Source organism: Anarrhichthys ocellatus, unplaced genomic scaffold (genome assembly GCF_004355925.1).
Source record: "Anarrhichthys ocellatus isolate YVR2014 unplaced genomic scaffold, GSC_Weel_1.0 scaffold1, whole genome shotgun sequence".
NCBI lineage: Eukaryota > Metazoa > Chordata > Actinopteri > Perciformes > Anarhichadidae > Anarrhichthys > Anarrhichthys ocellatus.
The window spans coordinates 3068779-3140867 of NW_022280031.1; the positions used below are offsets into that span (position 1 = coordinate 3068779).

A 72089-nucleotide genomic window follows, 5' to 3' on the forward strand; every position below is an offset into this window, starting at 1 on the left:
CACAACAGGAAATGAAACAAATGACTCAAAAGTGTTATTTTTGTTTTGTAAAAAAAAAAAGGAAAAAGAAAGCAAAAGCTATCACATTATTCGTAGTCTGCTTATGTTTTGCACAAACTTTCATAACACATTTGTTGTTGTTTTTTTTCAGTTAACATTGTGAGTAAAGCAGCTGTTTCTTTCTTTTCTAACCATTAATATTTTAAAATATGTTTGATGACGTACAATTTAAGGTTAAAACTTGTCTTGGTACTTTGTCAGTACTGGTCACACTAGTGTCTGGGCCTGTAGAACGATACCAATGTGCTGTGTTGCAAAAGACTGTACATTTATTGGCAAAGTGCTGTGCCTCTCTATTAGGTACTAGGTACCCAAATGTGACTATCTAAGATGTAGCAGCTTGGGGACCATTCTACATAGTTTTGTGTGTTAAGAGAATACTGCAGTATGTGTTAGTACTGAAGCTATACCAGAGTACTGAGGGCATACCCTGCAAGTTAAACTTTAGTTGTACAAAAAGAGTTTTGCCATCAAAATGTCGGACGTTATCTGAACCAGCTGTGACTGTGAGGGTTTTTAGGCCTTCAGTGATTCTTATTTACTTGATTTCATTGTTGTTGCAAAGCCACATCAGCAAAAACTCAGCTTACTGCTGTAATTGAATAATATTACTAGAATATTATGATTTATTAGGTTCTTGAGGGCTTTGCTGATTTCCAATGCACTGCTCTTTCTAAATAGACCTCTCTTCTCTGGAGGTTCAGATGAACGTTGAAGGAAAGTGAATAGTAAAACCTGTAAAAGCATTCCTCTTTTAGAAATCTTAAATTGGACATCTATTGTTTTGAGCTACAAAGCTCCACATGGTCACAAATAGTGAGTGACTCGCAGGCTGAGTCTAAAAACACACCTCTCTTCCTCCTCTAGCTGCCCTCCTGTAAGTCGTGGGTCTCTGTCATTTCACAGCAATTATGCTGAGCCTAACACAGAGTGACGGACAGACGGGCTTCCACCCCTGCATTTTTATTTCCTGTTCCGCCTGTAAAGGAGAAGATGCACGCCCATCGGCTGAGCGTTTTAAAACCCATCTATCCTCTATTCCCCCCTCTTTTTATTCTTTACCCTTCTCTCCTTTCTCCCCCTGTCCATCCTTCTCATCCTCAACCTCTGCTTGTCCTCCTCGTCCAATGTTTTTCCAATTCTTTATTTGACTTCTCTTAATCACTGAGCAATGACACTCGCCTTGTATGAAACTGTGATGCTGCTGAATGCTTTGTGTTTCATCTCAGACTTATGCATCAGCGATAGTCTTGCTATTGATTAGTGTTCACTGAAAAGAATACATCATTTAATTTTGCTGATTGAGGCAATGCCGGAGTGAAAGCACAGTCTGTTCCTGTCATTCATTTTATTGTCAATGAGCTGGTCTCATTGTTCATATCAATCTCAGTTCATTACAGCCTCATCCAATCAGCACTCCAGTGACTCTGAGTTGTCCTCCTACCTCCCTTCCTTGCTTTATCTGGCTTTCTCACCTCCCGGCCTTTCTTCCCACTGTTCTTTGTTTCCTGATGAAAATGCAATCAGAGGAGAGCATCGGAGAGAATGAAACTCAAGTTTCTCTCTTTACAGTTTTTCAGGAGGAGGCAAAGAAAGCAGGGAAAGAAATAAGGAATTGATGAGCTGAGGAAGTACCTGATCGAGTAAGTAACGAGGGAAACAGAGGAAGTGTTTAGCGACTGAAGCCCCTCCTGTCTAAGCTGTGACATCCTCTTGAACATGTGATTGGTCCCGCTGGCGTGGTTGCATTACTGATCATCACTGATGTTTGTGCAAGTTAATAGTTGTGTGCTTTGGAAAATTCTAGCGTGCTGTTTAACACTCATCTTGTTGATGTATATTTTTACATCTCCTTCTAGAAATCTGTGGTCTATTTCTTTACATGAAAGATGTTTTAAAAAGAATTGCTGTATTAAAAAGAATACAACCTTTGATTGGACTTTTGATATGTTGCTCAAAAGATCTTGTTATAGAAATATAATGAAAGGTGTTTTACTGTTCTGTACTGTTCTATACACATTTTGGTATTCACAGGACACATGAACTGTCTGCTTACTCATTTTTAAGAATAAATATTATGAAGGAAAACAGAGTGTTGGCTCCGGTCTTTTCATTTAACTTTATCTCATAGTTCAGCATCACAGTTATCCTAAAGAGGGAAAGACTCTTAGATACTGACATTTCCTTCTTAAAGGGTTTCAATGCCTCTACTGTATCTATGATGAGACTTTATAGATAAAATGATGGGATCAGATAAGATGGCATTTTAAAAAAGCTGTATATGCATATTGCAAAAGAAATTGCAACGACATTTGAAAGTCGGATGACTGAATGAAATATTTGAAAAATAATACAAAAAAGTGTATTAGCTGTAGATGAGCACTGCAAAGGAAATGTCTAAATGAAAAAAACAACAAATCTAACATATAACCCCGACATACCCTTTATCCCCCCACATAGGTGTTTTCACTCAATCTGCCCTGTTACATCTCTTCTTACTCTGCGTGTGTGTGTGTGTGTGTGTGTGTGTGTGTGTGTGTGTGTGTGTTCAAACTGGGCATCCTTACTATGTTGTCTTTGATACACCTGTCAGGGCATTACAAATTTCCTTGTTATAATTTACTTGTTGTAACATTACATCATTTCCAGCATAACTCCACCCTAATTCCACCTGACTAGAGGTCTTAACATTTCTGCTACCTCAAACAATTCATGTGGATTTGCAGTACAACGTAAGTGCTGACCAAACTATGCAATTTTTGTGTCTTGGTCCGGTGCAGTATGGGACCTTTGATGCATTCTTTCTTTCCCCTACATTTCTGTATCACCATCGTCACGACTATAGTTGTTGTTCTCCATCTTAAAAGTCGCGACAGAGGCCTCTGAAATCCTGATACAGCCAGGAGCATAGGGCCAGCAGCCATCATTCTTTCTATGATCTTATTAGATGATTTCGTTCAGGGACCTCCACATGGCTGTAGTCCAGATTTGATGAAATCCCTTACCAGTGTGTTTTTAGGCCTCTGGGTGTGTGTTTCAGTGTGTATGTGTGTTGTGCATGCTTCATGTTTCTGTGTGTGTGTGTGTGTGTGTGTGTGTGCACTCATGCACATATATCCAACTGTCACACTTCAGAAATGAGCTTTACTTTCTTTGACTTGGAGGTGACATCTTGACTTGATCCGGTTGATGATGTGAAGTAAATCTTCTTTTGTTGTTGTGTCACGTTGCAACTGCATGACAAATTCTGAGAACACTTTATGAGCTGAAAAAGTTTCTGGACTTTTCAGCCAAGCAAAAGCCATTCAGAGAGTAATGTAAATGTTACAAAAAGAGAGGGAAATCTGTCACTTTCAAATGCTGTAAAATGTCTTCTTGCATCTCTATTTCTTTCTTTGAGGAGATAAGCTTTTATCTAAAACCCTGATCTAAAACCGTTATATTGACTGACATGCACATACTGTATCACTTTTACAGTTTAGTAACCCCAGTTTAGCAACGGGACCCCTTGAAAAAAAGACGGTTCATTCAAGGGGTTTATCCTTCTAATAAATACCTAATATATACATTATGAACTAGGATTACCGCCTCATGGTTGTATGCCTCTGCCAACCAGAAAATGTATATCCATATCTGTCCAAAATGTTATCACTTCATAATTTTATCCAATTAGATATTTGTGTGAAATTGTCATAATTAGCACATGAATTCTTGAGTTATGGCCAAAAACGTTTTTTTGTGAAGTCCCAGCGACCTTTGACCTCCAAAATCGAATCAGTACATACTCAAGTCATTTATTTGCTCCAGGAGTTCTTGAGGTATCGCGTTCCAGAGAATAGACCAGATATACGTAGTATGTACGGATAGAAACCAGGAAACATGATGCCTCTGGCCACGGCTCTGCCTGGCGCAGTGGCATAATACAATTTCCCTACTAAGTGTTTTATTATTTCACTCCTCCGATGATTGTTAGGAAAGAAGACAGCTGGCATTCCACATTAAATAGTTTTCCTGGAAGCTGAATCGACCACTGCAGCAGAAGAGTAGACCAGGCAGAAAGATAGCAGATTAGGGAAACATCTAACCATTTCATTTGAATCTTTAAAAACAACATTGATCCATTTCTGGCTAGGGCGCATAAAACACATAAAAATCTGGCAGTTACAGACACCACATGAAATTTGTTTATTTTATGTATCTTTTACAATATGTTTTATGCATTATATAAGGTTTTATGCATATTGTGCTCAAATCAATGGGTAACAAAGTTTTTTAGATAATGTGTCAGTTAGCTTCATACACAAACAGCAGACATAGAGCAACATTAGCATTTATTTGGAATCTTGATTATGGTTATCTGAAGAACATAAGTCAAATACTTACTAGTTATTTGACTTTAATGATCAGCTAGTTGCTGACTTTGTTTGGCTTGATGGGAGTGGGAACAGCCATGCAAGTCAAAGTAGATGTGCAGGCAATAACGCTAAAACAATTAGCTAAAATAGGCTAATAAAATTATCATTTTCAATAATAAGTTTTAATGTTAATTGAGACTAAATATTGATTAATAAAAGAGCAAATCGTGATCCTGTACAACAACACAAACAGAGGTTGAAAGATCTAACAGACCACCGCTGTTGAATCAGTGATAATAGCTTGAAGAGAAACCATCAGGTGGAGTGAGAGCGAGACAGGTAAGACAGGGAAGCCATCAGGATGAAAGACAAGCAAACAAACACCGATACAGTGACAATAATACTATAATAATTAGGCTTCCTGTTTGTGCTGTATGTACTATAAAGCACAAACAGGAAGCCTAACAGATGCAAATTTACAGAAGTGATGGAGAGACGGATGCCATAAAACAGATGAGGAAATAACAAACAGCAAATAGAACAGCAGGCAGTAAAAGAGAGAAAGCAGCATTCCTCCCTGCGATTATGGAGATGGCATAACAGATTAGTTGACTCACGCACTGTGTTCTGAGGCGGCGCTTCAGGACAGAGCCAAGATAGAAACACGACACACCAAAAGTCAGCCTTGCCTAAAGATTAAAGCAACCTAGATTTTTCTCCTGATCTTTTGATAGTGAGCGATAAAAGGAAAAAAATATGTGCAAGAAAATGTGAAGGGAATCCAAAGATGTCACAGTTAATATTACACCAAATCCTGTTACCCTTTAATGCATTACTGTAGTAGATGCTACGACTTCTCATATTTATATTTGATGCTCTTGTTTTGGAGGAGTGGTGGCCGGGTATCAATCAATCAACCAATCAATCAATCAATCAATCAATCAATCAATCAATCAATCAATCAATCAATCAATCAATCAATCAATCAATCAATCAATCAACCAATCAATCAATCAATCAATCAATCAATCACTCACTCAATCAGTTTAGTTTACTTGGCAAATAGACCTTAATGCATTACTTCATGACATTTGTGCCAAGTCCAACCAAAAAATAAGGATGCAGTTTCTGACTTGATTCAGATACTACAAGTCTCTGCTGGCACCATGGCTTTGTATGTGTTGTTCTTGCCTTTTTTTCTGCAAACAATTTATTGCACTGTTGATGACCACCAAGAGGCTGGATACAGGGTCATTATGAGAAGGAAGGATCGTCATAAATATGACTCTTCTGCTCTGTTATTTCTCAATCCAAAAGGAAGTGAGTGAAAAATCCTTTAGAGACTTGCCAATGCGCTGCACATTCCAATAAGAGATAAATGAATGAGTGACACCACTACAACATTATTGTGAGATGACTTTTTGCAAAAGCTGAATCAAAAAAGTGAGACAATGTGATTAAGAAAATCCCATTTACTACATAAATATGCAGTAAAAAGCCAGTCATTTATAGAACATCTCTGATACTGCATACAGCCTTTATTGAGCTATGGCTCGGTGCCTGAAATCAACAGGAGGTTGCGTTATTGGTTCAAATTGGCTTTAAAAACAGTCGACTTCCAAACTAAAATCAATCAGGTTTTGTTCGCTCTTGATTCCCTGCTGGTGACATGAGGTTAAAGTTATTCTTTTAATTTCAGCAGGGGGCAGCAAATTCCAAACTACCATGACTGAACAAGCTTGAACACCAGGTAGAAATACCACAGTTCATTTGCATATTTCTGTTTCTGATGCATGTGCGTGTGCTAAGGCCTCTGCATGTGGCTGCATATGTTTTTACAAGTGTGTGCATTTATGTGCGTGTGCAATGCATTTTCTGCTCATGACAATATATTTGTGTGCTCAAGCATCGTGTATGCATCTCTGCCTTCATTATCGTTAAATACAATTTTACATGCTCACAGCGCCCGATAGGGCATCATTGTAATTTCAGGTAATTTTCATCCTTGCAGGCTTGATGCTGACAGCCAAAGAAAATGAAATACATAGACCTCAGTGTCATTGTGAGTATGTCTTTGCACATGTGTGTCTTGATCATGATGTCCCAAGGTTTCACAGGCACACAATCTTGTGAAAAAAAGGAGAGAGATAGAGTGAGATAGATAGAAAGCGGATGACCAATAGCGGGAAATAAATGGTTCAACTAAAACATGAGGAACGAGAAGGATGGGAAAAGGAAATGAAGAGGGGAGGGGCATGAGTGAGAGCAATCTGCTGTGTAATGAAAGGAGGCAACACAGTGAAAATGGTTTCTGTACCTGGTAAGAGAAAGAGAGAGCAGAGAGAATGGACAGAAAACTCAGCGGTCAAAAAGGTTAACACTGTTCATTGTCCTTTGTATGAAATCGCCAGATACAGCTAACAAAAAAAACAGCTGATGAGAATACCTCATTTCCACTGTTGTTGTTTTCAGACATAGAATATCAAATTCATATATATATGATATCCATTTGGGGAAAATAACTTAATTATTCAATGAATGATAACGGATTCAGTCTGTAAACAATGTATCATTTGTAATCTGCAAGCCTTTAAAACATTCTATCAATTGTTTACCTTTTCTGTGTTTTGTTGAGTGTTATGTGTTTGTGTTATGTGTGTGGTGGATATCTAATTTTGAAAACAGAAAATCATCAGAAAATGCAGAGGTACACAGTGGAACATAGCAGTTGGTCTCTATACTCGCCCACAAACAGGAAAGTGGGCCATGAGAGAATTAAAATCACACCCCAAGAACCTCTGGAAGACCTGCCTTTAAAAGAGAGCGATTATATCACAGTATGTTACCAGAGCCTTTCTTTATGTCTGCAAAATAAAACAGTCTGAATATAGTTAATAAATACCAACTGATAGAACAATTAGGGGTTGTCCAAAACCAACATATTACAGGAAATGCAATAGAATCAGAATCAGAATCAGAACCGTTTATTGCCAATGTATGTTTCAATTCAGTTTTAATTTGCTCTCTGCTTCTTTCAGCGATTCAAAGATGTCCTTGTGACTGTAAAGATAAATAATACGTCCAATGCTGCTCATGTCTAGCATAATGTGTGTCTGTTTCAACCAGTCACTCAATCTACATTCACACTGATTCAGTTACATTGTCATGGGGTCTCTGAACACTGAGAGATGACAAACTGAACTGCAGAGCCATTTAAATGCTCTGACATTCATTTTAATAATAAGATGTTTCTCTCCTCTATTTACTTATTCTGTGCTGCCTATATTTATTCTCTTAATGACACATTAATGTCCACCAACATTATAAACAGTCAGTGAAAAGCTATTACACTCCATGGTAAACCCTGACCTACACGTCAACATCTTTGTTGCATAATGACAGTGCAGCACACATTAGAATTATGTGTGTGGGGGAGAGAGGGTGAAATAGAGAGAGAGAGAGACTATGTCACAGGGGTAAGGATGTCAAATGGGACCCGACTCGGCACCTTCTTTGAGTTCTCAGCTCATGGGTCAAAAGAGAAGAAGCCTGAGGACACTCCAGGCATCTTTCCTTCTCTCCATCGCCCTCCCTGTCCTCTTCAGTAGGCAGCAAATGAAGTGTAGCCTGAAAGAAATCAGCATTACCACCATCTATCATCATCGTGACCAGCATCTTCAATGCAATCAGGAAGTGATTATTAACTAACCAAAGGGGCGATCCAGTGACTAGTTTTGTAGTAACTCATTTTGTAATTATTTTCAACTAAGAATTTGACTTTGGTACCACTTATTATGTATCACATTTTTTTTTTTTTTATAATCTGACATGTTTACCCTATTTATTCATTAATACGATTACTATCACAATTAGTAATCATTTTGTCATTTTGAGAATTTATATTTTCAATACAGATGTTGTCACTGTTTTGTACTTTTGATGATAAATATCCTATGTATTCCACAGTAGTGTAGAAGATATTAACCTATTTTCTATGGAATAATTGTTTGTTTGTTTTCTTTAAGCATATTGTTGGTTCTCCTTTTAATTTTTTTGGGGTGTATCTTAATGGGAATTTGCCTTATTTAATTACTTGAATTGTCTTAAAGTGTCTCCTGTCCCCTGCCTGCTCCCAGATGTGTTTGCTTATGGGTTTGTTGATTACTTGGTCCATAGGATCAGCTGCTTGTGTGTAGGTACAGTATCTGCATGCTTATGATTTTTTTGTATGACCAAAACTTGGCTATTGAATAAATTTCAATTCAATTCAAGTGCTGACAGAATACAGGTTTGGGTTTTTTTTGGCCTCATTTTCTTCCTATCTTTCTGTATACTTTTGGAACAAATACCACTTTTTCTGCAAGCCTCGAGTACCAAAAAAATACTGTGAACACTAATGTTGTCAAGTGTTAGCTGCTGTGTCCTCGTCCTCCCAATTTCATAGTTTGATATGAATTACTATTACAAAAGCTGGGCCTTGATTTTCTACCTGTGTGCAGCTAGCATGCTGTGAAAGGTCAAACTCAGCTCTGTGTGAATGTGGGAGGGAGAGTTGAGAGAATTGAGGTGGGTCAGGGGAAGCGTGACTGGATGGGCTAAACAGCTTTTGTTTTTTTTCATGCTCGGCTGAAATCAGCTTACAGTAAAAGTAATATTATTTATACTTAAAGTTTCTTATAATCCATCAACACCATGTAATGTTTGTCTTGGTTGGTTCTTTAAAGGGTAAAGAGGCAAATCTCTTTTCTATTTCATGTTTCTGTTTTTAGTTTGAATCATGCCAGTGAAGTGAGCGGTGAAAAAAATAGATTTACACAATAAATACTGTGTGGCATGAAGAAACTGTATGATAAATGAGGCATGGCATGGGATGTGTTAGGATGGCCATGACTGCATGTTCTAGTCTGTGATTAAGAATGTGTTTGTGTTACAAAATGTATACGCATACACACACGTAGTGTATGTGCCCAGAATTGTGTGTGTTTGCTTAGTACAGTCAATGAGTGGTCTATGCCCATTGGGTAGGCCTGGTGTTGCATGGTTCTGCAGTAATAGGTTTTGGCAGCTGTGTAATTTCTGTTGATTTACCCCTGACCTTGGAAAACTCTTCTCCTGCAGTGCAGGTGTCATTTGTAAGGCGCGCACACACACACACACACACACACACACACACACACACACACACACACATTCACAGACTGTATATGTATACATACACAGAAGAGTCAATCCAGCAAACAATTTAATGTACACAGAGACTCAATTTGCTCAAACACCACACATATTCATACATACACTCACCAATATGCAAATGCCCCCGGGCAGCTCACATTTATGCATCAGCCCCCTCCACCCTCCATCTACACACATTCACACATACATGCACACACTTGGTGTTAATAGGTCACCAGCCAATGACAACGTTTCCAATTTCACTGTCAAGTAATGTTGACTGGTTGAATGGGTCACTGGTTAGGTGGGGCACCAGCTCTGTGGGGCTCGGAGAACACTGTTCATCACGTTTCTGAGAGTCAAGGAGCCTACATGGAACTTCTTATGATAGAGAAGAAAAACAGTACTACAGTATTTGATTAATTGCATGTCTCTTGATAACTTAATTTACAGTGTACAGACCTTAAATAGTTATGTTTAGGCTATCAGATTCAACATCACAATCCAAAATTAATGTATACCTTCATTTGATCATTATAGTATATGTGCAAAGTATGAGTTCCTAATGTATGTTTTATTTTTATATTTTTGGTACAAGCCCTCAATAATGAAAAGTATATTGTATATCAGATGATTATGACTGTATAGCCACAAAAAACAATGTCACAGACATTGGACAATCTCTATGATGGCGTAAGAATTTAATGGTATGAGATGTTGATCAGATCTGACTGTACAGCTCCCCTGGCTTTTCTCTCACTCTCTTACTATTGACTCTCACTACCCTGCTTTCCACTCATCACACTTTTCTGTTATTGATCACCAAAACAGTCAATACCCTCTTACTTGTGGTACCATCATTATCCCACCTTTCAGTGCTTAAACGACATCTGTGTATGTGATTGTGTGTGTGTGTGTGTGTGTGTGTGTGTGTGTGTGTGTGTGTGTGTCAGGGAAACCTGATCAATGGCAACAGTTGAAGGCAGGAGAGGAGTAAACACATCTTGGTACACATGCCTGTTATTGTGGGTAGAGACAGAAGGTGCGATGCTTTACAAAATGTTAATCTAGCAGGTTGCAGAAAAAAAGCTACTGCACATTTACTTCTCTTTTTATTTAGATGTTACAATAAATATGATGTAGTTTGACACTTTGTTTCCTATTTTCAAAATAAGATACACACTTAACTTACTTATGACAATACCAAGCTGTTAACAGAATACATACATTACAGGTAGAACCAGGATTTTAGATTTAGAATTCCACATTTTTTGTTCACTGAAGTGCAGTAATCTAATAATTCTAAGCAAAATTTGGATTCAAAGGTGTAATGTAATGTTTTTACATTGGTTGTTGACACCAAAGCATGTCTCATTAAGAATTATCTACACAACATTCAGAGCATTACTATAGCAGCAAACAACTATTTGCAATAGATAGATAGCAGAGATATGGTGGAGTAATGTCTCTCTGAGTGAATGAAGTTGCCCTCGCTCTATGTGTGCGGTTATCTGAGCGCTTCTGTGCTTTGTTTATGTAGCTGGTCCGGCTGCTCACGCATGTTAGTGCAGAACAACACGGTGGAGGAGGAGTCTGCAGAAAATGCAGCTTAATGAACCTTAATGAAGTCTCTCTATTCCATACAAAAATTGTCAGTGGCAACATGACAAAACAAAGTAAACTATGCAGAGTATGCAGATTGAATTACAAAGATGCTTTTTACAACCCCAACATATATCGATAACTTCGTAAATGTGGATAACTCCCCTCCTACTGCTCTAATGTTCTTTTTATGTTCCACCATCCAACCCCCATAGGAGCATTAAGGAGCTGTAACCGTCTATTGAGTTGTAAGTCTTTAGCTCCAAGCGTTAATGATGCTCTCAACATTAGACATATCTTTGTGCAGTTGTTTAAACTCAGATTTCAAGTCAATTTTTACTATCCTGTCACACCAGTATGCCTTAGGTTGCAAATCTGAACCAATTCCATGTTCCCTGCAACTCAACAAACCACAGCACTTCTTCAGTTTTTATAGAAGCTAATATCCATTATGTTTCAAATCAATCTGTATGTCAACCTGTATGCCTTGTAAAATATACAAACTGGGACATGTACCCTCGGTTATGTACAGTATGTGACTTCTGAGTTTCCTGTATTTTTGTTCCAGGATGCTGTGTATGTGTTGTCAGTGGGGTGAAGACGTTTTTCTTTTTTGATATGACTGGCAACATAAGACACATTGAGCCATGTTGGGGTTTGTCATTTGTTATTTTTGAGAGGCAGCTGAGCTCTAAGCCCTTCGTAAAGACAACAAACAGACAAGCTGAAGGATTGATTGCGGTGGTGGTGATGGGTAAAGAGACAAGACAGTGTAGAATTAGAGAGAGGGAGAGGAGGGGGGGGGGTGAGAGATGATGCTATCCGTCCAAAAACACCTCTGGCTATTCAGTGAATCTCCTCATCAAGGCTGCGACCTGTAGCCACAGTTGTAAAGCACGAGGTAATTGAGGCTAACAGTGTAATTTGACCTTTGAAGCTTCTGTGTGGCATCTGTTGCAATGTTTCCTGCTAAACTGTGGAAATATAAGAAACAGTCCCTTTGAATATTCTTATCTAGTTCCAGAAGGATTGTAAAGTGAAGCAGCATATTAAAATTCATGCCACTGAGAGCGAACATCACGTGGTGATAAAATGTTTTAGAAAAATAAAATGGACTCTCAACTGAGTGCCATGATTATGCCCTCTCTCTCTCTCTCTCTCTCTCTCTCTCTCTCTCTCTCTCTCTCTCTCAACATCACATAAAAAGAGACTTAAGATGAGTTTCTTGTTGTAAATATCATCCAAAGGGTTACATTTTGTGAGCTTACCCCATGCACATTTGCCTCCCTCTTTCTTTCTCTCTCCCAAGAGGTCATAATAAACTACTCTGTGCATCCACCTTTCAGATTCTCTGGTGAACTGGTACAGGAGCCTGGAGCACTACAAATCTAACAGCATCACTGGCGTAACACTTCACAGACACAGCAGTACACTCACATGGACTGTTGACACCCAAATTACAAAAGAATAACACAGCAACACCCGGCCATGAACGTGTGGCACAAAGTACACATATCCACACTGACACAGGAACACACAGGAACACACACAAGCCACCTCTTGGAGTCCAGGGACCTGAAAACATGCATGTTGATGAGTTTGGCTGCAGGCAGAGACACCTCCCAGTGAGTCATTGCTCCTGCCACTCGGTCCCACCGCCACACACCTACCACTCAGAAAGGTCACCATGCGGTGAAAAAAAAAAATGGAGTTGTTCCTTGGGGTGACATCTGTCTTGAGGTGTGGGTATGTGCAGTGTTTGGGGAGAGCGTGTGTGTACGTAGCTGTTTCTGGTAATTTGGTTGTGATAAACCAACAGTTAGGTTGATTAATTATGTTGTAATAGATAAGATGCTTTATAGTGTACATACTGTATATGTGCATTGATGGAGGAATACATGTCTGGAGGAAATCAATTAATGAAGCAGTCCTGTATCTTACAGTATGTTTAAATATGCACAGATAGGTGGGCTAATAAGAGCATGAACCTGGATCGACAGGATACCTCAGTCTGATGGAAACATATACTACACCGAAAGATAACTAATTATCGGAAATTAGCCAGATTTCCTAGATAAACGGTGATGCTAATCCTCCAGTCAGGTGCCATTAAGCGTTGTTATTAAACAATGTATTGAACATGATGGAAAGGCTCATAACATGCTCATAAAACAAGTGGATAGAAACGCGTTATGTACACAGGCCTGGGAGCCTGTCAGCCAAGATTACAGGATTACTTGATATCAGATGGTGCTATCAAAATTTCAGACTCTGTTCATTGTAAAAATGCCTCATAATGATATAACATGCCAGTGTGAAGGTGAACTCCAGTGTGTGAAGGTGATCTATGACTTGTTTGACTTATATATATATACTGTATATATATATATAGATAATGATGTGTGATAATATATAGAGTCAAACTTATGATTCTAATGAACATAATGATCCAGCAGCAGATGATCTCATTTGAACGCCATATCTAGTTATATTTCCGTGAGAGAGCTGATGTAGCTCAGAAATGCCATTATAACTTAGCTCACTGAAAATTATATTTTAATATCCAGCATAGGGCCCTCCTTATTAATCCCACATCCAGTATTTATTCTTTACAATACTTTCTTGTTGCGTAGATGTAGCTAAGGCAAGGACTGTTCGGCCACGCTTACTCAGTCAGTTGGGTGAACAAATATCTCGGCAAATATTTTATGGATGGGCATGGAATTTTATAAAGATATTCATGATCAGCAGTGACTAACTGACTTTGGTGATCCTCTGACTTTTCATCTTGGATGGATGGACAAAAGATTTGGTACATACATATGTACTGTATGTCCCTTAGAGGATAAATGTTAATGACTTTGTTGATCCCCTGACTTTTCCTTAGCATCACTAGCAGGTCAAAATGTTCACTGATCCAGTAAAATATCTCAACATCTACTAGACTGATTGTCCATGCAATCTTGGTGACTTTGTTGATCCCATACCTTTTCATCTAGTGATAATAGATCTAGAGTTTCTAGACCTTTATACTTCAAAAGAAAAGTCCCAAATCAGCCTCAGTACTTTTTTTCTTGCTAACTAACAATTTATTATAAACATTTCCTGCTAAAACATCAGAGAGTGATTTACTGAGGAGCACTATATACAAAGAGAAATCTGTGCCAACATTTTGTATTTTCCTTGCTTTGTTTGGTATTTAAAAAATGTCAAAGTCATTTTAATGAAACATTGCTCAAGCTTGTGAGATGCTGCTTTACTTTAATGACTCATATTGATGAAGTCCTTCTCAGTATGCGTATAGTCATTTATGGTGGCTCGCACTTCCACCTTTTACACCCAGAGTCTCTCTTCTACTGTTATTCTCTCCCATTTTTCCTATCCCCTCTCTTCCCCTCTATTTACTTTTCTGTCCCTCTCTCTTGCACTCTCTCATCCTATTTTTATCTCTTTTCTTGCTCTCTGTTTCCCCTCTATTTATATCTTACTGTCCCTCTCTCTGAATGAAGTGTGAAATCAAATTAATATCAAGGAGAATAGGTCCCTTAAGCATTTGGCAATCTGATAAGAAACTGCTCTAATTTTAGGAAAGATATTCCTGCCTGATATATTGTAATCTGTTGAGAAGTGATCTCCTACAGACCTAACAGAGAGAAATAATGCAGATATTTGCTAAATATTTCTTACATATGATCAAAATACTTTTTGCACTTTTTTGGATTTGCATGCCAACACATGTCTGGTAAATGAATTTACATGCTTATTAAGTCAAACAAATGAAAAACTTCTCCTTCTATGTGATACTTCAGAGAAGTATTTTAAGGGGCATTGATCTTGTCTGTTGAGGGATGAAACACTAAAAGGATCCAGCTAGTTTGAGCTTTCTGTCCACCCACAGAGTCTGTGCATAATCCAACTATTATCTGACACAAATAAGGCAAGATAGTGTTTGCATGACAGAGAGAGAGAGAGAATTGATAGCCTGAGGATAGAGTGCCTCCCACAGTTGTGCTCAGCAGTCGTACAATCATTACGCATACAGTAAAACTACAGTAGTGGTTCTGCATCATTGTATTTTTATGTAAAACACTCTGAAGATCGCTCACAGTTGTAGACTGGTGAGCTTCTCAGGGACAAATCTGTGAAACATCCCTGAATTCATAATTCGCCAGCAACAGAGATTGTAGAACAAGGGGAGATTACTAATTCCACATTAGAAGAGAAAAGCTGATTTTGGTGACTGACGGCTTCAAACGGATGTGTCAAAAGAAAGTCATGCCAAAGTGAACTATCATGCCAAACCACCTTGCTCTCCTCATCAAAGGGACACAACTTTTTCACTGGATTCAAATTTTGATACTGAATTATTTTCCCCCAACCTGAAAATCAGTTTAACTTCAGTTAAGCAATTCGAAATGGAGCGGGCCAAAGGTGCCCCCGGTCTCAGTGCAGTGAACTGGGGTGTGTGGAAGAGTTTGTCTGCCAGGTCAGAAGAAGCAGACCTGAATGGCAGCATCAAAGCTAGAGGAGGAACACCCACTCCTCTGGAGGTTCATTTTACACTTAATCCATTTCTCTTTCTTGCTCTGCCTCTCCCCCACTTGGTCTCTTTAATACCTCTCCTTTTCTCCATTGCTTACTTCCCCTTTACTCTTATTATTGTTCCTTTTTTGCTCTCTCTTTCTCCAACTCTCTCCCCACCTCCCTGTTTTTCACTTTGTTTCATTCCGTTTCTTCCACTGTTCGTCTCGTCATATGGTGAATCATTAGTAGAGTCCTGTCATATCACAACTCACCTATCATTATCAAATCCGAATAATTAAGGTTATAAGTCATTTTAAGCACAACATGCTTCCATTTAAAAAAAAAATGGCATTTGGCTTTGTTTTCTCACTGGCTATTGCATATGTCCCCTGAGATAAGGAAGAATCTACAAATGGTGGTATAGCACATTACCCAAATTCCCTATGCCTAATGGTGTGTCAACATGGATAGGCTATTACCGTATAATGATGTGCTTTGTGATAATGAGTGGATTATTTGGTTTACTATGCCATGAGCGGCTACACGGAAATAACACGGGGGAGAAGAGAGGAGGCTAATTTGGTCCTAATTCGATGCCCGAGGTGATCTGAACTGTTTTGTTCTTGTATGAAGGGCCTCTTCTATCCTGTGAGCGCAATATGGTGAAAAGCTATTTTAGACCTCGTGGATGTAGTGCAAGCATCACATCCTTTCGAATTTCCTCAGCACACATCAGATAGAGGACAGGATTCTGCTTAACTTTGCTCCATACTATCAGCAAGTCACTTCTTCTATTCCTTTGTAATGCTACGGGAGGTTTTATGTTGCCTGTTCATATATTTCACTCTCCGTTCTTCAGTGCATTAACCTTAATATGAGCACTCAAACCAAAACGATAGGTCTTTGGTTCTTGGTAGATTCAAAGCCGAGCAATGATGAAAAACTAAAATAAGGATGTTTTGTTGAATGTCATGGTGTGTGGCATGTAGTATGCATCGACATTATATCTTCTACAATTCTTACAGTTATGGAACATTATGGAACCGTGGTTATGGCAAAATTGGTTAATCCCGACATCCCTTGTCCAGACAGGAATCTCTCAACAACTGTTTGATGGATTGCCAAGAACCATTCATTGTTCCCAGGGGATGACGCCGACAGACTTAGTTGATCTCATCTTTTCCTCCAGTGCCACGAGGTTGACATTTGGGGTTTTGAATAAAAATGTAAGAACAAGTACTGCAGGTATTGCCAATGAATTTGGTAAAGACATTCACGTCCTCTTCAGATTGAAGTTTAATTATCTCATCCCGTCATCAGGTCAAAATTATGATTTCTGCTGTGGTTTATAACCCAGCACCTGCAATGTTAGCATTGTAACTGTAGCCTCTTAGTCTTAGTCTGTTACATATCTACATTCAACTAATCCAAACGTATCTTTGTCATCTGTTGTTTCATTCTACACAGAATCCCCACAGGGTACTGAATTGTATTTCAAATCCAAGACACATGTGTGACGTCTCCAGACGGATATAGACCATCTTTCAGGTGTTTGCTCTGTGTTTACCTGCCATATCAATAACTCTCATGTAACTTTAGATCAGGCAACTCCCACCTGCCCTGCCATAACCTCATTCCCAGAGATTCCACTATATATACTGTGACTGCCTGCCTGGTACTTGACCCTTGCCTGTTTTTGGAACTGATCAAAAGAAGATTTTTACCTATCTGTCTCTGTGTTGTATGTTTGGGACAAAGCCTGTCTGTGTTTTATGAATTCTTACAATGTGACTAATAAAACCACAATGGCAAAGCCATTAAGTCATCTTCAAGCTTCTTAACACTTACAAAATAAAACCCAACAGAAGTAATCAGAAATATTTTTAAATGTATCATCAATTTCTGATTAGAAAGGTGCTTGCATTTGAGCCCACTGTGTTCATCAAGCAGTCAAGCAGTCATGCAGTCATGCAGTACAGTAACCTTTGTTTCTGAGTAAGAATTAATCTGAGAGTGTATATGCCAAACCTTCAATATTACCTTTTAATCACAGCATACACCACATGACAAACTGATGCATCGAAATATATTTTTGATCATTTTATAATAACTTAAAAATGTACTCAGGGTGAAAGAGAGAAGAAACGATGAGCAATCATAAGTTCCAGCAGCAGCAATTCGCTGTCAATTACTTACAGTAGTAGAAATTAGCATTGAGGATTGATTCTCTGACAAACTGGGGAACATATTAATGGAGCCTTGGGGAACTCCACGTAATTTTTGTATGCTTAAGGTTAAGATAGGATAATGTGTGTCATGCTAATTGAATTGGTATTAATATATCTTATGCTAAACGTGAAGATTTTTTTTTCCCCCCCTATGTTCTGCCATGGACGATTGAGGGGAGTGAATACTGCTTAGGAAAGTATCTTCCTAATTTAGCCAATGCCAAGCTGATTAGGTAATGCTAATAGTTTGTGTTTATTATTTTATCAAACGTGAAAGATATTAAATACTTTTTGTTGTCAAATTCCATGAAAACATTTTTTTTTCTGTGCCAGCGTAAAGTAATAGTCTAGTACAGTTATAAGCTGGGCCAATTGTCCTCTTCTTACCCTTTCTAAATGACCCTGTGATGAGAGATGTTACTCCAGGACTAATGATGCAGCATCACACAATCATCTGTGTTCATTTAAGGTCTTCATGCTACCCTCCCCTTACTCCCCTTCTTCATTTTTCCTCCAGATTTTTTTATCCCCTTCACTTTTTGACCATCTTTCCACCGCCTTAAATATGCTTCTTTCTTCTTTCTTGCCTCTTATGTTTGTTTCCCTTTTTTTACTTGTTCTTTATTTCCTCTCCCTCTCTCCTCCTCCTTTTGCTACGACGAAAGAATGCCAGTCAGAGCCTAATAGGCAGAACTGTCAGTACTGTTCATGGTAACCTTTCAGTGACGCAGACATGCAATAGTTAAGCCAGCAGCAGCGCCTAGCTGTTGTTAATTCTCAACTGGCAGATCCCCCTCCAACACTTACTCCTATTCTCTGTTTCCCTCTGTTTAGCGTTGTGCCTGTATCTCTTCATGAGCCATTTTTGCTTTACTTTGTCTTTCATGTACCATGCTCAAATATCCTTTGTAATCCTCTTTACTCTACATATTATCCTGCTTTTCTCTCTCTCCTTTACCATTTATTGCATCTCCGTACTCCATAAAACAAATGTTAAATGGGCGTAGATATTCTCATCATAGGAGAGACTTATTTTTCAGTATCTATAGTGATCCTCCTAAAGATTCATGCTTCCATAAATACAGTAGATTAAATCGGATAAATTAAGAAAAGAAAAGACATATTTTTGAAAATGTGCTGCTGCGCACTAAAGTCATTAAATCCCATTTACCGTAAAGGGCCAGAGCAGAAACCATTCAGTGTCATGCATGTTGAGCTGGTAATGAACCAGTAGACACGACCCGTGATAATTGCACTCCTCATTCACCCCAACCTCTTACAGTTGGACCAGAAGAAGACATGTCTTGGAGCTGTGCTCAAACAAGAAATGTACAACACAGACTCATTTTCAAGCAACTGGCATGACCACAACTAATGAGCCTTGGAAAAAAAACACTTGATTATTAAGGTCAGTAGTGAGGAAACCAATTGTACAGTTTATAATCTGCAGTTCAAAAACAGAACTAATAAAAGTTTATTGGACAATTTGAGAAAAAGATTATTAACTAACATGCAAGAAGAAGAAAAATATATTGCACTTAATCTGGCAATGCCCATTCATAAGCCTGTTGGTTAGGTTCTTCAGGCAAGGTTAGGTCCTCATGTGCACCACCATCAGCAGGTGGTTCAGCCACAAAAACGCCCGCTGGAACCTTTTTCCCTTGTCATTGTCAGTCTACATCACAAGATAGCCAAACAGACAACCATCCAGAGAGCCATGTCACAACACATCTGCTCCTCATACTAAATGTCTATTTAGAAACACGATATGAAGAAATGGCGATCGTTTTCGTCAAGACAGCCAAAAGATGCAGCAGCAGAGGGGAATGCATTTCACCGGTGATGACAAAGATCTTTGTCTTTTGAAACTGATGTTAAGAAAGTGGCACAATGCAACGTTTGTTTGCTACAGGGCTAGAATGCGCCTCAATGCACCCTGTCATCGTTCAGGGAAGATCATTGCTCCTTCGTCTGTTTCTAAGACGTTGTGGCTGGTAATTATTAGCATTAACATTTGTTAAAAATTAAAGATGTCAGATGGGTGCTCCTAAAAATCTGTCTGGGACTAAATCAGAAAGGTTTATTATTAACTATACTGATGATGAAACTCAAATTCTTTATTGTTTAAAGAACAGTTCTTTTTTTTCATCATTCAATTTCAATTTGCTCAATAAAATTAATAAATTCAAGAGTACGTTCTGTAAGAATACGTCTTGTAGCCGGCATTGGCTCTGAAAGTATAAATGGATATTATTATATCCATATCGTAAAAACTGAAATAGAGCAGAAAGACTATGTTCGAAGAAAAAAGCTTCACGCCAATTATCTTTTATCTCTGCGTCATCTCTTTTTGCCATTAGGATATTATAACTGATCATCTTTGATCACAGACTCATTATTAAATCCTTGATAAGAATAAAACCTACCGAAAATCCAGGCGCTAGCTTTTTGACTATTCTCTCTTGTCGCTGTTTCTTCATGTGGACCTGACAAGATTTAGTAAATTCACAATTTCTCTCACAAATACAAAATGTAAAAAGATAATGAATGCCCATTACAGAACAAAAAAATAGCATATACAGTTTGTTTTTAGTACTTTCAGTGTTGTCTGGAAAGCAGCTAAACGAAAGCAGAATAAATGGCATAACATAGTGGGTAAGTCCATCGCTACTGCCACAGAAATTGTTGAAGCAACATCTAATAAAAGAACCAAATAAAGAAAACTGTCGGGGAAAAGTGTCACATTTAGGCAAGCTGTAGTAGCGGGTATCTTGAGGTGAAAGAAGGGTCTTGGACTGAAGAGTACTGACAGCCACTCTGGAAGATGGGTAGCATGTCGAAGGGCTGAGGCTCTCTGAGGTGAAGTATCAATCAAGGATGCAGTCAGGAGCATGTAGACGTGAGTGAAAAACTTAACATCGGATTTAAAGATACTAGGATGAAGGAGACGGTTAAAGCCAATGTTTGAATTGAAGGGCAAGAGCTGAGGCAACGTCTGAGTTTGGGGGCAGAGGAGTAAAGCAGAAAGACAAAGAGACAGTGCACCAAGGCTGCGGTGGATATGAAGAAGGAGGCTATAGAGCTGCTGTGCTCCTCTAGCTCCTGTGAGCTGCTGCTGCTACTACAGCCACTGCACAAACAGGCCTAGATTATGTTTTATAGGAACCTTCTTATGGTAATAACCCTATTATTGTTACTCAGATGTTACTTTTATGATAAAACGTAACTTTAATTTGTATTTGCATTTTTGAACCATTTCTTCATCCAAGTCTTCCCCTGCCATGTATATTTGATATTTCAAGGAAATGCTTTTGAAACGTTATAAGAGGAGGAAGGGGCACCACTTGAAGAAGACACTAAAATGTCTTTTTCATGCAGAGTTGGAACATGTGTTACATTTGACGCCTCTTCTAATCGAATCCTGCAACTCAGTTCTTTTACTGTACTGGATCTTTATACCGTTCAAAGTGACGCATGTTGCCAGCCCAGGCTGGTTTCAATGTTTCTGGGGTTTGCCATATAACTCCCATTGGTGCCTGCTAAAAATGCACATACACACGGCGCTAGCAGACACCTAAATTAAAACATCCATCTTTTTCAGTATGTAGATGTAGCACATTCTGCCGTGATACAATAAAGTAACTTTTGTGTGTAAGTAGGTATGAGATAGTCCAAATGAAGGAGCATTGCAGGATTATAAACCCCTGTTTTCTAAAGAGAGCCTGCATGCTTATGAATTACACTTCATACCCTGTGCTAGAAGGGACTGGCATGTACAAAAATGTGAAAGCAAAAAAAAAAGTAGCTTTTAAGGCATTTATTTTTCTTGTGCAGTACTCCACACCTTTAATCTGTTGCCTTGTAAGCCTATAGCTGGACAAGGAGTAGTCTAGTAGGGTGTAGGTTAGTTCAGCATAACTGGCTGTGTAATGATCCAATCACACACCTCCTACACTCCACTAACTCCTCCAGGGAGGACTCGGAGTTTCCTTTTTCGTAGGATTGCTTTATTAGACAATTTAAAAAGAGACGAGTATCCTAAGGTCACATTGAGTTCAAACATTTGACTGTGACATGTTATTATGCAAATCACATCACAACCTGATCCACCTTGTGTTTGCATGTGTGTTTGCGTGTGCTTTCACATTTCACCATGCTACACCTGCTTGAGAATAAGCTTAGATCCATGGAGGATGACTTACCACGGTGTCTTGAATTATGGATTATTTAACATGCAGGCAACAGTGTGTCCACCAACTGAGCGGTGTGTCGGACATGCGGCTGAAGAGTACCATGACATTGTCCCTAGGGACCACAATGTCAGCTTTCCTGGGCATCCTCCCCTGCACTATACCTTCTGTTGTAAAGTAAATAAGGAGCATCATGCTAAATGTGCTGTTTGTAGGCCACTGCCAGAGCAGGGAATCACTGTAAAACAGCCAAAGTGAAGCCAGAACTTTAGGGTTCGGAGAGAAGAAAACCTCACTGATATTTGTAATAAACTAAAAATCCAGCTTTGAAACAAAGCCTTACTCAACATTATGTCGTGTGGTTTACTCTGCATGTCTGCACAAGGGCCGTATTTCAAAATTAAACCATCTGACATCATTTCCCATAAACCCCAGATCATTTCATGTAAAAACATTGTGGCTCGAGAAAAGAGTCCATTGCTGACTTCAGACACGTCTGTAATGACAGCAGGACAGAGAAGACCGAACGATGAAGGAGTTTTAGACAGCAGAGAATACAGCTGAAAAGTAGGGAGAAAGTACCAGCACTGCCAGTCTGACACACTTTCATGGGAGCTGTAGTTTTTTTGAATGCTCACAAAGTAATCGTGCTGTAGTAAATGCCAATTAGACATAATATGGAATAGTAAACCCCAAGAACATGCTTAATTTTCTCAGAGAGATCAATGTAAGAAATCTTGAATGAGAGAGTGTTGAGAAACTGAACAAGAGGCTAGCCCAGAAGTGACATCATGACTTCAGCTCTCCTTCTCAGCTCAGTCTCCTTTGGAAGTACATCGAGCGTTAACATTTGGTGACAATGCAGTAGGTAGCATGCCTTTTATGAAGGACAGCAACGGTATATGTAAGGGGGGTCAATGTGTAAGTAAGATGTATTGTGTGTCTTTTTGTTTACTAAAATCACTGCTGTAATGACAAAATGTCAATTGTTCCTCGCAATAAACTACAGAAACTGTTTTGTATGTCTCATAACAAAATTTAACAGAGAAATTCCCTGTGAAGTTTTTATCCCTCCCATCATTTTTTTAAATCATCTCGTTTGAAAGGAGGAATACAAAACCAAATATCTGTACTTTGCGCTAAGAATAAGGAATCATTTTCCCAGTCTTGGATTAATGCAGTGCAAAGAATAAAAGTGGACAAAAATCCTCCTTAAGACTTGTAGAATCAGATCAAATCTGCTGATGTTCCACGTTGCTTGTAAGGAGCACAGTCTTACTGACAAGGTCTTACATATACTGATTGTGACTGTGTGCGTGTGTGCACAGTTACATAATGTTTATATGTTAGTGAGGAATTGTACAGTATGTGTGTGTGTGGGAATAGGAAATGGAGGAGAGCAGGTGTCAGCCATCTCTCCATCCGCCCCTACTTATCCCCTATTCACCCGGGCCGTTTCTATGGTAACGAATGAATGGATTGCCACATGGATGATTGGTGCCAATCCACGACTCATTGGCCTCATAATGGACACCCACTCAGGGAAATAATAGTAAATTAAGACTGAGCAAAGCCTTGTATGTGTATGAAACACATCACTGAGGGATTTGAAACTTCTTGGTCTCCAGTTTAAACCACTTTATAAACTTACATTCATTTCAGAACATCATCAGACAGAAATGTTCAAACTGAAAGTGGTTACCTAGAGTCATTGGGGGAGTTAAAAACAAAAACACATCTGTGTTTGCACAGCATATCTTACCCTGCAAGAATCTTATTGCAATTCCTAAATCGAACAAGATTAAACACATGCATATTTTTGAAGAGTTCTATGTTAGAAGACATCATCCAGTTCTACACAGCAGAGATATAACAAGGTATTTACACACATCAGAGCAAACTTATTACACAAAAATGGTCAGTTATTGACGATACGGAATTCAAGCTTGTGCTTGTGAATAGCTTTCAGCACCAAAGTGGAGTGGACAGCTCCAACACAGGATAACCACAGTTTACTATTACGCAAGGATAATATTAATTACAATACTACTACTACTACTACTACTACTAAATATAATAATAATACATATTCAAAGCCATTTCCCAATTGCATTCTATGCATTTTGGATTTAGGAATCAGGTGCTGTTTTCCTCGATTTTAAAAAGGCATTTGAGATGGTCAGTCATGATGTTCTTCTATCCAAACTGTCAAGGTTTAATTCATACCTAACTTCATACCTAAACTAAAGACAAGAGTGCAAAACAAATGTCACCTGCTCCTCTTTCTCTGACTGTACCATCGGAGATCCACAGGAATTAATCCCAGTTCTATCTAGCTTACGTGTTAATGATCTGCCCTTGATTTGCACAGATCTCCCCATACAGATATATGCAGATGATACAGTAATTTACACCCATGCTAAAGCAAGAGAACAAACTGCTTCTAAACTCACAGCAGTATTGAACTGTCAGATGGGTGAACTTACTGTTGTCTTACTCTTAGTGTGAACAAAAATTGTATTTTCTTTCTATAAAGAGAAATGGCATACATCAAGCTGACATTCAAGTTAGAGATAATACACATGTTTGAGAACTTCAAGTATCTGGGCATAATCATTGATTCTAACTTAAGAGACATGTAAAACAACAACAACAAGGATCTACCACCATTGTGCCATCATTCAAAAGTATAACTTGTCGACCGTTGACAGTTTTCTTTTCTGAAGTTAATTCATGGTCTTGTCCCACCACCACCTAAACAATGTGTGTCATTCTATGGGGACAGTGTTAGGGAGACCAGGGCATCAGCCAGAGGTTACTGCTCGGCTAAATGCAGGAAAACTGCTTTTGCACAATCACTATTTTCAGTCGCAGATAGATGGAACGCAATTCCTACCCATATCAGATAATGCACATGTTTCAGTATTTTTAAAACAACACTTAAAACATGGCTCAAGACAAACCAATCATGTGATCGCTGATCTAAATCTTTGTATGGAACCAGCTGTTTCCAGCATCGACACTACATATTCTGTATTTTGTGCGACATTGTTTTTAATGTGATTAACTGTTTCTAAACAGTTTTGCTTTTAATTGTTTGCATCGTATTGTTTGTATTGTACTTTGTTTGTTTTTTTATATGTTCCTGCCCAGGGCCCACAGATGCAAATTAGCCATATGACTAAATGTGCGTGGCCCCTGTTGAAGAAACTAATAAACTAAACTTAGCAGGAGAGGAAAGTCTTTGACAGCAATCATGCTTTCAGTGGTGGAATATTGGTCAACGTTTGAACGAGGTAGCCGCATGAGACCACTTATCATATGGTGATCAGTTTATGCTTTGATTCAAGGGCTTTAGTTTGAGAAGCCAAATCTGTTGTTGCTGTTTCAGTGTATTTCCTGTAGCTTGTTTGTCAGCGTGAGCAACATTAAATGGTACGAGTGACAAAACATTAGCATTAGACACAATAACATCTGCCTGTGGGAAATTCACCCTGATTATGGTTGCAAATCATCTCACCAATCATGTCTCTTAGAAAAAGTAACTACAACATGCCCTCATCCTCATGACTCCAGCAAAACGTACTGTCCATGTATGAACAGACGATACAGCCCTCTTCGTCACGTTTGTTCTTCTTACCACGAATCTGTAACAGGTCTCAGACTGAGAACCCATTAACAGAAACGAATGAGACAGGCGACAGGTGCATCTCTTCAGTGCAGCTTAGGTCTGGTAGCATGCTCATGGCTTTGTGCAAAAAAGGCTTCACTCTATATGCAAGTAAAGAACCACCAATGGTTGATATTTACAGGTTTGCAGAATGTCTTTTCATGTTCCCTCTTTCTGCCACTTTCACTTTAAATTTAACTGACATATTTGGGTGTATTAAGATGAGTGATCAAATGCTTTTATATTGCCATTTACCTATATGAACTGGAGGCTGCTAATATTACAAGTGTTTGCACTTGACATCATAGTTGCTGGAAAATGGGTTTTCTTTTCGCAGGCTGATTGTGTATCCTTAATTGATTGTAAACTGTATTTTATGTAACTTTTTATCTACCGTATAAAACCTTGAAAGAGTAACTTTCTTCTAATTGCACTCTTTTGAGTTAGTTCATCACACTTAAGAATGTTTTGCATACATAAACCTTCACAGAATAGCTTAAAAGACCCTTTGATTATGCCAACAACATATTTAGACACTTTGTCGCTGGAATGTTCACGGAGGACGGTTGGGTCACGGAACTGCTTTTGAACCAACGGTCATTCAATGTTGCAATGATTGCTGGAGTGTCTGATTTTGAATTCATTTTTTTTTTTTTTACATTTTTGAAGTGGTGGTTGGCTCTTAAGCAGCTCTTTGAAGGGAACTTTTCATGTAGGACACAGTGTACGGACTGCCACATTTGTATTTAGGATAGTGGATTGTAGTGGTCTATAGCTTTGCAGGGGAAAATCACTGTCGTTAGTGTGACAGCTTGTCCGCCTATGTGACAATTAGAGTGTGGAGACTCTAGACAGATGCATAACTCATGACCATGTAAGGATGTCGTTTAAGGCAGAGACATACAATCTCCACCATCCATCATCAGATCAAGCCACCCAAAAGAGGGAAAGACACTAACTGAAGAGGGAATTATAACTTTTATGGCGGTGCAGCAAGATGCCTTTGTGCCTATCATGACTCATTTGCCAAACACATGTCTGTGAAACCAGCTCCGCTCTCAATGGCAATCAATCCTATCAATTAGAGAGATTTATGAGGGTGTTAAACACTGTATTGATCTTTTCCAACATGCTAAGTGCTCATTGTATGAATGTAGAAGTCAATAACCATGCAGAGTTATGGAGTAAGCCGGCCTTTTTCTCAATTAGTAACATGAGTAGACACAAGGAAACAAATGGCTCACTGATGCAAAACACCTTTTGGTTTTCCTATAAGAAGGAACAAAAACAGTAAAACATTAAATATTAGTTTTGAATTGAGAATGAATTGATAAGGAAGACCCTATTGCTCACAACACTGTTGTCTACAAAAAAGGATGAAATGATTAAAGAATGATTAAAGGGACACTCACTGAGGCCCACCTCTCAGGTGACCCTTGTCTTCAAAGCAGACCACATCAGCCCACAGCTCTGTTGCCTAGCAACACATGAGCGAATATTTCTTTCAACACGGCAGGACATTTGCATTTAAACATGTCAAGTGGATTTAACTGATCTAGTTTGCTTTTCGAAATGTTGTCGATTCTTACGTTTTGCTGAAAAACCTTTTTCGCCTTTGACCTAAATTCAATGATGTAATTCAGTGAACATCTTCGGCGAGTATCTCACATTAAAGTTACTGTAATCTGCCCAAGAGCAAACAATTAAATCCTTGAAAAAAAAGAATAAGAGCAATCCAAATCTCCTCTCTTCCCTCTATCCTTTCCTCCATCCGTCCCTTTCCTCTGGGGTGGCAACTTCAGTCAGCCATGAGTTTGAGGGTGCAGGTGGCAGCGGATGCAGATTCTCTGAAAGCCATTAAGTATCAGCCCTGACTGTGCATCACATTCTGTACGCCTCCATTACCTTGACGAGGGTTAACAACCCATAAAAAATGGTTTTGGGAACAGAGTTGAAACCCATAGAAAGGATACATCTTCCCATTCCATTCCTTTCTCCTGTCGAGCCTTTATTACAAATACATTCAACAGAAACCAGTTTGAGAGGAAAATCCCAGTTATGGCTCCAACCACTGAGTCCTTTCTGAGTCCAGCAAGCTTGTCCATCCTATGATTCATTTGTCGGTAGCTTCGGCAGCTACAACCCAATCAAACTCAGTCATCCAGCATCTGAAGCCCCCACATTCGGCTCTGTTCAGATGTTGTATAAAACAGCTGAATGATGTGGAACAGTAATACAGGTGCACAGGCAAGAACACTGTCTGCTGCGATAAATTATAGTATAACCAGAGGCCAAAGTGTATTGATATTCCCATAACACAACCCACTGGCCCTCTGGACAAAGAGAAACAGCATTTTGTTTTAATATTTAATAGATTAATTATTCCTCTGGTGCTTTCAGCAATAACTGATGCGGATCAATAGTTTAACATTGAACTGTATCCTTATCTGAGATACATAATGCATGCTGAGGTACTAATGTTTTTATTTATTCATGTATTTTAATTTCTAGTTCGCAGATGTGACTGAATAATGTGAACAATGACCAGCAGGAGAATAGGTGCTTCTTGTATTGATTTCATAATGATTTATTTTTGTTTCTACTTCGCTAATTTGCTTTTTTTCCCACTTTCATTTACTTACTTTTTATTGTTTTCATCCTTCTTCAATTAACAATGTGATAATGTGAGAAAAGTCAAATGAAACATTAACTCTGTACACATTTTTGTTACAGTGATGGATCCAGATTTGAATCTCTTTCAAAATATTAATTCATTCAGATTATTAATCAAAATGTTGATTTCAGTAAAGATGTTCACTACTGCAGCAGCAAAAACATTACAGTTACTTTAATGACTTCAAGATTGTTAAACAGTAGTATAAGATCATGATGTCGGGCAAAAGGCACAACTGCGCGGTGATGTAACAGTTCCATGTACTGTGATGGCGTGTGTGTGTGTCTGTCAAAAGATGTACATCTGAGTCCTCTGAACTCATAGTTAATACAGTATAGGAAAAATGCTGGCACAGCAAACCACTTGACAGAAGATTATGATTGAGCCTGTTTTGTTTAATTACCTATTGAATCTTACAGAGATTGTTTGTGCTATGTAGTGCACCAAATAAAGAGCGTTGCGAAGTAATACAAAGCAGCTGACTCATTTTTAGGGACTTGGTGCAGGTTAGACTATTTATCTTATCCACCCTGATATTTTTTGCCATGGTTGACATTTTTTACTCAAGTCCCGTTAGGATCAGAGAGTAAAATTACATAGCGCCAATTCAGAGATGCACAAAATTAACTTTCCCACCGTGCTTGTCAACAGTAAAATTGTCCTTCCACCTCTTGCCAATGCTCCACGTTGTGGAGTTAAACACATTTAGGGTCAAAGTTCAAATTAATTGGAGTTTGGTTACATAACCTGGTGGAAAATCAGCATAGACTAAGTACAAAACTCTTTGTATTGGAAATAGTACGTCTCGCTCTGAGCTGACCTTGGACATTTCTAGTAAAAGCCCTGCTAGTTGTTAATAAGTGATGGCTATGAATTAGCATTTATTCCAAAACTGACTATGTTAGAGCCAGCATCTATTGTGTAATATTACTTAAGTGGTTGTTGTATAAAAAGTTGTCTATAGTCATATAATATGGACGTGGTTCCTGTGGTGGCTGGCCAATAGAGGGCGCTGTCTGCACGTCTCAGCAGCTCTAGGGCGCTGGAAAAACAGCCCACAGGAGGCGGGTCTGTGAAGCTGTTTAGCCAATTACTGATTAAAGATATGAACGTGTGACATACAATTTAGCCAATCAGCGTCCTCAAATACATTCAGCTATAGGGCAGAATTTGTATCGCCCCAAACTACGCGTCCTCGTCACGAGTAGTCTCTATAGGCGAGCGCGAGCACTATTCCTCCAAGTCTCGTTTGAGAGGAGAACTTTGGCGGAGAGCTGATCCCAGATCAGCCTGACCCCACAATCAGACAGCAGACTAGCGGGAAAGGGAAGCAGTACATGTGACAAAATATGATGTCCTGATGTGTTTGTCAAAGTGTTATTTCCTGGATTTTTTCGTGTTGGAATAAATGTTAAATATGTAACTGCAAAGTAGTAATGCGTGTTTGATACCTTAATTTCTTTGCATTAAATCATACTGGGATGCTGGGAAATTGACTGGCACAGCCCTACCTAGAACGTTTTCCACCAGCCGCCACTGCACGGTACTCTTTATAATAATTTGATATACTTCCTGTTCCACATCTGTCCTGATGTTGGGATGACCAACTTCATAACATTTGTCTGATGATGATTTCTGCATTTCAGAAGTTTTATTTCTCGGAATATAGTTGTATTTATTTCATCTGTGGCAGCAAAATAATGGAGCCTATAATACTGGGTTTCAAAAGCCATACAAACAACAGTAAATGGCACTGAGGCAAGATAATGTAAATCCATAGTTTGCAAGCTAAAAAGGCTACCACCTACTCAGACTGGCTCTTATTGTATGGTAACCCACATAGTGTCGGATATCTATACAGTATTATGTTGAATTAATTCGAACATCCATGATTGATGCTTTGTCTCAGTGTCTCCAAGCAACAGTAAAGCAAGAGGTTGTAATGAGGAAACAAATATGTAAATCATATTTAATTACCATTTTAATGACTCATTTATTCATTCAAAAGCTCTTTCATTTGTGCATGAAAAAAGCACATTAGTGACACAGACGTGGTCAAATACTGAGCCTGATTAAACAGAAAAAAACGTTTTTAAGTGAGAGGTGAGTGGATGGATTGCTGCAACATTTGGTAGAGTATTGTGTCAGTACAGTATTTGTATAATACTAGTGGTGTGACTCTTGGGGTGGCAATGATGGTCGACCCACCACTTATGTCCAGATTCAAATACCTCCACAATTATTAGATGAAAAGGCAACATTTTCTTGGCACAATTTTTCCATGTTTTGGTTTAACTCCAGATATTCAATGTAATGTGAAAGAAGCAACGTACCTGCCTAACCTGTGGCAGGTTTGGCAATGCAGCTTTAATTACTAATTATTCTCATATACACACATAATGACACAGTTAATATGACAATACGTATATGACATACGCCACCTTTACAGAACTGCTTTTAATATGTGACAAATGTGTGTTCTATGTTTTTAGTGTTTAGCTTTTTTATGATGATTTTAATGTTTATAAAGTGTCTTTGACAATTTTAAAAAGCGCTATATAAATTATTATTATTATTATTATTATAAGCCAGCTCTGTAATCAGTCATTGAAAACAAGCACTTCTTTCTTAATTGATCTTTTATCTTGTACACTTAAAATGCCGTGTTGCATATTCATCCGCTGCACCTTGGTAACTTTTTGCAACCTGTGTCGCTGAACTTTGACTGAATTTACAACCATTAAAAGGAAGGTGATGTATTAACTGACAACTGTTTTTATTTATTTGGAGTTATCCCTCATTCTGGCATTTCTCTAAACATTTTCTCAGAATCATATTTCAGATTCAGTGAGTATTAGAATCTTCAGGTTTATGTTACGATGTAGTTCTTAAAGATTTTGCTACATTTAAGTATGGCTTTGCAGCCACATTTTGGCTTCACTTTCCCTCCATACTCTCCCTGGCGGACTTCTACATTCCTGCTTGGCTGTGAGAAGAGTGAGGGAGGCAGGGAGGGAGGCCAGTATTTGTTTTACTTTGCCGCTGTGTTTCCATCCTCTCTTTTTTTAGAAAGGCACCCTGGGTTCTTTTTGTAAATCACCCGGCAACAGACACATCACTTTGTCTCCCTCTTTTCACTGCGAGCGGAAACGTCGCACCGAGGCTCTTCTGGAGAGGCCTAGCAGCGTCCTACCTGACTGACTTACCAATGAAGAGCCAGACACATTCTATGGGCCTGCAGTGTTCCACATAACTGGTCCTGACAACAGTCCCTCCCTCTCCCCACTACCCGAAAAGAACAGAGGCTTTTAGGATTAAGAGACATGGAAAAGCTACAGTACAGGGCTCCGTCTGTCTGTTTGTTTGTTTGTTAGTGTGTCGTTCCGTTTACCTCGAAGTCTTTCTCTCTCTTTCATATGCCCAAACATACACATTGATTTCCATAAGCTCTGGAGTGCTAAGCCAACATACAACAATGTTAAAAAAAAATGTTTGTTCAAATGAGGTATTTGAGATGCTGAAACACACTTCAATTGGAAAACACTGAAACTGACTTGAAAAGTGTCGGCAGACGATTCATGCAGTCAATGTTAAAAGGTTAATGTGTTGCCAAGTAGCAAAATAGTTAAAACCATGTCCCAAGAAAAGTATGGATTCATATTTCAATCATATGATTTTATTTACTGTTTTAATTTTTAGATGGGCCGAGCAATGTTGGTCAGTCAGTCAACTACTTTGGTCCAAACAGAAACATATCAGCAATGTTTTGGATGGATTGCCATGAAAGTTGGTATACACATTCATGGTCCCCAGAGGTTGAATCATTACGACTTGGGTGATCCCCTGATTTTTCCTCTTGCGCCACCATGATGTTGACAATTGTGGTTTTGTGTGAAATGTCTCAACAACTATTACATGGATTACCATACAATTTGGTACACATTTTAATGCTCCTCTCAGGATGAAATGTAAACACACCATAAACATCCCTTAATACTTTGGTTTATGACCAAATACCTGAAAAACTAATGACATTCTGTACTTTGTATTTATTGCAATTAGCAAATCATAGCATGCTAGCATGGTCAACTAAGATGGTGAATATAGTAAAGAGTATGTCTACATGCAGCATGTTATCATTGTCATTGTGAGCAGGTTGCCTGCTGGCTTGGCTTTAGACTCTCCTCATAGCTACGTTAATCCACAATAAGTCATTCCAGTTTATCAATATACAAATACTTCATATACACTCAAATCCTGCTCATTTCAGTTTTCCAAGAGGTATACTTGGGATGGTGTTATTTACAGTCATAATATTTATGTCACTCAGTACGTATGCAAAACCTCATAGAAATACTGAAAGTGAGAGGCAACATAAGGCTCTGTAAATATGCCTTTATTAAACAATGCATCTGTCATCATTATCACTGTCATCATCATCTGCATCGCCATTTTGTCTTTCCCACATGAGCAATAATCTGCTCTACAGTTTCACAACATCACTTTTGTCCCCTATCTCTGTGCGGTGAAACTGACAGGGGGCCAGCTGTCTGCCTGTGTGTTTGCCTCTACTCTACTCTCTATTACTACCACCTCCTTCTGTAATTACAAGCTCCACTGCACACAGTCTCGCCATCAGGTGTGGCCAGGGCCACAAGCGCAGCTCCACCAGCTCTCATCACTGTGGCATTTTGAATTCCCCTCGTGTGAGAGCTGCAGGCCAACGGGAGGCTGTTTGCACATCTGAGGTGCCACAGCCTGCAGGCCATTCAGCCAGTTGGGATTAAAATTGCTCAATTTTGTTTCATATCAGTAGAAGGTTAGCTCACCCCCTCATTGGTTCACCATCTGGGCGTTCTTTCCTTCCCTCTCAGTGGTGTGGCTTTTCTGTTGCACTGTATCAGCACCGCACAGCCTACAGCATGGCGGACGGAGACAAAAAGAACAAAAGATGGAAGGGAAAGATTTGGGCAGATGAGCACAGGGGGTTAGCAAAGGAAGTGAGACGTGAGAGAAATAGGGATGTTGTGGGACAAGGAATACGGAAAAGAAGTTAATCAAACGAATGGGAGAATATAAACATTTTCTTAAACATTTTTTGATACAGTCCAGACTTGCAAGCATCCATAACAACGACATAAGCCATGACATTGCATATGATTCCACTTGACATTCAAATGAAGCTGCTATGACACCAAGATATCACTACAAGGTGTCACTACACAGCTTTACAACAAACTTGAAATACGGGAGAAATGAATCACCATCACAGTTTTCATCAGTCAGACGTTTGTCATTCCTAAAGGCAGTTGTAGATGTTATTTTAATATTAACACTTGTTTATTAATCCTTACTCATTTTCACAACTCAAACTTTAACTGTTAAACCCTGCGAGGGTCTAATCTCCCAGTGAGACCCTAATAATTTATCTCAATGTGGGAGTTAAAGTCTGCATTAAGACTGCTCATTTGGGATGTTCCACAAGGGTATTTCATTTTGGAAGACAGCTGGCTAAGAAGATTATAAGCAGTTTTCAATTCATCTCACACACCCTGACTCCCTTTATTGGCTGGGACCCTCTTATCATGTGTTGCCAGGAGCTAAAGCAGCCATTGGCATCTTTGTCTATATCAGCTACTTTGGAATGGTTGCTTTTGGTGCAACATTACACTTTATATTTTTACCCATAGCCTGGACTTTCTAGCTGTTTCATGTTCACCACCCAAACGTTTAATGGATGGAAGTTTAGAAAGTAAAAATATGTGTCACATAAGTGTTATTTATGGCAACTTGATGGAGTCTATTTATTAAGTTGGTTAGTTAGCATCAACTGGCCCCTGAGTGAGCAAGAAAGGATGAATGAGGGAGAGAGGGAGAGAAAGGGAGAGAGAGAGAACTTGCTGATGTAAAAAAAAAAAGCTGCAGGAGTAAGGATATAAAACCTTGAGACAAGAGGATGCTCCTCTCTCAAACCCGCTGCCATCTCAGTGGTGGAAATGTTGGAGTTGGGGTGGGTCGACTTTGAGGTGACATTGACGCTATGTAGATGAGAGTGAGGATCCTGCGCTCCATGTTACGTCCCTGCTCGCTTCAACTCAGACGGCGGCAGCTCCTTTCCCCGTCTTCTCTCCCCTCCTCTCTTTCAGCACCACTCCTTCCAGGACAGCACCTCGCTCTAAAAGACGCGTTTGTTCGCCATCCTTTCCTCTCAGGATCATATATTTGCCCGCTGTCGTCGGATGCAAAGTTTTCACCTTGGTTTTATTCTGTAAAAGTGAAAGGAAGTAACTTTTTAAAAATCGGATTTTCCCATCGGGGAAACAATCTGGAAAATAAAAGGGATTTATCGTAAGTATTCTGTTACACAGTATGCATGCATTTATATAGATCGGGGATATATATGTGTTCGTTGACATACTTATTACAAGCGATGGTCATTGAGGAATTTGGAATATGCAGATTTGGCAATGTGCACGGATGTGCGACTGCGCTTATTTTCGACGCAAGAGACACATCTCAGGAGGTTCATTAGCGAATTTGATCCTTCAATCCTGCAGCCAACTATTTTAAATGTGTCGAATGTAAATGTGTGATCTGTGTGGGGAAAAAATTACACCTAATTCTTACTTCACTTAATTTCTATTTGTCTTGAGGGTGTGCGTCTCTTTGAAGTCAAATGTTACATGGACCTGGATTATTATTAACAGATTGGATGTAAAACGCTTACTGTTTAAAACATGAAAAGATTTGTAACCGTGTTGCCTCGTAGCCTAATGCCTTTCACTATTACGTACGGAAGTTGAAGAAGAGCGCAGAGAGCGCGCTCTATGTTTCATTTGTTTAACTATCATGAGCATATGTTTATTTTGCATTTTAAAAGTCAATATAAATATAACTAAATAACGTAAATACAGAACCTTGCTAAAAGCATGTACTTACATCGTGAAGCTTATTATTTGCATTACCCCAGATTAATAAAAGTAAAATAAATACTTAATTTAAATCTTAACCTTGTCCCGCAGATACTTGATGAAAATGTCTATTCAAAAACTGCAGTGAGTTATTAGCCTCTCCAGGTGATTCATTAGACACTATCGTTGAGCCTGACTCCTAAACGTGTTTAATCGCTCTTCTCTTGTACCGGAGCAGTTGGAAGTGGGCCATTGAATTTAGAGCATAATGACTCAAGGACAAGAGTAGGCTCTAAATATCTGCTAGCATGCATTCACTCCAGGCAATTAAAAGTGATTTTTATTGCATGAGAAGTCTTTATTTGATCCCGTGGGGTTCACGGCACATTTTTCTATATCCACCCCTGAATAAATGTCATGGAATTTGAATGGATGCATGCACAGTAATCGTGGAAAATTATATTTAACCAGTAACATACAACTTATTCTTATGCACAGGCCAGTATGTCCGCATTGATAAGCATTTAGGTGACATCTTTTTTTGGGAGGTTATTCGGTTAATTGGGAACATGATTTCAGTTTCATCGAACTGAAAATCAGAATCACACATTTTTTGAATAATGTAAATATATTGAACAATTAAGGCAGAATTGCGGCAATTATCCCTCATTAGTAAGACCTGACATTCAACTTCATAAGATATTTCAAACAAGTAGATTTACTCCTGTTTTTTTTAGTGATTTTTTATATTCCTATGTAAACATATATAATTCTGTTTTCAGGGTCGCTGGAACGCTGCTAAGCTGCTCCTGATCACTCTCATCACCCCGATTATTCATCTCTACTCGGCAGTTATCTGGGAGCTAGGTGTACAGGACGGAGAAGCTGCTGTTTGCCTGGACCGGTGCTGAAACCCCCTCCTCTCCACTGGTCAGGACTATCCGACACGCACAGTGACCATGGCCACCAACGGGACCAAAGCCTCGGACGGACACGTCTTAACGGAGACAGTTAATGACGCGCCCACCACACCAAACGACAAACCCAAAACCTTGGTGGTGAAAGTGCAGAAGACGAAAAATGAGATACCCGAGAGAGAAATGTGGGGTGGGAGATTTGACTTTCTTCTCTCTTGTGTCGGATACGCAATCGGACTCGGAAATGTCTGGAGATTTCCTTATTTATGTGGAAAAAACGGAGGAGGTAATGAGGACTTCCTTGGCAATTTTCCATTTATCCATTCACAAAAAGGAATGTAAAGATCTCGACATCAAAACCTGCCAGTTTGCTTCCGGAATATTTCAATAAAATAAAGCTGTATTTCTCCCCATTTAAGCCGTGCGTAATTGCGCACAAGCGAAAGCCTGCACGCTAATCAGGGGCGCAGAGTGAAATGCTCGTTTTACCAAATATCCTATCTGGATTATTATGAATGTTACTAGTTAATTATTCACCTACACTTACACACCTTTACCTTTCACCTCTCATTCAGGGGCCTTCTTGATTCCCTACTTTTTGACCCTCGTATTTGCTGGCATGCCCCTGTTCTTTTTGGAGACGGCTCTTGGTCAGTACACTTCTATTGGAGGACTTGGAGTGTGGAAGCTGGCCCCGGTTTTTAAAGGTAAAGGACACTTTTACGTTATCCTTAAGCCCTTAAACTATACTCTATGTTAACTGGCTGCTTCATAAAGGCCAGGTTGATTACAAAGTCGGTCATTATTGCTTTGTAATCATGAAACAGAAGCCCAAAGTGTATCCCCAGTAAAAGACCAATACTTCAAAAAAAAAAATCGTACATATATTTATATTCCCGTTTTATGTCAACACAAATCTCTTAACACAGTTTAACATGCCTGTATTCTCCCATTGTTTCAGGTGTGGGTATAGCTGCTGCTGTTCTGTCCTTCTGGTTAAATATCTATTACATTGTAATCATTTCCTGGGCTATTTACTATCTGTACAACTCCTTCACTACTGTGAGTATTTGATTTTTATATTCATGTGGTTTTCTAATAAAATGATATAATAATAGGACTTGAATACCTTGAAAATGTAGAGGACATTAGGTAGTAGTAGTATCCTAGTTTCCTTGATTTCTACTGAAAAACATTTAACACAAATGCCCCTTTAAATCGCAACAAAGCACAGAGTTTTTCTTTCCAGGTTGTATTTTTTTGAGATAGTAACCCTTGAAGTTATGTGGCAGGTTCTTATTGCCAGCAGCTCTTATATAGGGGTGAACTGCTGTTAACAGAGTATGACATTTATTACTTCCTTTCCCACATAATTAGCCCTTACATAAGGTATTGATAAATGCATTTGGTGATGAGGCATTCACTCCTACAAGAAAAGCATGAAATCTCAATGAGTATCATGGTCTTGGCTGCTTGACAGCCACGGAGAATTGGACCCGACGGTGGGAGAGTGGTTCAAGTAAAAAGAGCTGTCTGTGTGATTTTTGTCTCTCTTTTTTTTCCTTTAATTTTCAGGAGCTACCATGGCAAACTTGTGGCAATCCCTGGAACACAGAGAACTGTTACACCAACTACAGCATCCCAGACACCAAAAACCTCACCAGCGCTGTGGTGGAGTTCTGGGAGTAAGCTGGACATAAAAGTCTGTTTAGATCACAAGGATACTGCTGTGTTATAAACGGATTTAAGCTAAGGTCATGGTCCCACTGTGCACAATCAAGATCAGGGTTGGAGTCTGATGTGGCCATTTGGATCTGAGGATCCAATGGTTCATCGAATCCCTTAACATCCATCCATCCAGATCATTCTGAAGGAAGAGAAATTGTGTGCATACAATAAAGGGCCTCAGACAAACCTAAGCATTTTTTTTTATAAGAGCAAAAAAAATGCGCGTAGACATGCAAGCATGACTCCCATGACTGTGGAGCCTTAGAAAAGCTTCAGGGGTGAGAAAAGAAAGCCAGGGAGAGGGATTTTTGTGAGTATCTAGACATGTGCGTGCATATTTGTGTGCACCCATGCATGCTGCATGTATGAGATCAAGGATGTATTTGTGCGTTGTAGTAAGCCTACTTTACTCCCCTGCAGACGTAACATGCACCAGATGACTGATGGTCTGGAGAAGCCTGGGGAGATCAGGATCCCACTGGCTATCACACTCGCCATTGCATGGGTGCTGGTCTATTTCTGCATCTGGAAGGGGGTCAGCTGGACTGGCAAAGTAAGTAGAGGACAAACACGGAAACTAAACAAAATGGAAAATTAAAATCCATCGTAAATTAAATTTGCATTATCTTTATGCTAGTGTAAAACTAGTGTAGGTTGAGCAAAAATGTAAGTTCTAGTGACAATGCTTTCATAAGTTTAACTGTCATGAAATATTTGAAAATGATATAAAACAACATTTTTATCCCTTCTCAAGTGAGACAGTGACATGCATTACTCTGCCAACCGCTCTCTGTCCGTGTCTCTTTAAAAGGCAATACAACATCCAACACATCCAATATCCCTTTAGCACTCTATGTACGTATGACAAGAACCAACACGTTCCACAAAGGGATACAAAGGCCTACATTTGACTGCTGTGAAGCCATGTTCTGCCCACTGAGCTACAAAATTACAAAACCATAACCTGTGTGATTACCCTTTTGTACTTTTTATATCAATGGTTGTTTTATGACAGATTCATCATTGTTTTTTTTTCATAAAAAGGAGTGTCAATGGCAGTCTATGTTAGTTCACTTGTTATTCAGTTTATTTTCTCATGATTGAGCTGAACTGTGTTGACTTTGATAACACAAATTAGTTCAGATAAGGAGGGAAATAGTGCACTGAGAGTGTGCTGAACCCAACCGTTCTGGGGTCATCTCGCCTCCAGGGAATGGCAGAATAGGTCACTGTGCTGCTCTGTGCTGTGGAAATGGTGCCACACAGTACTGTAACACTGTTCACGAGGAGTTGAACAACTTAGCAGTTTTCACTTCTTCTACAGTTCGGTTGCCCTGCAGGACAAATATTAAAAGTTAAATGATGCTCACTAGCTGTGTGATTTAACGAGCTCAGATAGACAATATTGTTTTTTTCTAACAACAACTTTGTGTCCCACAGGTGGTGTACTTCTCAGCCACATACCCTTACTTTATGCTGTTCATCCTGTTTTGCCGTGGCATCACTCTACCCGGTGCAATTGATGGAATTCTCTTCTATATCACACCCAACTTTGAAAAACTGAAGGAGTCTGAGGTATGCTCTCTGTTTCTGCCTTTAAGTATAAAAATGTTTCTGTTCAGGGATACATGTTTCTAATTGTTAAGGTGGATGCAGATGATATACCAATGACTATTAATTGCATGGGCAGCAAAAACATAGAAATGATGTATATTAGCACACAGCCATAAAAAAAACATCCAACTATCAACATATATATTCCAAATATTTTCCCTTGAGCAGCAAAGCAATAAGCTCAGATAGCTGTTGAAAGGCTGACGTTTACCAGTTGTGGGTTAATGAAAATCCCTCTATGATAGTATTGATTCTTTTTTTCATGATGATCATGTTCTCTTTTATTCTGTAATGATTGTGACAAAATGACTTTGCCACATCGCTAAAGCTCGTGTAGAACATGAGCTGAAGCTAGATGAGGTGTGGAGAGACATCATTAGACAAGGCAGAGTTAGGTCAAGATGGGATGCAATGGGATCAGAGTGGGTCAGATAGGACCAAGTATGCAAGTAACAAGACAATTTCATCAGTAAAAGAAAAATATATATCTCTATTTAGGATCAACCTGGTTAATTTAACCTCTTTTCTTCCAATCTTTGTGTGATAGGTGTGGCTGGATGCTGCCACTCAGATCTTCTTTTCCTATGGGCTGGGATTAGGCTCTCTGATTGCTCTTGGCAGCTACAATAACTTCAAGAACAACGTATACAGGTAGGAGATTATAATATGTTGCATTTTCAATACCTGTTCACAGTGTCTAGCACCAGTCACTCACACATCACTGGGGCGACTGGGGGTCAGTGGTAGAGCAGGGTGGTCCCTCAATCAGAGGATTGGCGGTTCCCCAGCAAGACACGTAGCCCCAAATTGCTATGAATGGGTGTGAATGGTTAGTCAGAGTCCTGGTGGGCAGGTGACACCTTGCATGGTAGCCATCAGTGTTTGAATGGGTGTTAATGCGTGAATGACATGTAGTGTTAAAGCGCTTGAGTGGTAGGAAGACTAGACAAGCTCTATACAAGCTCCATTTACATCTTTTTTTATTTTTAAGGAGACTGTGCGGATGTCTCTTCCTGTGATTATTTTGGGTTTCCTGGCAACAATGTGTCTGCTGTACCTTCTATTTTGGGACTATTTTAGCCTCCAGCTGTATCAGTCTTATCATTATTATGGCTCTACCCTCTGTTTTACACTCATAGGCGCAGACGTCAGGTTTGCCTTAGCCTCTGTCATATTCTATGATAAACACTGGTCTGCAGGCCACATAATGCACATCTATTGTTCCAGCTATTTTGAAACAGCTGGAGCTAACTGCCATTTTAGAAGAACAGGTCAATATAAATGTACTCAGCTGCTGTGCTACTGCAGGATGCGAAATGTCTCTCCACCATCCCTCCCACCCCCCGGTGCATCTCGACAATGTGTGACGGGTTGATAAGGAATTGATATAGGCGTGACAATGGCTGCCTTGTGCTTTGTCTCTCCCCCACAGAGATTCTATCATTGTCTGCGGCATCAACTCCTTCACCAGCATGTTTGCTGGCCTTGTCATCTTCTCCATCGTGGGATTCATGTCCAATGTAACAAAGAGACCCATCGCTGATGTGGCAGCCTCGGGTAATTGCAATCAATGTTGAAAGTCGATAGTAACAATCGGCACAGAGAAGAGATATTTGTGACTGTGCAAAAATTAGCCCTTGAAATTGCGAGACGTTATTCTTTCAGTCAAAAAGGCAGGGTATTAGTTTGGCACTGTGTGTCATTTCTGAGAAAAATTGCTCAGTAATTTTGAAAAAACTCTTTGTCCTTTATAAATACTCACGTTTGACATTCAGCACTCACACTTTGTTCTTTCCAGGACACTTTGGATTTATCGAGTATTACAGCTACTTTACGGCTGAGTATGTGTGTTGAAAATGGCAGACAACATGTTTTTAAATGAACTTAGCATTCATTTTTTAAAACGTATACACCAATTTGTTTTTTAACTGATGTTTTATGCCATTGTAAGCACACAATGTCACAATGTGTATGAAATGTGTCTTTTTTTGAAGGACCTGGCCTGGCATTTCTGGCCTATCCCGAGGCCGTTACCCAGCTGCCCATCTCTCCTCTCTGGGCCATACTCTTTTTCTCCATGCTGCTGATGCTGGGAATTGACAGCCAGGTAAAGATAACCCCACAAAAATGGTCTAAGTTGTGGTTTATGTGCCATAATGATAAGTGCTAATGTTCCTAATGTTTTTATTGTGACACCAGTGTTTTACGTAACACAGTTTTGACGCGACTCTGCCATCTCTCCAGTTCTGCACAGTGGAAGGCTTCATAACTGCACTGGTTGATGAATTCCCTCATGTTCTCCGAAAACGCAGAGAGATCTTCATCGCAGTCGTCTGCTTTATTTCTTACATTATTGGACTGTCCAACATCACACAGGTAAATGTTTCTTTCTTATTGGATAATCCACTAACTTGCAGAGACATTACAGGCAAGTTAGTTGAAAAACACCCACAGCAGCCTCCTATCTTAATGACAAGGTTGGTATCTGTTTTCATATTCGGGTCATATTGAGTCTGTATTTCTACAGTTTATCAAGTAATCACACTGTGGGGATTTGTCCTCCTTTCATAATATTTGCAGAATCCAGTAGAAACGCCGCACAAGGTCAACAAGTTCACCTTTAATCAACTGAGTAAACACTTGAAACATGCAGACACCAACATGCCTTAGTTTCTTTCATATTTTACATTTCTGACTTTGGCACTGTCATAGAATAATAAAACATTTCCACAGACTTGTAAAAATCCTACAGGACACCATTGTTGTGACCTCAGCAGCTGACCCAGTAAGCTGCAGGAGTGTTAACTCAGCTAGCTTGTTAACTCAACTCTCCAAGTGGCCCTCATATGAAATCCAACGAGCATCTAAATACGATCCCATGCTGCACTCCATATTACATCCCGGATTACGGTCACAGTGATTAACGTTGTGAAATGAAGCTTAACAAAACCAAAAACGCTACAAAACTGCTTGGTTAGGTTTAGTAAAAGTAAAAAAAAATAAAAAAATCATGGTTTGGCTTAAAATGACGATGATAATACAACAGAACTAAACTAAAACGTAACAAAAGTAGTTGGTTTTAGGCAGCAAAAGCAGTACTTGGTTATGTTTAGGCAACGCAAGTACTTGGTTTATTCGAGATTCAAACATCAGTCGCCCGGTTGAAAGCCCTGTGTTATTTGACACATCCACTACCCTGACCTCATCGCTACATGGACATCCGCAGATTCATTTGTGTTACTTCAACCGCAAACGTTACACAGGACAAAATACATAAACCTCAAAATGTAATTCGCAATGCAATTTTTTTGTATGAGAATGTAATTTGAATTAAGGAGACGGGGCTGCATGTCCTCTAGCAGCCACCTAAGGTTAAAAAATTCCACTTTTGCACAGAAAATATCTGACAATTTAACTGGAAGGTTGTCATCAAATTTGCCAAAATACTTCAATCTACTTCATCAATTAGTAACTAATTATGATTACAATTAAAGATCAGCGCCTCAGAAAGAAACACTGGTCACTGCTGTTTAACTACCAAATTTTATTTGGAATAAAAATATAAATTAAAATCTTTGTGTAATTGTAAAGGTCCACTGTTATCTCCAAACATTTGATAACATGCTGTATTGCTTTAAGTATTTTCCTTATCATGCATTTCAAAACACCAGCCCAAAAATGACTACTGACTACTGCTGTACAAGACACATTACCTTTATCACAATTTGAATCAAAAGTTTAAAAAAAGAAACAAACAAGTGAAGGAGCCAACAGTCAGCACAAAATTGGCAAAGAGGCTTCAACTTCTACCTGCTTGTCCTTCGATTCCACTTCCACTGATTTAGTTCATGTCCTGCACATTCAAGACTATAATTGCTTCTTTAACGTTTTCCCCTTCACCTTCATGTGTCTTATATTCTAGTCCCTTGTTTTCTGCTTCTCTTCTTTTACAGGGTGGACTCTATGTGTTCAAGCTATTTGATTACTACTCAGCTAGTGGAATGTGCCTGCTCTTCTTGGTCTTCTTTGAGTGCATCTCAATTTCCTGGTTTTATGGTTAGCCACACTTATGTCTTATCTATCTATCTATCTATCTGGAGCACATCTACTGTCACACAACTCAATAACTAAAACTGTATTCATGATGCTTCATCTTTGGTTCCAGGTGTGAACAAATTCTATGACAACATTGAGGAAATGCTTGGCTACAGGCCCTGTCTGTGGTGGAAGGCCTGCTGGGTCGTTTTCACTCCGCTCATTGTGGCTGTAAGTGTTATTTGTGGTTAACATGCACATGTCCAAACAGCAACAGGGGAAAAAAACATCCCATCGAGGACAGTAGTTAGGCTAATCCAACACATTATCGTTCAAGGACCCTTGGCATCACTTTCTACCGCACTGGGTAGCTCCACTGCAGTCACTGTAATCACACGGTTCCATTGTGAATTCAAACAAAAACACTTCCTTAGGTTTAGGCATCAAAACCAGTTAGTTAGGTTTAGGAGAAACATTGTGGTTGGGATTAAAATAAGTACGTAAACTAAGTAAAACTTAAACAATTTAACATAAATACTGAAAACACATAACTTCAAAATAACTCAACAACACAATCACTCTCCTGGTTGAATGTCCTGTGTTTGTTCTCCCCTCACACCCGCCCACCATTGTTTTCATCACACTCCTGGAGCATTTTCTTCAAGCTTTTAATAATGGCGTGGATGGGTTTACATTGTAGTAACTTGAAAGCCCAGTGCTTCTTATGCAGACTCTAAAGGGTCGCTTGTGGGTCAGTATCAGACGCCGAGAGACGTGACAAAGCGTTGGTATTTGACAACCTGCGAATGGGATTATTAGGTCTCATATAAAGCTACATATTGAGAATGATTGCATAATCTTTATGTGCAAAATTAAGCTATGTATTTTCGATTGGCTTAATTAACTGTCAGTGCTCTATGCTTAAAATGCATTACTATCTCACCATACCATCATATTACATCACAAAGTGCGTCTGTTCTGTTCTGTCCAAAGATCATCCAAGACCAAAAGCTTATTCTGCAGTTTTGCTACAATGTTCATAGCCTAGAATTTAGACTTTGTGTGCCAAAACATGATAATGAAGAAGATGCTGAGATCTATTTCCTTGTCCCTCTTGTCCAGGGGGTCTTCTTGTTTAGTGCAGTGCAGATGGTTCCCCTCACCTTGGGTACCTACGTGTTCCCAGCCTGGGGCCAGGGCATTGGGTGGTTAATGGCCCTCTCCTCGATGATCCTCATCCCTGGCTACATGGGCTACATGTTCCTCACACTCAAAGGCACATACAAAGAGGTAAGATCAATGCCAATTCAGTCAAATAGTTGATGTATTTTACTTAAATAATACAATTTTACCTGCTTTTTTGCTACAAAGCAATGAATAATTATGCTACAAAGCAAATTTTACCAGATGCTTATAATATCTGCATATGCAAATTAAATCATAAATACATACACTTAAAGGAAGTGTTATTGAACTTACACATATGTATTATGGTATATAAATACGGAGAGTTTTAGTTAGTGTAATGCTAATACGATTGCCGCAGATTTCCCAGAGCACATCACTGCACCCACGTCTGAGCATTTCACACATCTACTGTATTAGCTGGTTTGAATTTTAATCTGCAGGCAGCAGCGAGGCAGCAGCGAGGCAGGCTCTGCGTTAAGAGTTTCGAGTGGATTACTTTTTGGCTCAAACATATTATTACATACAGTATGATCGACCAATCCAACTCAGGAACACAGAGGGGGCTGATGTGTAGTGAGGATAATATAATGCCGTATAAGCCCTGCAGATTTTAAAGTCAGTTTTAACCATGATGGGAAGTTTGAATATACATTCAAGGTCACCCTGTAGATTTTTTTACAAAAAGTCTGGCTCACACATGTTTATCAGAATATACTGATCCAGGACTTATATCATACCCACTTACATATACAATATAACATATTGGCTAGCTGTGAAAGTAGTACCCGATATGTCATTTGGCAGCAAAAAGACTTTTCACACTGGATGTTAAAATGCTCAGCTTGGCCCAATGTGATTTTGCTCTATGCATCATAACTGCACTGGGATTCAAAGCTTTTGTAATTAGCAAACACATAGGCATGCTCGGTAAAGATGAGATAAACCGCTGTGAAGAGTAGAACAGTGATAAAAGGATTAGTAAATAGAGTTTCTAATTAGTTCTGTAAAACAATTGTAGATGCCTTTTTGCTTTACCAGTTCTCAAAAAATGACATTCATTTGATTGCAGCATTTCTGCTGCATTTTTATTGATCTGATGATCCCAATCAGAGTCGCATAATACCTTTTGGATGCCTTTTACATTAAGAGCATTTTAATCTGCAGTCATGCATAATGGGCTGAACAATAACCTTGCATCTATACGGTCCCTAGTGACAGATATAGCTTTATAGCCACCGCTGATGGAATAAATGGGCCATAATTGCAGGCAGTGCAACAGAGGCTGTCAAATGCGATGTGCAGGTGTCAGATCCTGCAGTACCAGCTGATGCTTGATTGTTTAATTGTAGCAATCAGCCAGCCCTGCACCCAGGCGGAAGCTTAGTTTCACAAACACTCCACATAAATGCTGCAGAATCCCAGGTCTAACACTGCACCCAGAGTTCAGATCATTTAAAAGGTTCAGGATGGTTTGATTAAGTTTTGTGGGATCAGTAAGTTTGGCCCATGAATTATTTATTAGTTAGATGTCAAGAACATTAGCTTTTAATTTCCTTTGTCAGCCATATCTCAAGCTGTATTTAACCATATAACTATATATCACATCAGGGATACTATGTGGATGTCTTTTGATGAGTTTACACCCATTCATCAAGCACACAGCTGTGTGTTTTGTTACAGCTTATTGGTTCACAAACCTTGCAGCTGTTTGGTCCCTGCTAAAGCTGTGTGACAGTGTCTCATTGTAATTTCAACACCATCAGCGATTTCTTCAGCTGTGTGATATCCGTGCTTCTCCGTTTCAGCGTCTGCGGATAATGTTCACGCCTGTGGTACTGCCGAAGGTTCAGGAAAACGGCCCAGACCAGCAGACAGAAAACCAGAATCAGAACCCTGCCAACGAGGAAGCCTACATCTAGAAACTTCTGCCTCTCTCTCTGTCGCAACGGGCAGACTCGCGATCTACACAGAAAAAAACATAATCAAGGTTGGGAACGACCACCAGACTTCCACGTCTGCTTTTATTCACCTACCTCCTGGGGACACATGAAACCAACCTGATTACACAGTTATTTTTAGGGGTTTTTCTGTTTGTTTATTTGTATAATACAGAGTTATAAAACTTATGAGAAAAAAACAAATTACCCAGCAAAACTGTTGTGATATTTTGAATTTCATTATGCAAAAAAGTTAGTCTTTTTAGAAAAGGAAATGTGACTTAGGAAATTACTGTATATTGAATATATAATTTAAATTTGGAGGCCCGCGTTGATTCAATAGTATTGTGCTACTTTGAAGATATTAATTAATCTACTAAACTACAATTACTGTACAAAGAAAAATACTGGTTAAATGCATTTTGCTTGTTCATAAAATACATATATTAAAATGAATGCAGTGTAGTAGGTGAAAAAAAATGCAATTTGAAAGTTTGTGAAGTGAAATTTGAATACTGACCAATTTATGGCAAAGACAATATGGGAATGTGCAACAGGTAAGGCCAAATCTGCTTGTATGTGTAAAATATAATTTAGCCAGACTATCACTCCCTTGCAGGATCCTGCAGTTCACCTGAAATGTTTACCATGTCTGGGGCTACCTTTGAAAAGCACAAGTGCAGTATGGGATTTTGAAGTGTCCAGTTTTTATTTTGGCTCGATTGAAACTTGTGACAACAGCAAAAATAACTTACATAGGATACATAGCAAGAGACTGTTATAATTGTTTCTTTGTTTTCTAAAGAACAATAACTTTGTATGTTGTCTGAATCTTTTTTGTAGAATAATTTTTAGGTCATTTTCTATATGTGAGAGTGAGAAGGACCAAAATCATACTCGTGTTAGAAGGATTGGTGCAGACATTTGAGCCGCTGAATATATATGGATTAAATCAAGCAACTCCTTTTGTCTCTCTGAACAGCAACAGAGTACCGTAGCAAATACAGCATCCATTACATTACAAGCACAATTTTTGGATCTGTAAACTACCACCTCTAACGAGTAGCCAACACATAAATCCCATATTTGCATTGTGCGTAAAATATTTATGCCTGACATTATTTAGAAAGAGTAGAATTTCCTTCTCCTGACAACCAGTAAAGTGGAAACACAGAGTTGTGTTGCAATAAGTCAAAGCTAATTCAAATCTATATTTTAAACTGTGAGATTGAATAAGCTGCAGTGGCTGCTGCATTGGAGACTGCATGATGGATTTCTATGATAGCTCCACTTTTCCGACTGGAACCGTTTACTTGTATATCTATTTAGTAACCCACTCCTCAGGAACAAAGGTGGAAGTGACCAAATTCTCTCAGCTCTCAGATACTACCATTATACACTGAAACAATTAATGCTATATTTAAAAAAAAAAAAAAAAAAACTATCAGCAAAGTTTTGCCATTTCCACCCATTACTCCAACATGTTACCTTAAGCGGCAACAAAACATAAACACACAAACCATATGTGTGTATATATATATATATATATATATATATACACATATATATATATGTGTATTTGTGTGTGTGTGCGTGTGTACATGGGCACACTCGAAAGCTGATCCAAATTGTTTTCTCTTTTCTGTGTGCTATTCAGCTAGCATCATTTCTTTCAGTGTAAATGAACTGTGATGGCCTTCACTCAGTCATTTTAGTAGAAGCCAAACTGTGTTTGTATCCTGTGGCTAGGTGCAGATTTCCAATATCAGATAAGGAGAGATAAACTTTGGCTCAGTCAGCGGACAAAGCCAGCAAAAGCACTGTTAACACAACAGGACATAGACAAATGCTATGTACTGTAGGCCAACACTACTGAAACTACTCCTTTTCATAGGGTAAAGAAAAACCTATTACTACATATCAAGTTTGCTCGGCAATATAAAAACATATTATGTAGAAGCTGACTTTGCGACAGACCACAGATATCACTGTATTACTATGAAGGAGGATCAAGAAAAATTGCTTCTGTGGCAGCTACATGCGACAGGAATCAGGTTGAACCAGTCCCGTTTATTTTCTTTTATCTATGTTCTTTTTTCAAAGATATGTGAATTAAAATGTGCAATGACAAAGGGTTCCGTGAATTTTGTATAAAGTTACCATACTGCAGTTTTCTCTCTTGAATGATGTTGTAAACTGGACTGTGTAATACATGTATCTGTGAATGTCGGTACAACCTGAGTTTTTCTTTTGTCTAAATGTTGAACAAAAAAAAGTGATATAATTTGAATTTCTGCAATAATATTATTATCTCAGAAACTAAAGCACATATCTCTCTCAACTGTAAAAAAATATATAATTACAATAACAGAATAGAGTAATAATTAAGATGATAATATTAATATCAATAACAATAATGTAATAGAAATGTCTAGTCAGAGAATATTGTTTTGTATATTTCTAGCTGTTTTATGGGCCTAATGTAAAATATTCTATGTAAAAAACATATAATAAATGTCTTTAGATGGTGTTATATGAAAAAGCATGATTGCAATATATGTTATCTGCAAAAAATAAATAAAGACCTATAGATTATAATATCTGTGTCATGTAATCTTGGGGATATAGGGAATATATGTGTCCATTCATTTTTAAACGCACACAACAAATATTTATTTTACCAGCCGATGGTAAAAATACACAATAGCGTAATTGGGGAAACTACAAACACCATTTTTATTTCAAATAACTACAAGCGCTGACTTAAAAGGTATAGAAATGCTTTTCCAACCTCCCTTTTGCATTGTTGAGTGAGATGGTTTTGCATGACAATAACCTGCTCAGTGTCATGCTAATGCACAATTTATTACATATTGTAATTGGAAATGAATATGCAATCAGTTCCATCACCGCAAGATATGTTCTATTTAAACTTAGCTTATAGTTTCTGACTACATGATTTTTGCTGCAGTTACTGTATATCCTTGTGACACCTGCACTGAGAGCTGTGCCAGCACAGACACTATAGCCGTCCTGGCTGACAGCCAATCCCTCCCGGTCACAATGCAGCATCCATCTCCCTGCTGTTATGCTGTAGTTATCCTACATTTGTTATGATCCAGAGAGCCAAATCATCACTAAATGCACAGTGGGAAAGAAGTACAGAATGTGTAGACGTCTTTACTTCGAAGAGTTTGTGGAAAGGGGAAGATGAAATAAAAATCCTGACATTGCACATGAGATTTTGAGAAAAGTATGAATTAAATAACGAAAAAAAAAAGCATTAATTAAATAGCACGTCTTAAAATCACGTGTCTGGATTACATGCGTGTTCATTTTTTAGAGGGTGGCTCAGTAATCTCAACATATGATGAGCTTTATTTTTGTAAAATTAATCTCTTTTGGGTCTTTTTTACTAAACGTTTGTTAACACTTGATACATTAATGAAAGATTTGAATTATTGTTTTTGTCCTATCCAAACACACCCAGGTTCACACCTTTTCAGACACATTTTAAGGCTCTCTACAGTTATCTGTTGCGTTTTCAGGTGAGCAGTGCAGCAGCGGGTTTGGCAAATCAAAAGACTGAGCAGAGCAATGACAGCGTAAATACACGTTCTAATGCGTGCTGGATATAAAATGCAGCAAGTATTGTGTGTCATGTGAGAGTATAGTAGCAGACTCCAGTTGTCTTCCTGCACTATAGCTCATAGGCTTTACTACATTTCAGTGAGCCTAATCACATGGAACGGATTATGTGAATGCAGAATATAACAGAGTTTATAATTGGCATCTTGGCAGTGACATCATCATTCCTTGCAACCGTATACAAGCTCAGCACAGCAGAGATCGGGAAGTGTTGATAATAACATCCCTCCAAAAGCCGCATTAGACAACAGATATTATGTAGGATCTTCTACATTGAGTGTGTGCAGCCGTTGTAGCTATTTTCCCTGAATAACACCACGTATCTAGTGAGCACTGGTGCTGGTAGCTCAGTTGACGCACAGTATAGCTGCTCTCCAGCTGGACACCTCAGAAAATGAGGGGACGGTACATCCGTTGAACTGAGAGGAAGAAATGTAAACCTATAGCTATCAAGTACAAGGGACGAGGTTTAGTTGGAGTACAGTAGACATGAAAAATTCCATGGATGATTTTAACCATGTGAAATACTACGACGTTCAGCAAATAATATGAATACAAATAGTTTATTGCCATGTTTGGGTGTCCTTCTTAAACCAGTAATATCATGCCTGTTTGTTAACACAAAATACTGTGGTGTGTGTGCTCAGATCCATGTCTCTGGTGTGTCTTTGTATCCAAGAATCTCTTAGTTTTGAGAGTTAGTTATTCATAAGCATTGAAAAGCACTGGTGCAGGTTATTGAATGGTACGTGTGTACGTTTGTGCTTGTTTGTGTGAGAGCATGAGAGATAAATTTAGAAACAGAGAGAAGGTGATTTTATACCTGGTCAGACACATCCTCAGTCGTACTTTAGTGGTGATGATGCTGTGTTTTTGAGCATGTGTGAGTCTGTGTGCATTCGTGCATGTGATTCAGCGTGTCCTTGTGAGTATGCATATATATATATATAAGTCTGTGTCTGCTCATCTGAGCATGCGCCGGCACTAGAAGTGTCAGTTGTGGTGATGACACAGACATGAGCGGAGCAGCTCTGACAGCTCCAGTCTAGCAGAGGTAGTAGCAGCTCAGAAGTCAGCTCGAGGGCCCCAACAACACACACACACTGTGGATATGGTAATCCGGTTTCCCTCCCTGCCAGCTTGGCCAAGGCTCCCAGTTGCATGCACACTCTCCAACCGCATCACAATCAGTGGGCGCTGACATGCGCAGCACGATGGGGCATGAAGAGTAGAGAAAAAAATACTCTGTTTGCTTGTCTTATAGCTGCAAGGCTGTAGTTTTCCACAGTTGTTTCATGTGATGATGCAGTGAGGTTATGCAATGGACGTTGCAATAGGAGACAGCATATGATATTTGATGGGTATATTAATGGGAGTTTTGGGAGGAAAAACTCAGACAGCCAACACGCCAACAAATCCATTGCTTATAAAACAAAAGTCAGTCAACATAGTTTTTTTTAAGCATGACCTTGTTAAAGTAGTATTTTAACATTAGCAAAATAGTTACATTAACCGCATCACAATCTTTCCCTTAACGTAGTCAAATCGGTTTTATGCCCAAACCTAACCCATGTCATGTCATAAAACGATTCGTTTTTTAACAGGGATTTGTCTCGGTTTTGGAAGGGCCAGAAAAAAGATGTTGTCCTGCTGATAGGGGCGTCAGATCAGAAAACACTTCCATGTGTCAATCTGGAGGGCATGGACAAACAACGCAACATATTTTGTCATTTTCTTTTGAGATTTATTTTTAAATGTCTGCAGCTTTTACACAGAACCTAAACTTTCAGAGGCTATCTAGTTTCTAGTGTACACTGCCGCGCCTTTCCTTCAACTAGGATCCCTTTTTCTCCTGCTGACCAAAGCTGAATCAGAATATTACTGAGCCCTCATGCTTTCCCTCTGTTCACCTTTACAACAGGCTACTGATAGCATATCTGCTCCCAGCAGACTGACAGACAGACAGGCACCAAGAAAAGAAAGTGCCCTTATCACTGCCTGCCATATGATGGGATTAGCTTGAGTGTTGTCAAACAAAGCATTAATGAGAAGTTTTAATTGCCTGCACGGCATACCCTGCCAAGCCCTGCCTGAACCACACACACACACACACACACACACACGGGGTAGTGACGCATATTTGTCCCATCTGAAATGGCTTCCAAGTGATACAGAACTTGCATTCATCACTGGAGTACAAACCATCATTGCTGTCATTCCAATACATTGGTGTACAGTGTGACAGAGAATATCGCTTTAAAGACGTTCAGTTAACCTCCGTTCACTCCCTCACACAATACGGACTTAATTCGAATCAATAGATGTTTTCGATTATCTTGTGGTGCCATACTACAGTGCAGCCTCACTGTGGTCAAAGGACCTCAGCACTGAACATCCCTCTGATTACAGCAAGGCAGAGGGCAAAGTCATTTGATTTAACGGCAATTCTACAAAAATACTAGAAATACTAATCTGTATAAATACCAGTCATGTCTGATGGGAGACTAGGACCTTAATCAGTTTGTGATGAGGGGACCAATCAATTAATATCTCATAAATACAGGTGGCAACTCTATCTCTTTCTCTACGGCCATTTCTAAAGGTTACAGTGGCTATATGCTCAGCAGACAGAATACTGAATTTTAGTTTTTTTATACAATATCTAGCAAACTGCTCTCTATGCATTTTACATTTAAAATAAGTATTACTTATTATTATATATCAATATAATTTTGTGTATATGCAAAAATGACAACAGTTATTGGACATTAGACTCAGGACTACATTCTTTAACGTACTCAAGGTCAGATGAAAAGATGAATGGAAGGTTATGCATTTCCTTTTGCATCTCCGTCCGACCAGATTTGTGGGTGTTTCTTATGGGCCTGCATCTCTGCAAACTGTTGGTAGTTGGTTTGTGTATAACTAATCTACAGCACACACAGAGCTAGCATTGAGACACTGTATACATGTCCAAAGAATGCTCCAAAAACCTGAATATTATCGGCATATCCCACATGTAATCAGACAATCCTCCATGTAATATCGGAATGTCCAAAAGGAATAAGCTGTTCACATGACCCATATGAAATTCTGAATATTGTCATATTCAGAATAATAGTGTAATATTAGTGTGCATGTAAACGTAGTCAATGGTGTTGATAAATTCATATCCCCTTTACCCCTTCTTGTTGCCCTAACTTCCGGAGAAACACAAGCTGATCCGTCAGAGAGTGAGGAAGGAAGATGGCGAGTCACTCTACATTAGCTACAGTAGCTGTATGGGTAGGTGACTCATCTAATGGTAAATTAGCAAGTTTACTTTACGTTAGCTAACGTTACGTTAGTCAACGTTACGTTAGCTAACGTTACATGGGGCTGATTCATTAGAATGAAATAAATGTGTACTTAAATACATTATCTCATCCACGAATGGGATTTCTATCTGAGTCGTATCACACAAATCTTCATCTGGAATGACGGTTGTTTATCAATGAAAACAACAACTCTCATCATCCCCGACTACTTCACATCATCATCAAAGTCCTTCTTTTGTTATTGTTTTGATTAAGAGATCCCTAACTGCAGAAATGACACACTGTGCATTTAATCAGGACCAACCTAACTATTCCCTGCAGTCGCCTACCTTTTATATAACAGCAGTTTTACTTGTGAAACACTTCAGGAGACACAGTCCTAGGATGTGGAACCAGTCACCATGATACAAACATCCCAGAATGGTCAGCGGCCGTTGCACACCACCACTCAGGCTAATAATTAAACGGATGGTGACATTCTATGCTGCTGGTCTGACTGCACAGCACAGGAAGACACAGCATGTCTCCGTAACAACACAGGTCGCACACTGAACCAGTAAAAGGCCTAAAGTACCCCACACTGCTCAATCAACACAAGGCTTTAGCCTTGTTAAGGGTGCAGATAAAGAGCCTCGAGGCAGTCCTGTTACAACCCGGGATCTGACTGTCCTTCTACCATCTGTGGTCAAATTGTGGCAAAATTGTTGTGAAGCAAAAATGAAGTAAAAATTTAGATCACGAAAAGCAACACCAGGATGACAGTTACGTGTATCGGTGTACACTGCAGCAACTATAATCATTTTGTATCATGTGCAGGTACGCAGCCGTTTGGGGCTTGAACCAAATGTGTTCCTCAGACCCTCTCTGTGTTTTAGTGATGAATGGAGACAGAAGAGGCTTGTGTGACAGAACAGGGAGCGTGACTTCCAGCTGGAAACAACTTCTTTTCTCCTGGCACAAAAGAGAAAGAGCCCCAAACAGAGCTCAACGCTCATTGTCTTTGCTTTCTTAGTCTCCTTAATTAGTCTCTGCCGCTTCCCCACATATTTTTCTCTCTTCTCTTCTCTTAGGTAGTGTGAGTGATTGCCGTGCCAGAGCCTCAACCAATGACCCCATCCTATCCCTTCCAGTTTCTAAGGTATTTTGCCACGCCACATTTATCCCCAAATGTAGCAGGAGTGCTGGCGCTGCGATGCATCTCAAGGCTTGGAAGAAGTGAGGCATCCTCTTCTCCATTTAAGCAGAGAAAACTAAATGGAACAAGACTATGCACAATTCCAGGAAACACCTATTGCATCTATGAATGAGATAAGGTAGAAAACGTGGAACGTTGGGCAAGCAATTAATAAATGTTTGTTCTTCTTATATAGCTTATTTATTTGTGTTTTTATTCATGTTTTTGGTCTAGAAAAACAATGTTTTTGAGTTAATGTGGTAGGACAGCCTGTGCTAAAACCACATGATGAGCAGAAACAGGAGGTTCTCACTGAGCCTGAAAACCTTATCACACTATTGAAGAAGGTTTAATTAGTGTTCCCTTTGCTGTCAAGAGCCATCACCTCATCAGCCCAGTGCTCTCTAACTTAGCCAGGTTATTAATGAGCTTGTGTCTCTCAAGAAATATCATGTACTTGACACCATTTTCTGAAGAGTAATATCCACACAACCGACAAAGAGGCTAACATTTCATGGAAAGTATGTCTGTTTATGGTGGAAGGGGGAAACCAAAAGAGAGAAATGAGTTCAGTACCATGAATGTGAAAGCTACTTGTTTGAGTTTGAGCCACAGTCGTCACAGTGGGAACACTGTCTTCCATTACTAGTGATTCACATGTGTTTGGTTTCGGGAAAGGTTACAGCGCCACCTCACAGCAAGATACAAGGGTTGGAACATACTGTAATATTTACATGATATTACATGTTATTTTTGAAGTTTCACAGAGCCTCTGCACCATGGTGGCTTTCTCATGTTACTGGACAGCTTGTCTAACGAACCAGTTATTTTCAAGTATAAGCCAATCAGCTCCATCTGACAATCCATTCAGTCTGGACAAAAGAACAACCGACTGATATTTCCATCCCGAGAGTCACGATGCCAGCTAAACTCTACATATACAGTCAATGTATCCTCATACAACAGTTCGTAAGATATCTTATGAAAAGTCACCCCTCATTGTCTGTGCGTTTTCTTATGAAAGCCAGCAACAGGTGGGCAGCAAGTCTCATGGCTACAATACTTGAGCCAATATATTAATATATTCCACTGAAATCGAGACACAGCAATTTAGGGGCCCCACCCTACAGCCTTTTAATAAGTGAGTGTGTGTCCTTGTATACAAAACCCATATTAGGGGAAAAAACAGAGATGCTAAAAAAAACGTATCCTTGACTAAATGTCCTCTACGGTGCAACGATTCATTGCTCAACAGAACAACATCCAACCAAGGATGCATCATATGTCAGCACACGCCCCCCCCCCTCTCTCTTTCTCTCTCTCTCTCTCTCTCTCTCTCTCTCTCTCTCTCTCTTTCTCTCTCTCTCTCTCTCCCTAATGCTACTTATGCAGAGAGGAAGAAATCTGATGTCATGCCTGCCTGCCCTCGACTGTCAAGCCCCCTGACACACACAAACACACAAACATACACGGACAAACGTTATTTACAGCATAATTACTTCTATGACAGTTCAGATGCAAGCCCATCACTCAGTATTATCAAAGTCTTGGTGGCGTGTAACAGTATATATATATAATACAGACAGAAAAAAAGAGTTATATCACAAATCCAAACACATGACCAACTAACACACACTGTAATGCAGCAGATTTCTACTCGCAAATTGATTTCTATAGTCATCTCAGTAAAAAAAAAAAGTTTGAATGTTTTTTTTTCTTTCTCATAAATGAACCTATACCGAGATTCCAAAAATCATGAACTCATAAAGAGAATTTCAATAACATAAACCTTCGAGAGCCAGAATAGCCCAACTGGATACTTTTTCCTCATCATAGCCATTATCATTCAAATTCAGGCTAGTGTGCAGAATTTGGCAGGAAGTGGCAGGCAAGGGATATTTATATGGGTTTCTAAAGGCTACAGTTACTATGCAAATCAAGCGCAGATGACTGAATGATTGCATGACTCTCCCATCCTGCTGCTCCTTCTCTTTCTCTCCCATTCCACATAACCTGAGCCACCGGAGCAGAACATGCACTTGTCTTTGCTTTATGCTTCAATTCTAACATTGCCGAGGGGCATGCTGAGAGAAATCAGATGTAATTAGGTGGATGTTCGAGAGGCAGTTGGATATTAACATGGGTTCCACCGCTCAACATGGTGTTGAATGCCAGACGCACATCTCCTGCAGTCACTTTATGTTTGTAGACAGATGTTCTTTAAGACCCCCAACCCTTCATGAAATCGTGGGACGTACTTTAGCACTTATTGTAGTTCTTGTACACATTTATAATAGTGATAAAGTGGCTTGAAAAGAAGTCTGAATAAAGTTTTTGTCTTGTTGTTTCTTGTTTTGAGAGAAGCTTGATCATAGAGGACAGATAACGTTCCTGTCTCCTATAAATAATGTTATATACTTCTTATTATTTATAAATTTATTTATTATTTATTACTTCTTTTATTTATTATTTTTTCCAAATATATTTTGCAGGAAACATTATTGCTGCCTCAATTTTGTTCACTGGCAACGTTTTCCAGTCAAGTGCTAGGTTATTTAACCAGCATTATGTTACTCTTCAAATGTGTTGGTTTTTGAAAATGTGGTGTATGTGAATGTTGTACTGGCATGCCAAAAGACTTTCTTTTTTGAGGAACGGAGATACAGAGTATTAGAGAGACCACACCTAGATGTAGTAAACAAAACCAAATGATATACATAAGGACCAGATTTCAACTGGTTTATAGTGAATGTAAGGTGAATTGAATGTCATCTTTAAAGTATGTGATTCTTTTTTGTTATAACTATCTTTGCAGACATGGACAACAATAATGTGTACCAAATATTGTGATCAAGGGAAAAATGTATTCAAAGGGAGTTTTATGACTTGACATGCCATCTCATTTATATCAGGCAAACAATGACATTTAGTTGTTTTGGTTTTTTAACATGGTTAAAATATTATTTTCCTACTTTCTTACTTGTGCTACCTTTAAGCTGAGTACTGTGGTTACTGGTGGGAGAGCAACTGAGAAGAACAAGGCGGACACAACAACAACAAAAACTGAATAGGACATGCTTGGAAGAAAAATGGCAGAGACAGATTACAGATTAAGCGTGCCACATCCAGCTCTCTAACTGTCCTCCCTGTCTCTTTTCTCATGGTAAATGCTTTTCCTTTCTCTGTTTGGAGAAAGTAGTGGGAAACAGTGAGTCAGGCTGGAGTGCTGAGAGCTGGACTGGACTGTTAATGCTGCCCAATGAATTAAGAGTTGGTTCTGCTAGTTTACCATTTGAATGACTGGGAGGCTTGGGAAGGTAGAGAGCTCTGGGCACAAAGAGATGCTTCACAGCCCGAATGCACTTTGGTTCACATCTACATGTCTAAATATTTGCTTCCAGGGTCACAGCATGTTGTGCATAAGTGGAAAGACATTATACTGTATAACAACACCAAAAGACAGAAAAAGCCATTTTCATTTGTTGTCTAATTTGTATTTGCAAGAGGGTAAATCAACTTCTAGCAATACATCTTTTTAAAGAGAGGCCTAATCTCTAATCAGACAAATGCTTACGACTTTGACTAAATAATTTGCACATCAAATAATCCAATTCAGAACAGTTTTGATGAAACTAAGCAACTTTTTAGTTAACCAACGTTATAATAAATGCATTGATGTCTGGGAGACTTTCTCTCCCCTGGAGGTTTTTTCCCAGACAACACTTACCTCCAAGCTTCGTATTGCCTAATTATGCCCCCATCTATCTATCTAGCCCTAAAAGTCCACCTAGTTCAAGAGGTGGAGCTGTCCATCATGTTTCTGGTGTTACAGAGTGTTTCCGCCATTACTCCTTCACATGTGACGATTGTGGTGGCGGTTCACATAGCTTGACTGGGTTGTACGATGCAACAAGGATAAGTCCCCCAGTGATCAGCCTACAACTGGTAGTCAGCTGTGGCGAGGTGTTTTTTGTAAACTATCAGGTCAATCAGGGCAGAGCCTGTGTGAAATCTATCACAGGTTATCTTTTGTAACCCTAATATGTAGTTTTATGTGAACAGGTGCGAACCTCTTACCTTTTTGTTCTGGCACTTCTGACTTTACACCAGATCTGAGTGCGATATATAGTTTAGGCTGGATTATGGAGCTCATTGAAGGGCTTCGCCTGTGCTCACATAAGGGATACAATGTGCACTTGTTTACTTTCTAGAGATTTTTTTTTTACAGGGTGAAACTGATTGTGGGTTGTAAGGGGAAGGATGGCCGTGTGACAACGGATTGAACAACTCAAAGCAGGTGAGCAGTTTATTCCCCACTAGGCGCTTTCACAAGCCTCGTCATCAGTGAGGCGAGCCCATCAACTGAGTCCTGATTACAAAGAGAGCACTTTACTGCAGCCTTACAAGAAACCCACTGAGGGTGCTATTTTTAGAATACAGAATACAGAAATCATACTTCAAGAGTAACTTTTCAAAGTTTATAGGGGGAATATAGGCAGTTTGTGACGGTGCTACTGTGGTCCGTCTCCAAATTAACCGCGGAGTCTAGGTATACTCAACATGCTATTTACATGCATTCCAATGAACTTCAAGATCTTTAACACATCAAACAGGAAAACTGCAGTACCACCTGTGTGGCAAAAGACTACAGGATACAGATCACATCAAAATTTTCTAAATATTTTAAAAAACAGAAGTGCCAGCTGAAGACTGCACATACAGTATCACTTGATGGACATACTACTTATTTTGTTGGAAACATTTTCACATATTTTATGATGACCTCATGTAATTTACTTTATAATGTATTATGATTATTGTTACAAAGCATTCATGTACGCTTCTATCTATAATTATACAGTGCTATAAGCAGATTACAACACATTATAAGTATGTTTATAATGCCTTTTGGACATTGCCGGACGTTAGATGTTACGGATCAGCATGACCCAAATAGCATGGAACTGGTTGCATCTGCTAATAGCACAATTAATCATACAGGCCACTTCATGTGACACATACTAGAACAACACATTCTTTTCATTTCCACATGGAACAAAATCCTCGCTTCCTTGTCTGCCGCAGGAATATCTCTCGGCAAGACAATGACGCACAATCACCCAGAGCAGAAAGCACTGTGGCACTGTCAAATGTAGTTTCTACTGAGCAGGAGACATTATGTTCTCACATCAGAGTTAAATACCTCCTATTTATCTCAGCCAAGGCGAGAGAGAGAGAGAAGAGAGCAAAAGGGAAAAGGAAGGCAGGGAGAGAGAAAGTCAGAGTGATCAAGACAGACAGAGAGAGAGGGAAGCAAGCCGTGGGCTGTGGAGACGTTGCGAGACGTTCCATGACAACCAAGCAGGGGGATTCTGAACCATTTCGTCCTATGTTCCTATTAGGAAAAGCACAGTGAGAAGGTGCAGCTGCGTAATGACCTATAGCTTATTTCTCACGCGGAGATGAATGGCGCAGGCTATTTTGTGCAGCTCAACTGAATTGAAACTGATGTAATTCAGACACATTGAAAGACATTTTCATTGTAGTCACAGGCAAGGTTTTGGATCACTGCTGAAAAGTCTAACTATAACAACGTGTTTTATTCCTTGCTTTTTAGGATAAGTTAAGTGGTTTCATCTCCACTGTTTGAAATGTGTAGAGATGGGGAACATTTAGCTTTTTTAGCCATGAAGAAGTTAAGTGATGTGTATAAGATTGCATTTTCAGACCAACAAGCTGTGCCATTAGTCATGGTCAAGTGCACTAAATGAAAATAGCAACATGTATATGAAGAAATACACATTGTATTTCCAATAAAGGCATTCACAAACGTGTGCAAACACAAAGGACACAAATAAGGTGCACAATCTGTGTGCATACCCACACTGCACTCTCATGATCCCCTCCCCCCTTCTACCACAGATATATTCATACACACAAACTCTAAATCGTGCTAATGCACGCTCTCTTACATTTACACAAAAGACAGAATGAATGAATCAAAAGTCCTTGTGTTTGATTTATATGGCATTTGTATTTTGATGATTTGATGATTTGCCAAATATTAATAATGCAATCATCATAATTTGTTGATTTGGTGCCTACAGATGCAGTGTTTTATATATAGAAATGCAACGTCAGCGTTTGTTAGTCAGTGAGAAATAAATGAGACATAATTTTACTTCCAATAGCAAACAATACATTTTCCAAAAGAAGTCAGTTCCTTAAAGTATGCATAAATATGTTTCACATGGAATAGATCGCAAGGTCATAAAAAATCGTGCATATCATGTTAACCTTAACACAGGTATAATGTAGCAACATGATGTTAAAATATGAAAAGGCAAATATTCAGGGAGAGTTTTGAGTCTAAGGAAAACAGCTTTCCTGTAAGTTCATATGACACTGTATGCATGAAGTTGCTGCACACTGAGTATATTATTTTTTACAGTTAATCTTATAGTTATTATTCTTACAAACAAAATTCAAACACATAAGGATTGAAAATGGATGTTGTGAGAACCCTGTTTGTAAATGTTGCTCACCGTGTTTGTTGAAGCGATCTGTTGGGTGGCGCTACTGCCTCCTCCTCACAACCGCGAATCAAGGTGTTTGTGTCGACTGTGACCATTCGTTTGGAAAGGGGTCATTTTGGGGGTCGGGGTTATTATTGTTCTCAAATAGTTTCCTTGCCTTAGTGGCTGGGTGAATTATAGCTTGCTTAGCGCAAATCTGGACGACTGCCCATATTCTGAGGTCATTTATAGTGCAGAGGTGTTACATACATCATTAAACACATTAAGCAATGCATGTATGTTTACGTGCACAAATTTAGGTGAAGTTGGTCAATTGATGTCAGAGATCAGCCCTTTCGAGTCAAAACAGGAACAAATTAAAATAATATATACAAAAGAATGACTTTGCATTAATATTACTATTATTATTACAATTATTATTATTATTATTAAACTTCAACAACTGAAACACCATCCTGAAATATTATCGCTGCATGGTGCCCCACATGATGATATTCATAATGACATTTTATTTCAAGAAAACTAAATGCACGTTCAAACAGGTGACATCGAATTTACTGTCATACTGTAAGGTGTGACTTGATTTTCTGAAGCAACCAATTTCACAGTGTAGTTTGGACTGTCTGTGTCTGTGGTCTTTCATTTGTGAAGGTTATCCAAAAAAGACTGAAACGCTTCACAGGCTTCTGTGTGTGTGTTTGGTGGCTCTCCAGCAATCAGATGTCCTCTTTCTCTTGTCTTCCTTTTATTTCAGAAGCCCAGCAGTTATTGTGTAAGTCTGGCCCCAGTAAATTACCGGGGAACACGGCAGGTTCAAGGTCAGTCACAGCTTTGAGGGAGGTTGAATGGAGGAGGTTCAGCCCCATCTTTAGTTCACCCAGCCCCTCTGTAGTAGCAACCACTGTGATTGCAGATAATTACCTCTGAAATGTGTAGTGTTTCGAGGGGATCTACTGTGTGTCTTTGTCCCCATGGCTTCTTTCTTTTCAATATTTCTAGTACTGTATAATCTATAAGCCCTGTTCCCATTATCTCTATTTTATCATCTAAGTATTTGTTATAAAGTCATGTATGATCAGTTAAACACCCACCATGTTTTGACATGTGGCTGCAATCATTGTCAATACCAGCAACGTACACACTTCCGCCTTTAGCCTCAATTATCAATTTACGTCTCTTTTCCCATGAGTTCTGATGCTACTAAATAGACTATTCATTCGTGATCTAATGGAGTCCTTGATGGAAGAGGTGTGTATCTCCAGTCCAGTCGCCAGGAAAAAATGTTGATATTGTACATTTCTTTAAATTTCTTTGACTTCTCTGTGCTTTGTTGACATTGCTGGGCAGTCCACCTACTGTTTGTTATTGCATATGAGCGTGTCACACTGGTAAGCTTCCTGCCACCGCTCAGCACTGCTCTCATACAACGCTTACAACCAATAACGACGACAACAGACAGTGTTGTGGCGGAACAGTAGCACCCACCCTCTGGTTCCCCTTTAGGTACACATTGTTATCTCTCGCAGCACTGTTAGCATTGTTAGTACCATTAGCTGTGAGCTGGCGGCCCAGCCATCCCCACTGTATGACAAATTTTTGGTTCGAAAACGTCAATATTCAACGCATCCTGTGGTTTGCAGAAATGTAAAATGCCAATGTTTGTTTCTGGCGAACTAAGTTGGTATCTCCCTGTTGCTGCAGTTCTGTTTTTTATTAGCTGTTGACATTTTTGTTTGTCATTTAGCTATTATCATTTTTGCAAATGCAGCTATATTTTCAATTGTTCTTTGGGTGGTATTGTCTAAAAAGCCTACAGCTATATATCAAACATATGGCCACTCCCAAAAAAACTGACATTTGGACAATGTCATGTCTTCTAAACAACGTACAGAAACCCGTCTTTTGTCATCTCTGTGTCACTGTGTCACAGTTTGTAAGGCTCTAGGGCTCTTGGTGAACTGAGGCATAACGCAAGAGGAGCTGAGGGCGATGGGTATTTGAAAAGAAAGCTCTCATAGCATTCAGTCTTCAGCATTTACTGCATTTCATAGTGCAGTGGGCACCAGGGGGCTGTAATCCATGGTCCTTTTCATAAAGTTAGTGAATGCCCTGAGTGGCGCTAGGAGAAAAGCACAAGGCCCAGCAGCGTTGGGAACTGATGATCCATGATGCCTTTAGACTATACTGGTCTGCTTCACTGTGCCTTCTTCTTCAGCCCCTTCGTCTGCTCTAGCTGTATATGCTGAGGGAGAAAACCAGACTGCACTCCATGAATACAGAGAAGCTGTCCAGAAAGCATCTGCTCAAAGACCCTCAAACCTCAACGTTCTTTGTCTTTCTCTTTGTCTGGTGTTTACAGCTCACTAATTTATTGTGGCGTTAAATGATACAATGGTACATTACCCTCAGTGTAAACACTGCACAGTACTCAAGCAGTGCCAATATTTGATATGTATCAGTAAGTAAAAGTAATAAAGTATCATCCGTTCACCTCACCATGTGTGAAGGTGAACAGCGAGGTAAATACACTTCCCATAAATGTTGAAGAAGACAGGCGTTGGTTTTTGAGGTTTTCACTGGACAACAAATTCAAAAATAGTGATTACAAATTAGAAAATGATGAGACACTATAACAAATAGTTACCAAATGTAAAATTGAATTAGTACGTTAACAAGGTAACAGCATTCACAGAAGTACAGACTAGCTGTCCCATTAACCATGGCATGACTGTCTGTCTCTGTGGCATCACCAGTGATAGATCAACTTCAACATATGAAGTATAACGTAGAATCTCAACATACAGACTGTGTCCAAAATCACCCTCTATTTGTTAATTCACTAGACAACTAGAAAATAAATAGTTTACTCAGAGTGGTGAGCAGTAAATTGAGATTTCTGATATTTTGCTAATCATTTAGCATCATCACTGACAACTGTGGAGACACACAACGATAATTTGCATTTATAAAATGTGGAGCATTGCATTGTGTGATTGTTAGCATAAACTAGTGTATACACTTATAGTTTTGTTATGTAATTTTTGAGGACACTATATAATGGCGACAATTACACACCCAGAATTCGGGTGCAAATAAAATGCCGGACAGTAGATGCAGCACATCATATACAAAGGGATTTCTGACACAGCCAAAGAGCAAACGAAAAAAAGAGTAAAATACATAACAATTAGCCCAACCGTACATTAACAGTCACGTAGACTGCTGCATAAGTAACACGTTTGTATGGCTAGAAAATCATAAAGTCTTTGATTTTCTAGTTTATGGCATTTTCAATGAGCAGAGGCTTATTCCTGCTGCTTCTTTCCCACCTTTACATGTATAATACCATATAGAGAAATTAGCTAAGAAGATACTGGTATTTCATTAGGCTGTGTTGCTCTGTCAACCCTTCCCCACTTTAACTCTCTTCCCCAATTGCATTTCCTTTAGGCTTGCTATGTCGAGGTGTTTCAGCCATCTCTTTCTATTTCCCTTTTTTTGTTTTTTCTCTTGTCCTCTTGAGCACTAGTGAACCCTGCTGAAACCTATTTTTATATCAAAAACACAGCTGAGAGGATCACGATGGCTTTATTGCAAATGTGTATTTGGTAGCTCAGTGTGCTGCCATAAACAGAGACACACTCCAAATTTCATCATTTTTAGACCCGTTGAACCAATGTTGCTGAATTCAGAAAAAACACCAAAGCCAGCAACCTTTTCCAAGCTCAAAGGTTTACAGTTACAGGAAGACAAAGAGTCTCCCAAAACAGTACACTTGCAGTTACAGCCTCCATCACAAAATACACAAAAACAAAATTCTTCTTTTCACCATTCCTGCCCATGTGTAGAATTAAGATTATGTTTGATAGGAGTTCTTTGTGGTGTGTTCGGTTCAATGTAACCAAAGTTTATACCAGGCAAGGATTCAATTATTTTCTAATCCAAAGAACACGATTTGGGTTTGGTTGAATTGTTAGGTGACAAAAGCCATTTCCTTCATTTCAAAGGGTTTCTTCAGGCTGCAAAGCCCCGAGATCCTCAAATGACCTAAATGTGGAGAAATGTCATCGCAGTTGTTCAAGTTATGTTCATGACAGGATGGAAATGTTTTGTCATCTTGTCTAACATCCTTACATACAACGGACAAAATATATATATTCTGGATGTTGATACTGATAACAGTAACAGCAAGGTTGATAATGTGATACATTAAATACAAAAGTGTCTTTATACCAAAATGTGCTACAGCAAGCGGCAGTCTTCTTCAAACATAATTTGATCTCGCTGGAGGAAAAATCAATTAAAAGCCTGTTTTATTCAAACAACACACATCAGTGAACCCCAGTCAGTTTGACTCAATAGTTTTGGCCCCAGGGGGTGAAAAGCATTGGATAATTGTTAAATTTTTCTATGATCAAAAAGTTGTATCATAATTGACAATTAAACTATCTAATATACAATGCACAGATATAATCATGAAATCAGTCAACAGGGTGCCTGAGGCACATTGAGATAGCAGCACTGTATATTCTAAAGATCTCATGATGCAGTTGACTCATTACACTTATTATTGTTTGCAGGCTGCTGAGTCTTTCAGGCCCACGGGACGTTTGGTTTAGGTCAGTGGGCAGAAACTACCATAGTTGTGAGCTAATATACGTGATGACATGGAGTCGGTTTGTCACATATTGTAGTGTAGATATTTCCAGTTGGAAACCTGACCTTTTCTGGTCAGGGCAGATATTATCTCAGACTCTATGATGTTGTGAGTTGCCTAAGAGTCCCGTAGGTCTCTGAGCAGACCATCTCCTTAAGTTAATGCAGCCTGATTTATTTATTTAAAAGTTTCTTATGTAGAGACTTACAGGTCAGACGTGCAGTCGGGCAACAAGTGGTTAATCAGTTCTGACTCAACAGCAGACCATGCTCTTTTCACTCGTAATTATGGGATGAGACGAGCTGGTGAGGCACCAAAATATGAGGCATGTCTGACAAATTTTGCAATGACATTTAAAACAGTAGTCATGTCTTGGCCAGTTCATCCTCAGACGTCTATTTTTAGTACACTTCATTAGCACTGTGCCTACCATACACTTCCTTACACTACATCAACCAATATGCAAACATGTCACCTCAACGCAGAGCAAAAAGTGATGACATGACACGTAAAAACATTTACAGAAGATAAACTGATGAGTGGCAAATTAAAGGAAAAAACTCAAATAAATGAGAAATGGAGAAACAGATTCTTCCAATGAACGTCTGATTTAGAAGCAATTCATCTTTTCTGGTGTTTTTTGTTTGCATTAGCACCAGTACACGATTGCCCACAGTTATCTGAGCTGGCATACATTAGTATTTGGCAGCAGTAAGAGAAAAGATAGGGCTAATTCAATATGATGAGCTGTGTTATTGTCCCTCTACAAGGCATCTCAGCCACTGATATCGTATCACAGTGTAACAGAACTGTATCTCTTAAATATCACCTCTCGGCAGCCTGATTCATTCGTTCATTCTGTTACTCTGTTACTAACTCATGTCATTCTAGATCCTATTCCCCCCCTTCCACTGACCGTTTTCACCCCCTCAACCTTCCCCACCCACTTACTCACCTGCTGCACATTTCCACTAAACAATCCATTAGTATTTATACAGGTTCATTTGACTTTATTTTTTATTCGAGTAAATCCGACAAGACTTTCACTACAATGACTTTCTCTGTGTCGTGCATTTGGGTTCCTGTCTGCCACCAGCGTTACATCACGTTGCATCAGCAGCGTTACATCTGGACCAACAATTCACTGAAGCTGCTCTAATGGATTGTTAAAAACATAGATATACAGTATGAACACACAGAAGAGGAGAAAAGGAGAGGCTAAGTGAAGGGGAACAGAGCATCTTTGGTTCAGTTTATGGGGACAAAATGAGGCAGATAACAAATATAGATGCACTGTAGAAGAAGATTAAAGATGCAATGTGTAAAATATGGCCAAAATGTTAGTATAAAACATTCAAAAAAAGAACTAACACTATCAACAGAATGCGAAATGGTCTGGTTACAGTGTTGACATTATTTTAAAGACATAGACAACTATGTATTGTGTTGCAGAGATATCTACTGAATGCTATCCAGCTAGCCCCGAGCTCGTCGTGTCTTGTAAACTTGTACCTCGAGAGGCAATAGTGAGTTACTGTAGTGTCCAGTCTGCCCTCATGAGAGGATGAAGAAGTACAGCTGCCCCGAGCTCTTGTCACATTGAAGGTACAGGGTAAATTTTGATAGTTTGTTGATTGGATTAAATGCAAAGTGACAGAAACAAGAACAAGACTCGTATTTTCGTTTATTCTTCGTTTATTTTTTTGCATCCTTGCCTCCACCAGGAGACCACTACGCCGGGGGTCCAACCTGTGTAACGGCAGCAAAATAAAGTTTGTTGATACTCGGGATCTGGCTGAATTTGTGTCACTTCGCACAGTACTATTAATATAGTAAATTAAAGAGATATACATACATTTAAGTTGCAAGTAATTGTTGTGCTAATCAAGTAGGTTTTGCTTGAATGTCAGGTTATTTGGGTTGTTGAGTGACCCATTCCAAAGTACTCATTAAACTGGGTCCATTACACCTCCAGAAAGGTCAACAATCCCCCCCTTCAATCCCCCCACCAGCTCTTGGCTCACTCATCCATACTCATTCAGACCCTAAGACAAAGCAATATAGGTCATTTATTGCATGCATGTATTCTGATTAATATTTAACATTATGTTAGCATTAGAAAACTGGAGTAACTGATTCTACTGCCCTCAAGTAATGCAGCATCTGATATTTGTAAATCTACTACGTGTCAGTCTGTGAACTGTACTACATGGAGTCTACTGGAACTGATTCAGTCTCCAGTGGACCAGAGGATCCAGACTAGCCTGACTGCCTCTGACTCATGGAGAGAGAGAGAGAGGATGGACAATATGACCCTGAGTCTCCCCTCCATCCATCCCTCACTATTCATCCATCCATTCTTAATGGGATACTCTAACCTGGCTGTTTAACACACATTAACATCAGAGCTCCCCTCAGCTGGAAGTCTGGCTTTGGAAGCTTTTGGCGATAGTGGCTCGGTTGGAGGGAATTATCATATACAGTATATGTGGAACGCTATTTTGTTGATTTAAAACAAATGTAAAATGTCTAGATGTGATATCCAGTATGGGATATTACTGGATCTTATATTCACGTCCAGCCAATACATCTTTCTCATAGAGGACATTGTAACTTGTGAAATACAGGTGTAACTCAGTTATCCAAGAGGTTGACAGTAACAAACTGTGTAAAGGGAATACAGGTTTTGGAAATTTATGTTCAAGCACATAGTGGACAAAGGAAAAGTGGAAAACTGAGAATAGAAGACACACGGTATGAAATGACGTGAAACAAAATTGGTGTTACTATCTCTTTACAGTTATATTGGCCAGCCTATCTTTACATACATGTTACTTTTATGCTAAAACATATAGCATATACACTTAAATGCAAAGGTTTAGAGCTATAAACGAATTAACATTTCCTTATAAAACACTACAGCCTGGTGCAAGCAATGCGACAAGTTCCCTGTTTGTCTATTGATGATGAATACACATTTACGGAGGGCAAAATGAAACAAAGTGCTGCTTGAGACAGAGTTTATAATCTGTAACGAGAAACAGTGGGAGAGTAGTTATTGAGAACACGGCTCCCTGCTGTTAAGCTGTTCTGCTTGGCGGGCGTAATGATGTTAGTTTTACATTAACTTGATAATATTCTCTCCCAGAGGCATGACCACATATGCTTCCATCAGGGAAGATTGCGATGAAACAAAGTCTTACTGATGCTGACAGTGTGTTCGTTTATAGTCGATTTCTTTTTTCTTCTATTTTATTTTATTTTGTAGATGCATTTTATGCATTTGGCTGCTTGGATGGACAAGCTTTGCTTGGTATGTGTAGTAACCTTTTCCTCAAAGCAATAAACCACGAGAGGCCATGATTTACAGTGATTTTACTACAGCTAATAAGCATTATTAAGCTTTAGTCCTCTGGGGACCATGAATCCATTCGAAAGCTGTTTAGATATTTCAGTCTGGACCAAAGTGGTGGATTGATTAACCAACCTAGATAGACATTACTAGCATGGTAAAACAGCATTTTTATGAATCATCTCAGATTTGGGACCAGGGGATAATTTGTTTAAAACACACAAATCTGATAAAATGGACTTAAATGCTCATTAGTTCACACAGCTTTTCATATTAACATTTGCCCCTATTAACATACAACTTCGTCTTTTGAATTCAGATCTTACAGTCGCTGTTTTTGTCTCCATTGTCTTTCTCAGCTCCTGTTTGATTAATTTGAAGCTCTGACTTCTACCACCCATGGGTACAGATACTACGGTGTATTTAGGGTTGAGCTGAAACCAGCAATTAATCTGTCACTTTCAAAACAAGTCCTTTGTGTTTCCAAGGGGCCAGCGGGCTACCACAACACACCCACAGTCCACACACACACACACACATATACGCACACACATCCCTGTAGTCCTCTGTGAGGTTACCTTCCACAAGCCCAGCATTTAGTATTGTGTATTATTGTTCCAGAGAGAGACAGACAGAGGCTCCCCTGGTACCCCGGCTGAATGGCCTCCTTTGGTTTGTAGCAGGATGCTGCTCTCCTCTCAGGCTGTATGATTAATGGTTTATCCCCACAAATGTAGGTCACCAATGACAGCATTATTATAACACTATATGAATAGATCGCCATCATTTATTTAAGGAAAAGTAGTTGTCTGTGTGGGAATATTGAGCATGTGGGTAGCAGACCGATCATGCAATTGTCAGGTTGTCACAATGGCTCTATAGGCAGTACTAAATAATGTCATATTTTATGATAAGGTAAAAAAAAAACTTAAGGCGGTAGCCTATTTATCTCTGAGGTAAGTATGCACTTACATACTAGTCATTAAAGAAATGTATTTTTAATGTCTCTAAATGTCATTCAAATCCTTTAGTGAAAGTTATGATGAGGATGTGATTTGTGGACATGAACTTCAGTCATTTTAAAGTACGTCATCATTATCGGGAGAGCTATTTTTGTTACACGTTTCAGTTATACATATAGCAGCTGGTCACCAGACTTACAATGATGAGTTTGGTGCCAAGTCTGTGACTTGTGTCATATATTGCGTCGGCTGAGCAATGTGCGGCACCACTTTCCAGAAATATCAGCCTGGTTATTAAGGTTAAAAAAAGCAGGCATACACTACTGAACATAATACCAAAGGTTTTCAATCATGTGCCATTGAGGCTCAAGAGTCTGCTGGTTTCCGTTCCAGCCAACACTTAGGCAGCTGATTTCACTGATTACAGTTTCAAACTGAGGCACAGAGAATAAGGGCTGTCAGCATGTGCATTTCGTAGCATTGTTAAATATATTCCTTATGTAGATACTTCCCGTTAAAAAACAAAAGAATAGCAAAGAAAAAATGAAATAACGGCATTCATGTGAAATAAAGAAAACATCCTATATTGTATGTTATATGTTGCATGTCATATGTCTCAATACATGATTATAAGATCCAACAGAGGATTTAAGTCACAATTGATTGATTGATTGATTGATTGAACATTTCTCACTTTCATATCGGAAGGATTGAAAGCTTGAGCAGTAAACAAGCCCTCGAGTGTGTCCCAAAATGATGTTCGACTCACAAAGTCCAAAGGGTCAATGATGTTGAAAAATGTATGACATTTCCGATAAATTAAAGATTTTAAATGTCTTTGCTCTGTCTCAGTTTGCAGTTGTAACAATGAAGAGAGGGCACCATGAAGTACAGCAAACTTGCGTATGATATCATGAGGTTTCTCATGTAACAAATAGAGGACACAACACAAACATGGTCTCAGACGCTTGGTTCAACCAAACATTCACCCTGACGTCCACACCCTCACATGTCAGTGTGCTGTAAATGTGTCATAAACAATGCCATGCTTTGAACTTTAACTGAGGTTATTTTAAGGTCTTTCGACCTTCATTCTCCACTTTGACACTTTCACCTTCCTCAGTGGGGGCTCAAGGGGTCGCTGACCTCAGGCCACGCTGACCAACACATTATTTTAAAAGTAATAAGGTCAGGACATAATGTTATGCCCCTCTGCTCTCTGAGTTGCGTGACAGCTGTCACTTCTGTTCTTGTTTCATTTAAATTAAGTATGCCTGCAGAAAGCATATCTCATTGTCCTTTCCTTAAAAATAACAACACATCCAAATAATGTGTTGTGCATGTCAGGCACTGACTCATCACCTGGACATGCAGGGAGAAAGCCACCCTGAAGCAAAGTTGTTTGAAGAAGCCTCTCCTAAAACTTAAAAAACATCAATATGGATGTCCGTCTTTAGCTGTAACACAGGTTTTGAATGGTACACTGACTGAGGGGCTTTTATGGACATTTTGGATTGCAGTATCACTGGGTGAGAGGAGTATTGAGATGCTTTACTGAAGTAGAAATACCTCACTGTAAGAATAATCCATCACAAGTAAAAGTCCTGCATTCAAAATCATACTTAAGTGTTTTGATTT

The 72089-nt window shown here is 39.1% G+C and overlaps 2 protein-coding genes across 2 annotated transcripts in view; both read left to right on the top strand.

Annotated features, from left to right (window-relative positions):
• The window catches only part of slc6a11b (solute carrier family 6 member 11b), a 26265-nt gene extending 24113 nt beyond the window's left edge, over positions 1 to 2152 (top strand). The window contains exon 15 of the mRNA XM_031854223.1: positions 1 to 2152. This exon is cut by the window's left edge and continues 243 nt beyond it. The gene's annotated coding sequence lies outside the window, so the exon portion shown is untranslated.
• Positions 2153 to 34434: 32282 nt separating this feature from the next.
• Positions 34435 to 49403, top strand: slc6a1b (solute carrier family 6 member 1b). Its single transcript, XM_031854344.1, has 15 exons — positions 34435 to 34823; positions 36169 to 36589; positions 36879 to 37010; positions 37265 to 37365; positions 37879 to 37988; positions 38452 to 38584; positions 39472 to 39606; positions 40193 to 40296; positions 41078 to 41202; positions 41640 to 41752; positions 41890 to 42021; positions 43599 to 43701; positions 43811 to 43911; positions 44803 to 44970; positions 46674 to 49403. The coding sequence occupies exons 2-15, from the start codon at positions 36346 to 36348 to the stop codon at positions 46785 to 46787; spliced, it is 1815 nt and encodes a 604-aa protein (XP_031710204.1). The 5' UTR covers positions 34435 to 34823; positions 36169 to 36345; the 3' UTR covers positions 46788 to 49403.
• The last annotated feature ends 22686 nt before the right edge of the window (positions 49404 to 72089 follow it).

Bases quoted from the DNA above. Each gene is read 5' to 3' on its own strand.
- slc6a1b (XM_031854344.1), top strand. From the start codon at position 36,346: ATGGCCACCAACGGGACCAAAGCCTCGGACGGACACGTCTTAACGGAG. The intron at 36,590-36,878 runs GTAATGAGGACT...CCTCTCATTCAG, and splicing joins ATGTGGAAAAAACGGAGGAG to GGGCCTTCTTGATTCCCTAC. The intron at 41,753-41,889 runs GTAAAGATAACC...CCATCTCTCCAG, and splicing joins TGCTGGGAATTGACAGCCAG to TTCTGCACAGTGGAAGGCTT.